Here is a 71,262-nt window from a genome sequence, read left to right as displayed (position 1 = left end):
GCACGTGCCGTGGTCCGTGACTTGCTCATGTATGCACGCAAATGCAAGTCATAAACTCACAAAGATCGTCTTTGCATTTGGAGAAAATATCTTCGACTCTCTTTGGAGGTTGGCGAGGTTTGCCTAATCTTTACTTGATTGCGATGCCGGTATGTCCTCTCAATAATTAGAACAAAGAGAGCTGATGATCGCTTCATTGCTGAGCAGAAGTAACAATCAACTCTCCTCATGTCCTCAGTGCCAAAGGCAGACGACTGCAATTCCACAACGCTCATTTCACGATGATGGAAACAATAATCGTGTACTAGTACACACTTGGACCATTTGGTCATCCCTATTCTAGCCGCTAGTCCGTCCAGCAAGCAGATATTGACTATTACGATAAGGACAACTGCGTGAACGAGGGCTCGCCCAGCAATTACAATTCAAGTCGTGACTCCAGTCAAGAATTAGGGTCTTTACTCGAGAACTTCACAAATACAGGCCAAGGCACCCCACAAAACTGATAGATGGCACGAACGAAAGACAAATAGGCTAGACAAAGTGTCTCAAGTGATTGAAAACATCAGATCTACCAAATAAGACAGCTACAGGCGCCTAAACAACGATTCCCATACAGTAGAGAGTAGTATCAGGCAGAATGAAAGCCTTGGAAGTGCACAAATACAGCCACGACCGCCACAAAAATTGGACGACCGCCACAAAAAAATTCTCATTGCTCTACCTCCTTGAAGGGTGAAAGTTACCAGTTATCCTATAGCGATGTCAGTTTATGCCTGTTGGAACCCCCCACAGCCCGCACGAAATACCTTTCAAATAATTCCAGGATGCAATTGCAGCTCCAGACAGGAGGAAGAAGAACACCATGAAAAATAACGGCAACGATGCCCAAACTCTCGGGAAACGGCTGAAGTCTTCCTGAAGATGTTAACATTGAATAGCCATCGATTACCAGCGTGGTTTGGTGACTTTAGAACTGTTTTGAGACTTAGAACGAAGCGATATCTCAAATTTGATGGAATTGTTACCTGTCAAATGCGTGGGCGAGCAGGCCAGCTGACTGGTTATGCATGAACATGCATGAGCATGCATTGATTTTTCATGGTTCACGTGCAGAAAACTAAGTTGCCGCGATCCAAGTGCAGCTAACAGCCGTGCGCACACAACCTAGCCTCGCCCTAGCCTACATCATGTACATGCAAAGGCTGGGCTAGATCATGTTTACTCCATGTATCGACACGTTCCGAGCGCAGTACTATTACAGTCGGTCGACTCTATCACCATGATCACGCGCGCTGGGAAACCTGACAAGAAGATCCGCAAAGACAAAGTCAGCCCTCACCATCGTCTACACAGATTTCAAAAGCGTCGACCTCCATTTTGAAAACATGGTGGCTGGCCGCGCTACCCGTAGGCGCACGTGCCCACCGCGTGTCTCAGCGCGAGCTTCGAGCTCGCGAGCTAAAGATCATGTCGCCCACTCATTTTCCTGTGTTTCCCCATTTCTTCGAACTCGCTCAGCTTTTGCTTCGCTCGTGCTTCAGCTCCACGCTGTAGTCTGAGTTTAGTTCTCTTGTCTTCTTCCAGCAGAATACTGCAAACTCTACAGCACGTCGAGCTCCTCCTAGAAGAGTTTCTTTTGCGTCGAGGCAGACTGTCGATCGTTTCAGTCCTATCTTGCCGTCGTCTCATGAGCGCCCCGGAAAGCAACAGGATCTATTTTCTTGTCGTTCCATTTTCTGGCGAACTCATTCACCTACTACTTCTTCCTTTATGAAAGCTTCAGGTGGCTGAGTTCTCCCACTAGCGACAATCATGCCTTGGAAAAGAACAGGATATTCCTAAGGTATATACAGCCAGTGCAGTGATGTCAGTGTACTGCGCGTACTAGTAGTTGTTTGTTTTGTCGAGAAAGAATCCCTTTCGCACTCGCGCGGGCCGCGAGGGCGCAGCACGGAAACAGGTCTATTGAATTCATTTCTTGGTCGATTTCGACAACCAATACGTCGTTGTTTTTCTTTTTTCACTGGCTATCCTTTCTCCGCTTCCGAATTGCGATGCCGTCCACCTGGAAAGCCTTGAAGTGAAACGAGTGGAGGCCGGTTTCGGAGGTAATTTTCGGCCAAACGGCAATCAAATCGAAAAATTCGAAGCGGACGATCTGTTGGTATCTATCGAAAGAAGACGTTGGCCCATAAAAAATCTTTGGAAACTACACCGTATGAACCAAGGAATTACGGTAAGTTTGAGAATTTTGGTACATTAGCTGTACGCTGATTGGTCGATTTGCGCGACCGTTGAGAAACGGGCCAGTGACGCTTTGTACAGCGTTGGTGAGGGCTGAAAGTAGAACTACGATGAATGAATGAACCCGTTGGGAAAATACGAACAGGTGCTCGAGTTTTTCCACGTAGCAGCTAAACATTTGTTTCGGCAATGATTTGGCTTTTTGATCAGCTGATGAAGTTCACCAAAGAACACGCACTGACAGGTTTGCACTGCGTAACCCTGTGACTCTTCATTTCTACTTCCTCAACCAATAACTTCTTCTTCTCGGCCGAAAGCGAGTGAACAGTTTGAGGATGAATTGACGGGTAAGAGAGAGCGCTGAGTAGTGTGCGGATGGAGGGTGTGCCGGAGTTGGGGTTTGTACCATGGCATAGGCGACTTCATGCGCTGCATCGTTCAATCCTGTACTAGTGTGCACGTAGAAAGTTTTTTTTTAGTTGTTCAAGATAGTTACTACTGTATTTCAAGCTAAGCTCCTTGGTTCGTCACCTCTGAGTCGTTATGGCCGACTAGGGTCTCGTTCTGCAGTCGTCGCCAAAAATCCGGCCAATGCCATACTAGGTTTACATGGGCTCAGCTGCATGCACTATCACTAGGCACTAGTGCACGGCACGTTCAATGACTATGCCCTGCGCACGCTGGCGAGCCTGCATACTACTGCCGTGGACATGGAAATCCGGTCGCACGGTTTAGTGGCCCCAGGGCGCTGGCCATGCAGCCGTGGGTAAGCGGTACACACATGCACTTATGCGCTGCAGCTCGGTGGTCGCATCCGATCAACATGTGCACTGCACACAGCGTTCTGTACGTGCTGAGGGCGCCGGCCCCGGTCAATCGACTGGATTTCCATGTCCGCGACAGTAGTACACTCAGTGCATGCTCGACTGCACTGTGCAGACTGTTCAGAGCTGTGCTGCTGGTACAGACAGTAAATACATGCATACGTGTGCATGTATACTATGCACATGGCGATACCATGAAGCACCGCCAGTCAACGCGTACCATACCACTGTATCCATGGTTTCGGCATTGGCCGGATTTGTTTGGCGACGACTAGCAACTGCACAGGGCTGATGTCACATCATCTATGTTATTTTCTGTCGGAAATTTGCGATTCAGATTCCGCTCTTCCGATCTCCGTTTCTTTGTGGGCTGCACATCAATACCGGCGCAAAGATGCCAATCTCTGTGAAGGACTATGAGTGGAGTGAGACGCTAACGGAGGTGCAGATAACAGTGCCGCTGAAGGGAGTGGCCCCTGGCAAAGTCGACATTCTCTCGACGGACACGTACGTGAAGGTAAGGCCAAGGGTCGGAACAGTCGTATAAAGTATGCACGTGCTAAGCCAGCGGTGGTGTTCAAACTCAATTGAAATGCCATTGCACTGTACAATGTACAGTGCAATGGCATTGAAATCCAGTCGCTTCACTCAAGTACGTGCCGGGCACTGCGCAGCCCTAGACCTGCGAACACCGGGCCCAGCCCTAGACCTGCGAACACCGGGCCCAGCCCTGGACCTGCGAACACCGGGCCCAGCCCTGGACCTGCGAACACTGGGCTGCGAAATGGTGCAGGGCGCAAGCTTTACTCTCGCGACTGGATTTTATTGGGCACCACTGTAGTTACAGCTAGTGCAACCTATGTTTCCATATTTGTACCCTGCATCAAGCATGGCACATCCACATGGTGATGGGTGGAGGGGACAATCCCAGGTTGAAGGGGAACTTTTTAGCTTCAGACTTTATCCATCAATATTATTATTTATTGCGGTCCATTTCTCTTTCCGACCCAGGTCAGCTATCCACCGTTCCTGTTCGAGGTTATCTACTATGACGAAGTGAACGAGGCCGAGGGGCAGGCCAGAGTTGGCAATGGCGTGGTGCAGATGACGCTGAAGAAGAAGGAGAGCGGACTGTGGAGCCGGCTAGCAAAACCAACAGCCACCGATGCTGGCAGTGAATGTAAGTCTATCTGCATACGCGTACGCCGTAACCATGTTGAACTGATGAAAAGATAATGAATGCAACCGTCTATGAGGGGCTTTGGCATAATTTACAGAACAAAAAAATCCTATTCATGTCCGCTGTGCCAAGAAATCAGATCTGTTATTCCAGCACCCTCCCAATCCAGCAAAATTTCTGTAGCGTAAATGGTGCTGAATTATATAGGGACCACTACCTGCATATACTCGTATAAATATTCCACTGTAATCAACACACCCTACTACAACAAACTTGTGATGTTTGTTCCAATTCTCCAGCTGTTGAATCAGGCGAGAAGCCACTAACGAAAGAAGAAATTCAGAAGCTGCGAGAACAGGCTTTGGATGATGCAAGGGAGAGAGCACAGCTGGCCGACAAGCAGAAGAGAGAACGTAAGGATGAGGAGCGGCGTGAAGCGGTTAAGCGGCAGATTGATGTAAGTCTGTGTGTGTGTGTGTGTGTGTGTGTGTGTGTGTGTGTGTGTGTGTGTGTGTGTGTGTGCGTGTGCATGTGTGTGTGTGTGTGTGCGTATGTGATTATAGTCGCACACGTCTTTCTTCCCTTTCTCATTCTCCTAGCTCTTCATTCATTCTCCTGGGTGGTAACCAACAGCCAGTGCATGCCGGAGTATGTGGTGTTGTGGTGTGTGTGAAATAAATGAAAAAAAATGAAAAATAGGAATTCACTGGCCAGAAAAATCCACTTCAACCAGCTGTGTGGTGTAGACTAGGCTTAAATTAGTGGCGGTCAATTCATCAGCCTTGCTAGCTGTTGAAAGGTGTGACCCCAGCACAAGTTGCTATGTCTAACATAGTTTGTTCGCTATCATCGCTTCAGCGATGGGCAGGTGTATGAGTATGGGTATGAGTATGGCTGTGTGCGTGTGTATGCTAGCTAGTTTGGTTGGTGGGTACACTTATGCCGGATAGTGTTGGGTCTGTTGCCAACAGGCTCGGCTACTTGAAAGTGTATTGTTGTGCCCTCTACATTTGTTGGTTTCAGGGTTCATATACGGTTTATTTGAAGTACACATACCCGTTGACCATTGGACTACTTCTGGCTAGAGTAACTCTTGTGTAATCAATGGTGCTAGTAACTGCAGATGGATCCCAGGACAGGTGCCTAGATGCGTCAATCCCTTTGCTGCACCTCGTCCTCGCCCACTTACTGTTGTGTGGTGAGCCTAAAGTGGGATCTTTTCCAAGTGGCATGTGTGTGTGTGTTTGTGTCTGTGTGCGTTTGTGTGTGCACGTGTGTGTGCATCAGTGTGTGTGTGTGTGTGTATGTGTGTGTGTGTTTGTGTGCATGTGTGGTGCATACGAGTATGTGTGTGTGTTTGTGTGTGTATGCATGTGTGTGGTTACATGTCTGTGAATATGATTGTGTGTGTGCATGCACCCTGCATGGGTACAGGCCGACGATGTAAAGAAGGAAGAGAAGGCTGCCGCTCGCAAGGCGGTGATAGACGAAGCAATGACGGAGCTTGATGAGTGGAGAGAACAGCAGGCCAGGGAGAACGCGGAAACGGGAAAGAATGGCCGACACGGTTCAGCACGGCCAGCTACAAGTACTGCATCATCGGTAACAGGTAATCTCTGTCAATGTCATGGAGCATCTCTCATTGCCTCATTGTCAGTACTGACTACATGCTTTACTGAACAGGTGTAGTACCAACTAAGCATGCTGTTCTGCTGGACCTGGCTCAATGTTGTAACAACCACACATGCCCCATTGGGCTATAAAGTTATATTATAAGATTGAAAGTTTGAAGTGAGAAATCCCCCCCCCCCCCCCCTTTGAAGCTTCCCTTAGCAAAATGGGGAATTGTGTTGTTGGGAAGGGATTACCATGGGATGCACGAGGAATATGGTACCTGACTTCTAAATGATGAACTCACTCTCCTTCTGTGTTACTCTACTCCAATACTATGGCTGATGCAGCAAAGTCGGGAAAGAAGTCACAGAAACGGGGCGATGAACCCACCAATGGTGGTAAGCATGGCGCACTGCCGCCTGTACGACAGAGCGGGAGAATCACCGTCTCCTTCACGCCCAGGTCATTTACGACGCCGATGAGAGAGAGCAAGGTGGACGAAGAAGAGGCAGTAAGTTTCCTTCGCGAGTTCCCCAGCGCTGAATTTCACCGACTGTGGGCCGAGGTCAGCTAAAACATGTCCTTGGGGTTTTGTTAATTTGTCGAGACATGACAGAATGAAGACTTGTTTCTGTCGAGTGTGTTAACGCTGTGCGACATTCACCAATCGGTGGCAATAGCATTTTGTCGAACTTCATTCTCACACTTGTTTGGCAGCCTAGTTCAAGCAGCTGATGAGCAAAGTGTCAATTTCAAGTCCTGATGTTTTCAATACAAAAGTAGCTAAGGAGGGATTTGCACCCCCGCCCCCAACACACACACACACACACCTGTCCTGTAGAGCCACTGCCACAGGGGTCATGTGGGCCCCGGAGGGGCGTCAGAGAGGAAGATGGAGTACGCAGCCTGATGACGCCGGAGATGGTGGGGCAAACGGAACCGGCGAGAACGCACGCATACATGGCTGAACAAATTACGCTGCTGGGCAGTCGGGCGCGGGCCAGTCCTCGAGCACCGGTGACGACCGCGGCCCTGCACAGACCGAAAGCTGCGAGCACACACAGCACCGCAGGCATCCTGCACATAGACTTGCCGGGGCTCGGGAGACTGAGGCTGAGGTGCGAAACAGCGGTGAACAGCTAGACCACCCTTGCTTCGAAACCAACGCCCACAATCTCCACAGTGGCAAGCCCCTCGCTGCTCAGCAATCGGCTTTGCCCGCTCAACCACACATTTGTGGCGAGCACGATCTCCAGGGCGCGAGAATGACCGATTGCAATCCGCACATACCACTGGGTCAAGCTGAGGGACATTCTCCACAGACTCGGCGTACATAGTCCGCCAGTCAGCGCGGGACTCACAGGCGATAGGGTACCATTCCTTGGCGAGGCCACGAACTCTTAGGTCGGAGACAACACAATCCTTCCAGCGCTTGCGAGGGCCATGTGCTGGGCGGCGTGTGGGAAGTGAGCCAAACAGGATCTGTCTCGGCATCCGGCTACATATGGCACACACACACACACACATCACCACGACTCACCCTTTTTCCAGGTAAAACAAAAATTTCAACAAAAAACGTTTCAATCGTCGCAGTGAACAGGATTCGAACCTGTGCGGGCAAAGCCCAATTGATTTCTAGTCAATCGCCTTAACCACTCGGCCACCACTGCTGCTGAAGAACTCACCATAGCAGAGTGGTCTTGGCTATTTGCGGTGCTGAGCGGTACATGCACTTGCACTTTTGTCAACAGATTCGAACATACAAGTACGGAGCAGTTAGCTGTCGGAGATTAAGATTTTAACATGGTGCAGGACTGATACACACAAATTGTAAAGCTTGTCGAGAATGCGGTATGGATATGCAAAAAGTGCTCCTAGATGTGCCAGAAAAGTGTTGATCACATTTCCCACGTATGCAATGGCCGAAATGACAGTACCTGACCACATCGCAATGCTACTGAATGAAGTACCATCCACGATTGAGGCCTGCACTGGTGCACAGTCCAGCGTTCGCATGTTTTGGGTTGCACAGCAGCCGGCGTGGCACTGACTAGATCGATCGGACTTCAGCGTGCTGTACCGTGTATATTGTTATGTATTTGTGCCATTGCTGGCCACTTTGTCAACATTATTGCATGCTGTGTGTGAATTCCGGTCCTTTTAGTGGCTGAAAAAGCAACGGGATGCGGCCAAGTCTCAGCAAGATTTCGACGATGAGAACAAAGATCTGGAGGAAAGAGACCCTCTCTGGCTGAAAGACAAGGGGAAGTGAGTAGTAATGGGAAGTGAGGCTATGTACTGTCTTGGTTTGCAGCAGGTTGGCTGTGGATTAATTAACAGCAGTTTTGATATTCGACTTTTTATTTTCGATTGTTTTGCTGCATATTTGGTTGTTTGTTGTGGGTGAGAACTGTACACTCAGACCTCGCTTATCCGGTCCTCTTACATATATATCCGGACCCCTCGCCATCCGGAAGAAAATAGCTGGTTACAGATTTCCAACACACATGATGCATCCAACATAACCGGTGTTTGGTTACCGGGTTCCCTCGCCTATCCGGATTTTTTGTGGAAAACGGATATGCGCGGTTAAGTGAGATCTGACTATACTTTGATGTAGTGCACTAAATAATAGTGATATCATTGCCTATAGTTTACACTGAGCGTCAAAGTAGCGCTCGCTCAATACAAGCACATCAACGTTTAATGATGAGGTCATCCGTGTTGTTGCTGATGGTGACGGGGACAGTGGTCGTGATGGTTCTGCTGCATCTGCTGCTGCTGCTGCTGTTCTTGTTGTTACTGTAATCATTGTTGTCGTCTTTGCCGTTGCCATTTTCTTTGTCGCTGTCATTGCCATTATCTTCACCATGGTTACCGCCATTGTTGTTATCCTCGTCATCGCAGTGCATTCTACAAGCAGGGTAACTACCAGTCGGCTGTCAATGTCTACACGTTTGCAATTCGAAAAGGTGGAAAGATGCCTGCGTATCCTCAGAATAATGGCATTTATACTTTTAACTCCAGTTTTGACCATAACATGTCATTATTATTTTTATGCAGGGTGAGGAAGGGATTAGTATTGGCTGAAATGGAATATGAATGGGCTTTTAGGTTTCAACTACAGGTGTTGCTCAATGAAATCCAATCCATTGAGGCAAGTACGCAGCAGGCGCCATGGATCCCTAGACCTACATGTATAAACACTGGGCTGTGAGCTGGTGCGGTGCAGAAACCACACTCACACAATCAGATTTCATTGAGCAGCACTGTACCAGTGTCATATGCCCATGCCGCTGCGATGTGCACTGTCAGTGAACCCATACAGAAGATTGAAAAGCATTGCATGTGTTCTATCCATACGAAATAATAGTGGAGGGATCAAACAACTTCCTTGGTTTCTATATCCATTGGACAGTTCATCCCATGGAGTATTGCTGGTGTACTTGCGACTGATCTAATCCATGTGAATACCACAGCTTGATAGTCATTAAGAACTCAGATGGTGAGCCAAGTAAAAAAAGTGTGCTAGATTGTGCACGTCTGACTGTTCAACTCTGGTTTAGTTGGTAGACTCGACCGCATAACTTATGCCCACATTTTTCCATGTTAGAATTTGATAGTCGTTCCTTGACATTCTAAACGCATCAGGTTATACTCGAATCGTGCAGCCTGTCACATGCATCTACAGGATTACGAACGGTGCATCAAGGACTGCTTTTCGGTGAGTAGTAGGCTGTTTCTGATAGCTTGAGTTTGCCTGTTGCTCAGTTTGCCAGGTGTTGTTTACTACAGGGGTAGTGGTGATGCTAGCTGTGGTGGTTGTGGCAGTGGGGGTGGTGGTGGTGTGTGTGTGTGTGTGTGTGTGTGCACGTGTGTGTGTGTGTGTGTGTGTGTTCCTGCGTGCATGCGTGTGTGTGTGTGTTCCTGCGTGCGTCCGTGTATGTGTGTGTATGTATATACCAGTGAGTTCGGTTGGTGGATACACCTATGTCAGGTAATGGTGGGTCTGTTGCCGACGGGCTCGGCTGCTTGAAGATGAAACTTTGTACCTGCCACCTTTGTTGGTTTCAGGGTTCATTCTAATTTTGAAGAAGTCACTTCAAAATAACATGCAGCTTAACCTCTCTATTATTGCAATTTACCAATCTCTCTCTCTCTCTCTCTCTCTCTCTCTCTCTCTCTCTCCCAGGCTATGGATCTGCTAGAACCACCTGTGGAAGACAACCGCATGGCAAGAGTCAAAGTGCTTGCTCGGCGAGGTGCAGCCCTAGCAAAGTTGGACCTGCTTGCTGAAGGTAAAAGTTACCGCCATTCCAACAGCCTTGGTCACCTTCGCTTGTAACATCCTATCTGCTGCAACACGTCCTTGTTTTCGTGCATTGCCTTTGAGTGTTTCGAGTGCTCACAACTGCTTGAGTGAATATGACGGGATAGGAATGACCTGAAAAGGCTGATTGATTTGTAAAAAAATAAAATACATAATGCATACGAGTTGTGAGTTACTATCCACCACTGTAGCACTGTAGCTAGATAATGTAATCAGAATACTAGCTACATGTAGTTACAGTGCTGGACAATGGATCATAACTCGTATCGAAGTGCCCGTTTACATTCCATTTTTGGCTCAGTATCCGAGTTAAACTTTTTGCCAACCTTGTTGATGTACGCGTGTGTGTGTGCATGCGTGTGTGTGTCTGAATGTTTATATGCATGTGTGTTTGTGTGAATGTCTGTATTTATGTCTCGTGCATGCACGTGTGTAAATGTCTGTGTGTATTTATGTCTCGTGCATGCACGTGTGTAAATGTCTGTGTGTATTTATGTCTCGTGCATGCACGTGTGTACAATGTATGTGCCTGCATACAGCATTAAAGGACTACCAGGAAGCTCTGAAACTAGATCCGTCGAATGCCGCACTAAGTGCAGATGAGCAGAGGCTGAGATCAACTATTCAAGGATCGACGGCTTGACTGGCATTACTTTCATGTCATTCTCTACTGCAGGAATGCCATGTTGTGGAGAAACTTGACTCTTGAGGGAAGATGAACAATTCCATCAATGCATAGGCCAAACAAAGTTACTTGTCTGTTTGAGCCTCACTGGTCTTAATTGGCTGGTCCGGTGTTCAATTTAACAATGTAATTGCCAGGTATCTTTAAACAGGTGACGAGGCGACAACAGTTTGATAATCGCGATGAAAAGGACCAGCTGAATCGACATGTATACTGGTTTTATTGTACTTCGAAGAAAACACGGATCATGCCAGTGTCAGATCCAGCGATCTTTACAGGGGGTTCCAGTATAGTCAAAAACTGAATAGCTGATACATGTACATGGACACGCATATGGTTGCCAGTACGAAATTTATGGGGTTCCGTGGAACCCCATCCTGGATCCGCCCCTGTATGCCAGGTATATCTTTAAGTTTTAGTATACTGAACTGTGGTGCTATGACTTTGGGGCAGCTATTTTAGGAGAAAGTGGCTGCTCCTGAAACTGGAGGTCATGCTTTCTGCCTGTGGATTGACACTTGACTGACTCACGACTGTTTTCTGGAGGACAGCAGTGTCATGTCTAACCTTGCACTTGGCAAACCTGCAGCAAAGCACCACTGACCTTCTGTTCAATACAGGTGTTTCCGTGAATCAATCGCTCCTCAACAGTAGGCTAATGAAACGTCTGCTCCCGGCAGAGCATTTGAGGGAGTAGGGATACTCGCTTCCCCTAGCCCGTCAATAAGCGAACAGCTGTTGGGGAATCACTAAAAAAACTAAAATTATAAAATTATACAAAATACAATTACATGTACACCATAGCTCAGTGGTTAGAGCATCGCTGGCTACAAGCGAGGGTTCCTGGTTCAAGTCCTGGTGGTGACAGTCAATTGTTTCTTAAGATGACGCCGCAGATAGCAGTTCAACTAAATACAACGCCACATGATCAGCCGATGCTGGAAGATAATTAAGACTTTTCCCGTTTGTGTCTTTCCCTCAAAACCAGTGAAAATACAATGACTTAGTAGTAACCGTTACAATGACCGTCCGTTATGAATCATGACTAGCTCTATTTCTCAGTGCTTTTACTACAGTGTGAGTAACTTTGTATGACGGACGTCGTATACATGATTGTAAGTTCTGACTTTAATGAAGTCCGCATATATTTATTATGTGTAAAGGTCATATGGCCTGGGGGAAGAGGAAGGCGGGATGGGTTGGTTTGAAATAATTGACTTCTCTGTAAAATGCCTCTGTCTACTTCTAGAAGACTCCGCGAATAACCACTTCCATTGTGGAGTAAGTTGAACAATAATACTTCGAAGTATGATAATTATTGCTTTGCACAGATGCGGACTTGCTTATCACAACGGACTGTTACCATGGCTACTCCCACCAAACTAAGCATGGTTTGAATTCAAAATTATGTTTGCTCACCGTATTATCTCTAATATCCCGTATTTCCTCAATTAATAGGGCTTGAAAGTGATGACGTCAAAAACGGCCTGGGAGTAGTAAATTGACATCAGATTTCTATTTTGGATCCACTAAGGTGTGACTTTGCTATTGCCTCTGTATGTGGGTGCATAGCAACCCACTCATGTCGTATGCAGGTGCAACTTTTACTTCGCCACCAGTTGTCACCCCGCCCCCACTAGCCAAATCAGTCAATTTCACTTGCAACATCACCTTGCTGTGAGTGAGACCGCTTGAAATGTGCTTGGATCCATACAAAAACTGGATCCAGGTGGATCCAGTTTTCGAATTTTTCAAATTGTTGCTATGCCATTGCTATGGAGTGACGTAGCACTTTCAAGCCCTATAGACCCGGTCTTTGGTTTTTTGAAGAGGGTTGGACCCCGGTCTCTTATTTGGGCATGGTCCATTATTTGAGCACGGTCCACTATATTTTCATCGGCACAATCCACCAAAATCCACCATTTCCAGCGATGTGCCGATGAAAATATAGTGGACCGTGCTCAAACAATGAAAGAAAGCACTAGCCACTACAAAAAATTGTAGTTGCGCAACCTAAAATCGCGTCCTTTTTTGATCCACCACGTGCTTTCTTAGTGTGCATGCGCAAAGCGATGAACTCAAATAAGAGACCGGGTCTCTTAGTCGGGCATGGTCTACCATTTTTCCGTGAGGCCTCTAGGAGGGTCTACTATTTGAGCATGGTCCATTATTTAATCGAGGAAATACGGTAAGCACAGTCTCCAATAATAGAACACCTTGGGGCGGTGCTCAGTCTCCATTATTTATGAGCACATGTCTATCGGTACATGGTAAAATGCATGTACAGTATTATCTCTTAAATGCAGTACCGGCGAAAAAACCCTGAAATGTGTGTGTCTGACATGAATTTGGCATGGCAACATGCCTCTGAAATGAGGTTGCAATAATAATGGAACAGTCTCCAATAAAGGAACGTCTAGCACGGGGCGGAGGTACATTGAAAAAATAAAGGACCGTGCTTATATCGGAGATAATATTGTTGTGCATCAGAAACGTTGACCCGTAGTCTAGGTTCTTCTTTGTGTTCGCTATTTCTATGTTACATTGGCAGTTCTAAGCCTTTGTGACTTCGTGCCACTTGCCTGCGTTGTTTTTTAGCACGCATTGACCCCAGAAATGATAATTGTTCATGTGCTGATACAATCATGACCTTGAAGTACTCGATGGGATTTTGAAAAGTGAGGCACGCGTTTTTCGGGCTCTCCTTTTTTCCCCTTTTTTGCAGCCCAGCCGGCATCAGGCCGGACTGGAAGTAGACTAGATCAGTGATTAGAAGTAGAGTAGTGTCGGAAACTTGCCATGCCCGGAGCTACCACGAGAACTAACTCTCGTGTATCAGCCTTGACTGAATCTGAGACGAAAATGTTGGGCTCCCTGCCTAGTATCGAGTCGGATGTATCGGCAGTGCTAAAAAGTCTGGCCGCACTTGTCTCCGAGGCCGCCGATCGCGAGGATCGCCTGAACAATAGGTTCGATGAGCTATCCAGACAAGTATCTGAGCTGAAGGAGGAGGTAGCTTCTCTCAAAGAATCCGCCATTGCCGCGGCGAAAGCTCCTCAGCCATGCCAGCCAGGACGTACTACGAACCCTGACCGTACCCGTACTGACCCCCGCACAGCCTGCAGGCAGTGTAGCATGAGTGCGAGTACGAGCAGTTCTACCAGCTACAGCAGCGCGCTGAACCAAGGTCCAGCATCCGATGCGCCCCGTACTGAATTTGAAAATGATGCTCGCCCAGCAGCCAGCCCTGGCCACAATGTGGACAGCGTGAGCGAGAGTGACGCGGATGACGGTTTTCAGCAGCCACGGAGACGAAAGCGCAACAAGAGCACAAAGGTGTTGCAGCCCATCTCCGACGATGCATGGAAACGAATTGCAGATGAGCCCCACAGAGCGAAGAGAGCTGTCGTGTATGTTGGTAACCTCAGCAGGGAGACAACTGAAGACCGGTTACGCGAATTTGTTGATTTGCGTAGCAAGGCCGTCAACTCCGACACACCAGTAGTGCTCCACACATGTAGCATGCATGTCAATGCTAGCGGCTGCATGTCTGCAAGAGCGTTTGTGGATGCCAGCTCCCTGCATATCCTGCTGGCTGCCAACTTCTGGCCAAGGCCACTTTATTGCAGGAGGTGGACCTTCCACACATCCGACACTCACAAGACAGTACCAGGGTCAGCTCAGCCTGGCTGCCCACCAACTGACACGCCAGAGACATCCCCATCCCTGCCCAATCCACTGCAAAGCGCAGGTAGCAACAAAAGCAGCGGCGCAGATACTGCAAGCAACAACAAAAGCAGCAGCGCAGATACTGCAAGCAACAACAAAAGCAGCAGCGCAGATACTGCAAGCAAGCAACAATGAAAATCCTCCTTACAAATGCTGGTGGAATCATGTCCAAATTTGGAGAGTTTCAACACGCGCTTGTATCCTCCAAAGCTGATATCGCTGTTGTTACTGAAACCAAGATCACCGCAGAGAAATTCTGCCTTCACGAGTCAGCCATCCCAGGGTACTCCGGCCCTCTCCGGCGTGACAGGACTAAACATGGTGGTGGCATAGCAATCTGGATACGCAGCCCATTGGCGTACCATCATCTAGATCAGTACGACTCATCTGTTCACGAAGTAACTTGGCTCACAGTGCAGTCTGCCCATCATGGTAAGATAGTGCTGGGTGCTGTATACAGGCCAGGATCCGCCTCAGACACTGATATCTCAACACTTGAGCACCTCGATGGCATCCTGGATAGCGTCAGAAAACACGGCACCCACACCATGCTGGTCGGAGACTTCAATGTCCACAACACGGCTTGGCTCGGCAGCTCTAAGACCACCCGTGCAGGGGAGTACATGGAGGAACTAAGCGCTGCCCACAGCCTCATGCAGCATGTCCAAGAACCAACCCGAGGTCTCAACACCCTGGACTTAGTGCTCTCTGACTTCACTGGTACTGTGGCCACCGGTATCTCGCCGCCGATAGGAAGGTCAGACCATTGTGTTGTCCACGCTGTGCTCGCTCAAGCCCCGCTAGGAAATGAGCCAAGCACACGGAGGCGTGTGTGGCGATATGGCCAAGCCGACTGGAACAGACTGCGTGCCCACTACCGTCGCATTGCCTGGGCAGCTGAGTTTCCAGAGGACCCAGAGGAAGCATGCAGCCTTGTTACTAGGCACATCGTGTCTGGGATGCTGCAGTTTATTCCCCACAAGATGCTGGAAACAAGGCCGTCCGATCCGAGCTGGTGGACACCAGAATGCACTGAGGCTCAACGTGCCAAAGAGAAAGCGTGGAAGGCCTGGCGTCACCAGGGGCCCAGCGAATGCCTGAAGCAATCGTTCATGACAACTGTCACTCAATCTATTACAACCCAACATCGTGCACAACAAGCTGAAGAGCAGACAGTCCGAGAGCGTCTCACACGTGGTTCCATGAGAGACAAGGACTGGTGGAGGAATGTCAAGCGCGCCGCCGGTCTGGGTAGGACTACAGACGAGCCAACACTCACTGATGCTGACGGGCACGAGCACAGTACATCGAAAGCCAAGAGCGAGTGCCTTGCTAGATTCTTTGCTGATAAATGTAGCCTTGGGGATAATGACATCGACAATGCTGAGTTACCAGCAACACCCCGCACTACCACTCCGGGCCTGCAGCGCATCCGCTTCCGCGTCTCTGAAGTCCAACAGTGCCTGAAGCGTCTCAACACATCCAAATCCACTGGTCCAGATGAGATCCCAGGACGAGTACTCAAGGAGTGTGCAGCTGAACTAGCACATCCGCTGGCTAGATTGTTTCGCCTGTGTTTTGCAAATGGAGTCCAGCCCCAATCATGGAAAATTGCCCGTGTCGTTCCAGTGCACAAGAAAGGACCCAAATCCATGATGAAGAACTACCGGCCTATATCTCTCCTGACGATCATCTCTAAGATCATGGAAGGTATCATCAATCGGCAGCTTGTGAACCACCTGGAAACCCATCAACTCTTCTCCTCGTCCCAGTTTGGCTTCCGACGTGGACTGGGCACAAGTGACCTACTGACGGCTCTCCAGCATTCCTGGGCCACTACCCTGGCTGGCGGCGGTCTTGTGCATGCCCTGGCAGTTGATATTGCCGGGGCATTCGACAAGGTTTCCCACCCAGGTGTCCTTGCGAAGGCACAGCAATGTGGCATCCACGGCCAACTCCTGGCTTGGCTAAGGTCGTATCTCCATGACCGAAAACTGACTGTAGTTGTTGGCGGTCAGTCCTCCCCACTGTTCCCGATCAAGGCTGGAGTGCCCCAGGGTAGCCTCCTAGGTCCCACTCTTTTCCTGTTATATGTAAACGATGCAGAACAGTGTTTAGCCCCAGGCTCCAGTCTAGCTGTCTATGCGGACGATACAACACTCTATGCCCTAATCAGAAACCCAGATACCATCGCTGCTGCTTGCAATAGCCTCCAAGCATCTATTGACCGCCTTCAGACTTGGGGTGCCCAATGGAAGATAAAGTTCGAGCCATCAAAATCTCAGGCAATACTTCTTGACCGCCACAGACCATCCCTGGATGTCCCACAGCTCACATTTGATGGCATGCAGGTGCCTGAGAGCCCTCAGCTCAAGCTGCTAGGAGTGTTATTTGACAGTACTCTCTCCTTCCGGGCCCACATCTGTTCCCTTGCCGTTAGAGCCAACCAGCGACTCGGCCTGCTCCGAAAGGCATCTCGGATCCTGGACAGTGCAGGGCGCCTAACTGTGTACAAAGGATTTGTACGGCCTATAATGGAGTACGCCCCTCTCGTCTGGGCGAGTGCGGCACATTGTCACCTCCATCAGCTGGACCTGGTCCAGCGTCGAGCCATGAAGGTTATTGGCCCCTCATTGCTCCCCAGCCTGGCAATCCGAAGGCATGTTTACGGGCTGTGCTACCTGTATAAGCTGCAATGCATACCAGGTCCAGCTCTGCTTACCAACATGGTACCTCCCCCAGCAAGAGTTAACGCTGCACCCCGGACGCGCCGGCAACGCCAGTCCCTCGGTGGCCACTCTTTCCAACTCGCAACTCCTCTGCCAGCCTCCAGTCCAGAGTTCATCCGCCGCTCCTTCCCATACTTTGTCCTGGAGAGCTGGAACACACTGCCTGCCCCAATCCTCGCCGAACGCCCAACTCTCAAGAAATTGCCGACATTCAAGACCAAGGCCTACCACCACCTCCGCCAGACCAATTGGCTATGGGCCACTGAAGTCCACCAGCACTGAGAATAACCGGTTGTCTCTATTATTATCATTTTCTGTCTCTCTCTCTCTCTCTCTCTCTCTCTCTCTCTCTCTCTCTCTCTCTCTCTCTCTCTCTCTCTCTCTCTCACTCTTCCTCTCCTGGGAAGCTCCTCATGCTCATTCTCCCTTTCTCTGTCCATTTCCCCTTCCTGATGCGTAGACCAACTGTTGAACCCGAGACCACTAGGTCGGGGGAGGTTGACCTACCTCATCGGCACGCATGCCACGCTCCTCTGTGTTGTCAAAGTTCGCTTGTCCACTTTTGTCTACCTCCCCTTTTATGTTGCTGGCCAGTGCTTTGTAGTAAAAAAAAAAAAAAACATGTACACGGTGTGGTGCTTAGGACAACCTGAAATATTAATTACGCAAAACGCAGTTTCAAGTCACTGCAGCCCCATACCGGAAAGTACAACACAAAGGTCACAAGGCATAATAGTCGCCTCCGGCACCGACACGAGTGCCGCTCCTGGTGTCTATACGTGTATAGAACACAGAAAAGGGTATTTCTGTAAGCTAGCATTTTCTTCGCCTCCAAAGAGGTTCGAGTTACCTGTATAATTATTATAGCTGTTCACTGCTTTTGCCAGTTTTGGTATGACAATGATACTGGTACAGGATGGATATAATTATCATCGGGTACCGTGGATACAGCTTTGAAAGCAAATTGAAAAGGATGAGTAAATATACGAGTGCAGTAACAACTAACAAGGGCCGAAGCTAATAATTGTTTTGATGTTTGCTGTAAAGCTGTCGTCGGCATGTTCCCTATGAGGCATAAAACATCATGTTGCTGCATGGAAATTGCATGCTTTTACAGCATTCTTTAATACAGTGTACAAAGTCATGTACATCAGTGCATTGGTGTGTGGACATCTTGATTAGGGTACATTGTATGCCGTTCATGTAACAGCCAGTTTCTTTTTCAGCAGCGGTGACCTCCCTGCTTCTTGGCTACTTGACTCTAGCCGTGACAACGCTCCAGCACGCGGCGTTGTGGCCAGTCTAGTAGAAGCAGCAATTCAGATGTATTGTTCTAATATTGACCATTACTCCAAAGAGCTTCTGCATCTGCTGAGCTGGTGGTGAGCAATTGCCAGGGCCAGGACAACTCTACTGCGTGTATTTGCCCTGGTGCTAAATTAATCACGGCGGCGCGATGTCACCCTGCCCCGGGAAGAATGGGCCGAAGAAGTCCAGGAACCCCGCGGTGGTTGCTGCCTCTGTTGTGGGTAATTCTGTGCTGGTTATTCGTATTGTTGTAGTTGTGATTACTTCGGTTGTTTCTTGCGGAGTGGTTACTACGGTCGTGGAAGTGGTGGCAGCTCTTGATGTTGGAATGTATTCCGTAAGTTCAGTTGGCTCGGCGAGGATGAGTTCAGGCTCGGTGGGCGGTTGTGTCGTGGGCTCTGTTGTCGGTACTGGCGCCTGGGTTGTCGCTTGTGTTGTGGGCGCCTGGGTTGTGGCTTGTGTCGTGGGCGGCTGGGTTGTCGCTTGTGTCGTGGGCGCCTGGGTTGTCGCTTGTGTCGTGGGCGGCTGAGTTGTGGGTCGTGTCGTGGGCGCTTGCGTTGTGGGTGTCTGGGTTGTCGCTTGTGTCGTGGGCGGCTGAGTTGTGGGTGCCTGGGTTGTCGCTTGTGTCGTCGGAGGCGGAGTGGTTTGTTGCGTTGTTGGAGGCGGTGTTGCAGGAGGCTGAGTTGTTGGCGGCGGAGGCGGTGGAGGTGGCGGAATCCTTACTGTTGCGATCTCTGCAGTTTGCACATTTGCCACGTGCGCCAGCAGGATTTCGGGCTCGGGCGATGTGCGCAGTTCTACTGGAGCTGTTGACACAATGTCCACAAATACAGGCTGGGGACCTCTGGCTGGGACAAATGGAGGGTCGCTCGGATCATCACTGTCGTCTTCAGAGCTGTCTTCCTCGGAGGTTTCCCCGTCCCGCGAATCGTAATCCTCTACATCGTCTTGGGTCATGTCCACCGCCACATCAGAATCAGTACTCCACGGTTCGCCAGGTGACTCTCCGGCACTTTCACCAAAGTCATTATCGGTATCTTGGACAACGTCTACCGACACTACATCCTCGAAATCCTCACGCTGACTAAATGGACCACCGTCCCACACATACCCCGCTGGTAGAGGTATGCAGTTAACTGAAATATGCAAAGAGGTGAACAGCAAGACAAGAAAGGTGCAGGAGCGTACAGCAACCATTCCTAAATCACCTCGGAAGCGCCAACTCCGTGCCTTACTAATCGGACCGTTAACTCTTCTCCAAGAAAACTTCGATCGAAATCACGACTCGTAATGAAGCAGCTAACTATTGTGCACCAATACCTTTAAGGCCTGGGGTCGCGGTGGATGCGAATGATCGTGGACTGCCCCACATCTAGACAGTGGCAGGGCAAGCACACCCAAGTAACGAGACACAAGTAGCTAGTTGTTTTGAGTACCTAGCGCAGAACGTATCCGTCACCCGTGGACGAAATCTACGTCTTACTGACTACTCCCCAGAGTCTAAACACCTTCCCTGCGTGTAAGTATTTTGCTTCTTACAATAAAAGACAACCTGTAGGGCAGTGAGGGTGATATGCTCACACATCCACTGCTGTACTAGTCCATCTCATATCGGCATGACCAGTAGCAACATGTTGAAAACATAGTGCCTTCAACATAGTTCAACATTCTGATACTGCTCGCACGACCTCTATGAACAAGCTCAAGGCCCTATCGTCGAACGTGAGCACGGATATGGTCTGAGATCACAAAAGGCCATCATATTCAAGTTTGGATGTGGGGTTGCGGGTACCGTGGCGAGGTTCTTTAGTCAATGAGAGCAGTAAGCTGCCGAAGCCTTTAACATGTTGACACGTTCTATACGAAGAGGAAGTGCACGGTGAACTACAAGAGACTTGTTCGCACTTCCTACACAGTCAGAAAGGGTCAAACTGTTATGAACAATGCACGCACGATCCTGTTGTTCGAGAACAAAGTGCTCTCCTAGCTACTGTGTTTCAGTGCTGAGACACTCAGTGGTGGTATTTGGGGCAGGTGTTGCAGACAGTTCTCAGCTGGGCCGTGTTCGCAGGACTGCGCACAAGAGAGTGATGCTCTTGCTTCACTGAGTTTCTTTATGGCTGCCTTTGCAAGAACCCTAGAGACACCACGAAACTGGACTGTCTCTTCAATCCGTGTCGCAGCTCTGTGCTTCGCACTTCCAACTCTCTATGAGCGGAGGGACAACTTACATGTACTTCGTGTCCTGGCTTAAAATTGATTAATTAAACACAGTTTACACTTTGTTAAATAGTTCGGAATGCGAACACTTTCCAATGCGTGCACCATCTGCCCTAGATTGAATCCCCCCCCCCCCCCCCCACCGCATACAGGTAACTGTCATACACATCCATACGAACGCACACATGCACACACACGCGCGCGCACACACATGGCTGTGGACTTGCTTTCTTGACCGTTACCAAAGGAAGGAAGGGCTGACATGAACACAGTCACCACCCAAAAAGGGTTGATAGTATTATTATATGGGGAATATGACAAAACAATGATCAGGACCAAGAAGGCGAAAACCTCTACTTACGAATAACATATACATTGTACTAAGATGAACTCGGATGGTGAGCCAATTAAATTGTTCACCATAATTGTACTCAGAGCATTTGATTTCTGGTGTAACTACATGCCTAGCATGAGGAATACTTGTCCCTTGCATTCGAGGTAGGAAAACTCAATTTTGGGATACTTAATTATTAGATAATTCTATTCGTGTTCCTAATGTCCGTGACAATAGTTTCCATCAACATGCTGCTGGCTCATGATCTTGGTAATTTGCTGAACTACAGTGGGGTTTTCACTGGCCACGTCCTTCGTCTCTCCTAAATCCTCCATCAGATTGTAGAGCTCCAGCGAAGTAGCGTTGTAGTCATACCTGCACAGGTAAGCATGTGATTGTGCGTGAACGCAGGCACATAATTATACATGTACATGTTCCACGCAAGCACATAAACACACGCATACATTCAAAAAACTCACACTGGCAATTGCAGAAAATACGGTGGTCTGGCACCTCAGGCCGGAACGTTTGATAAATTAAAAATCCATCAATACAAGCGTTCCACCTGCCTGTGTGAATTCACAGGAACCTTGAGTTTCGAAGTCTGAAGAGATTGTTGGATGACGACTACACCATAGCTCAATGGTTACAGCATCGCTGGCCATAAGCGAGGGTACCTGGTTCAAGTCCAGGTGGTGACAGTCAAGTTGATCATTTATTTCAGACTTTTCCCGTTTGCATCATTCCCTCAAACCAATGAACACCAAGTTAATTAATTTTCTTTTCTTCAGATTTTCTCCCTTTTCAACTCTCCCAACTGATAAGTATACCACTTTCGATAAATTCAGTCGTGGTTAATGCTATAATTACAGGAGCAGAGGAGATCCGTAGATTCATCTCCGGCGGCGGACATACTCATTCCAGAGAATAGCACAAATCAAGCAAGAACCTTGAGGACTTCTTCAGAGACACCTAAAGTTGGAACTACATACAAGACCTACAGTCACAGATGGCGATACCTTACCTGACAGCTTTCCAGTGCGGTTCAATAACTACACTCTGGCCCCAACCCTTCTTGTCCTCGTTCGGTGCGCAGTACTCGTGGTAGATGAAACTGCAGAACGAGCCATTCAACACGATACTCTTCAGCTTTTTCAAGTATGAAGGCAATACTGTACTTTCCAAAAACAGAAGCTAAGAAGCTAATAATATAGAACGTCTACTATGGTCTCGGATGGAGAGCCAAGGATAAATTTATAGAAAAAACGGACAAGGAACTACAAGCCTTCCTTGGTCCTTTTTGTCTGTTTTGGTGTTTAAAATGGTCGATGATTGAGGATGCCCTACCATAAACCTCCACACCTCTCACGAATGGCATTACATGTTTGTGCTTCAAAATATATACATTGTACATGAATGTGACATGATAATGAGTGGATCCACCGACTATTCCCTACTCGCAGAGACACAGCTGCATGGCATACTGGTACTTCAGTTATTAGTATACGTATGCTTTACCCTTTTGTTTGTTAGAGTGCATGTGTTCTGCAGAGATGACTTGACATGGGAAACAATAAGAAGACTAATGCATTTACATGTACATATGACAACCTGGGCAATATTGGGGTTTTCCCACGGACCAAGAGCTGGGCTAATGCAGTGAGCTAGCTACCTTAAACTTACTCCGGCTGTGGTTGTGCTTGTCCCTTGAGTGTAGGAACAAATGAGTAGCCGTCATTCGCTGGCAAGTCACTGCTGCTCACATTGGCAATATCAGCCTGAAACAAGACCCCAAGAAACGTCATAACACAAGATCGTTTTCTTCAAGTCACTTTTTAACCAGTCTCTCCCCCCCCCCCCCCCCCCCCGCCCCCCGTAACATTGTGTTTCTCGCATAAGGCAAGAGAATGACTTATCTTCTTCGGCGCAATAGTATCAAATATTCAGTTCTTGGGCGGATCCTTGAATACTATAAAACGTCAAATCCTTCTCTGATCTTAGGAGCGTTTCGAATCATCAGGTTGGTGTTCTCCCAACCCTATCACATGTTCTTTCATCAGCTGCTCGTGAATAGTGTTGTCACCATCTAGACGCTGAAGAAGAAGATTGAAACATTATTTGACTCGCATGCAAAATCATTGTCTGCTCGATATGACCCTAGTAAAGTTCAATTCCCAGTATTAAATGTGATAATAATTCTACATGCAGACGTGATCTTGCTTAGCTACAACTTACTGCAGTTGCCATGAAATCGTAGAAGGCCCATCGCTGAGGCGACGTTGTTCCCGGCTTGACAACATCGGGCTAATGTGGAAACAAGATTGGACAGCCAGTATAATGATATCATTGAAGTGTACTCTATACACAGAGCGTATCACATACAAGTAAGAAAGATTGGAATTTGTCACAACTTTTAAAAGTTTCATGCTGAGGCGATCATCAGACACCTGATGTTTAATGTTGTGCCTATAAACACACAGAAGAACAAGGGCAATCAAGGCTAGCTAGTCGCTACTCAGAGTTTCAAGCTTTCGCAATCATCAGGCATCCTGCGATGTCCATAAACACATGTATACATGTCATCCGGCGCAACTTAATGTTGAGGGAGCATATCTTCTAAAACACCTCCTGTTCAATGTGATAGTTAAGGGCAGGGAGTAGTACAGTTACGGCAACTGAAATCCGACTCAGGCCTGAGCGGTTGGTGCGCTCACATCGAAAAGACCCAAAACGGGATAGTAAAACTCCGAAATAGAGATCGCCCAGGGGTCGGATTTCAGTTGCTAGCACTCTACAATATTGTACTCCTCCCTGGCAAAGGGTAACGCCAACCTTACCCATCTGACCAACAGTGGCGATCGAATGCCACCCTCATGGAGGCTGCGCTTGAAGCCGCGCAGTGGTCCTGAACTCTCGAAGAACTGATAACTATGGGTGCTGAAATCACAATGAACAGGAAAACAAGGATACTCACGAGCTGATCGCGTTTTTATTGAATATTATAAAGTTATAAACCATGTTATGGCATCATGCAACAGCATGGAGCACACACAGAGTGTGTAATGCGTTTTCTGAGGGGGTGGGGGCGAACTGTCTACATCGAAGTACATTGAACAGTCTACTTCGAAGTACATTGAACTGTTCACATTCTGGAAGTTTTCAAAGTATAATGTTACAAAGACTTCCTGGAAACAAATTCCACTCGTCGAACAGGTACAGTGATGAATGCACACGGAACACATGATGTCATGTAGCTCGGCGTTGAGTCGAATTTGTGCATTCATGATCGTAGCAGATCATGTTCTATACCACCAGTCACTACTTGTATAATTATACTCAATCTGTGGACCTGTAAATTATATGATTGTATTGCCAGTATGCTCTTGAGGTTTCCATTTTATTCTTTCTGGCAGCGCCTTGAAATGTTTCTGGGCCGCTAATGTCCAAGGATTCCATGAGAAGCACTTCAGTAACGTGATCTATCACAGCTCTATGTCATGAAGTGACTTACCCTTCATTATGAGCACCATTGTCGCTGGCATAAAAGACCACCTGCAATGAGTGCAAGTCACAGAAAAATACAATCAAGATAATTATTACATGTTGTATGAAGGGCACATAGGACTGCACTTGATCCTAGTAGTAGTACACATACATACAATGTAAGTGCAGCGGGATCATACCAGGTGCGACCGCGTGGCCTAACGGATAAGGCGTCTGACTTCGAATCAGAAGATTGTGGGTTCGAGTCCCATCGTGGTCGTTTCTCTTTTTTATTATTATAAATAGCTGTGTATTGTTAGAGTAAATGATCTTTTTACCCCGGAGCAGGGAGTGAATTGTGATTGACTTCCAAACCACGACTTTCCAGTTTCTCCCCTAAAGAAAATTTCTATTTCCTATTTCCTCGCAAATTCTAGACTCTATTTTCAACTCTACGGAGTAAGAAGGAAGCACTGCAAGAAACGAACCTGACCACTGCGAAGTGTTATCCGGCCATGGAGCCGTTCCTCACATCTATAACTTGGTACAAATGTGTAGATCAAAGGAATACATGTACATGTATGTAACGTGGAAGTTCAACATTGCAATACCTTGTATTTGGTAGACCTCTCTATAGACTAGAGCTTGGTGGATAATGCTCACAAATTTGGCAGATTGCGCTCGAAAAGCAGTGAAATTGGCAGGACCATACAAACCTTATGGCAGGCAATTCCTTGAATTCTGCTCTATGTCTTTATCCACACACCAAAACATGAAACATACTAGAAAAAGTACCAAATTCGGCCAATTTTTCTGGCGGCATTATCCGTCTAGAACTACCTCTCTACGGACAGAATCAATAATAATTATTATAAGAGAGTGAAGCAATGGGAAACGAGCACGGAGTGACTCGCCATCTCTTCTATCAAGTTTCACATCCCTACGTTATGATCTAGGATTCCGCTGCGTCACTGTGTGCAACGAATTCAGCGTTTATCCAACTCGATTTGCACTTGTGCTCTCTAATAACTATTGAGTTGGACTGTAGTGTAGTGTAGATATAGATGTAGTAGTAGTATTTATTATTTTACTTGGATACACCCAACAGGCCTATGGCCTTCTAACAGGGCGCCCAAGGATGTCTTCCCTACCAAGATGGAAGCAAAACTACCCAGTGATACGGGGGGGGGGGGGGTATAACGTTACAATGACTATGTGCCTGTCCACCTTTATGACATTATACAATTACAAGACTTAGTACTACTAGGAAGTGGAAGCCAATGAACGTATGAAGGGTAGCAGCACTGCAGCAGAAACACGATTACTTTGATGTACTGCATTCGTATTTGCATACCAGCCAACATGGGGCCAACTGGGAAGTCTGTTTGCTGAAAGTACCCGTATGCCACTGTCAAGTGCACCATCTGTTCCCTTTTGTTTGTCAATAACCTGAACAACTAACTTTGTATGTATACAGCACATAGTGATTCCGAGGTCTATACACACCAATGTACATGTACTTCAGTAAGGGTTTGACATCCATTGAAACTGCAACGACCGCAATCTGAGCTTCGAGTGGCTTTGCGTCAACTGCCAAAGCTGCTGGAGTTTTCTCCTTTTGCAGTTTTGGCTAATCAGCGCATTAACGATCTTTGACCATAAAATACAAATAAATGTACAAGCAGCTGCGACAGCCCTAACGTCCTAATGAGGTGTGGGTATACAGTACTATACACTGTACATGTCAAAGTTTAAATAGTGGTGTTGAAGAACCTGATGTGTGTGTGCTCTTTTAGTGTTCGGCCATACATGCAATTGTACTGTCAGTCATTCCGGTGGTGCATACACCGTGTCACCACAAGAGTGCTTCCATTATCTTTCTGGAGTGTGATGGCCCAGCTTCGGGAAAGCTAACAAGATATGAGCCCCAGTTACTAACACATGACGTCTGCCACTTCCTTTGTCAGGAATATACATTCAAGAACCACAACCACAACGTGAGGTTACTGTTTCAAGTGTAATGACATAATGACATAATTGCATTGTAACAGTCTGGCTGTCTGCATCATTGAGTAATGACATGATTGCATTGTAACAGTCTGAGGAAATAAGAAGCATTTTCGCATTTTCCCAGACACACGCTCAGCACCAACAATGTTCTTTTGAGAACTAACACTACGGCATGCATCACTGAGAATAGTACGTCAGTTGCCTGAAGATTGCCTTGGACCTGAAATTTCTAGTAACAACCACACGCTGTACTTCGAAGTACTAGTAATCCCGAATGGTTCTTGTGAGTGCACATGCACATGTACATGTATAAGGTAAATCATTAGCATCCTCTGTACTTTGAAGTACATCACTGGGATGCTATGAATTTTAAATAGGGTGGTGCACGATTTACATGTACATGTAGAAGGAAGCAGAGGCTGAAGTGAAACACATGATGATCCATGTACATGTATTTCATGACTGTAATCTACAAGACTGTACATGTGTGTAGTCTTGACCCAACTACAATGTAGTATTACAATGTAGATAGAGGGATGTGTCGTCACCAGCACCTAGACTATAGCCATGGGTTATTATTATTATTACGAAGGTCATAGACTCATAATCTGAAAACGGTAGGAAAACTTTACAAAAACTATCACAAAACATTCATGTACTTGAAGTAAGAAACTTAACAAATGGGCAAACTGCTCGTGGAGCTCTCAGTCCCTGCTCTGTATTCTTACCGTGTCCTTGGCTAGTCCTAGTTCATCCAGTGCGTCCAATACTTGACCCTATCAGTATCAGCAGCAACAGCAATCCGCATAAACAAGAATGCACCGGTCACCGATTACCTGACAGTACAGTGCCCGCCCTTTTCCTCATTCACATCATTAATTTTTGCTTTGACTCAACTAATTACTTGACTGAGGTCTGTTACCAGGCAACGTTTCGGGCACACCGGGCCCTACACAGTTTAGTCTGTTCTGACCTCCCGCAACCGTGCGTTCACACAGCGAAGTGTGACATTTAGCATTCACCTGTTGTACTTCACCACGGACGGTAGGAATCAGGGAGTTGTATTTTACTACTCCCTGGTAGGAATGTCCAGTGGTTTCACACGTTACTACATGAATACATTGTACAGTGTACTGCTGTACATGTTTGTGCCTTTCCCTCAAAGTCAAACTAGTGAAGTACTATACATCATAGTCATGTATTTCAATAATAATAGTAATACTGCTGGGTGATTATTGCGACTTGGTACGCATAGCAGTACAGTCTGCAATGCAAGGTCTCACTACTTAGTTCCACGGTTGACTCTCCGTCGTCGACAACTGCAAGTCGTGTATTGTTGCTCACACATATCCAAATAATTTAATTGTCATCGAGTCTTCTGACAGTTTGATCTACAAGTACAGCCTCGACAAGTAAACAGAATCTGAGAGTTGTCACCGTGCCTGATAAAGTGTCAGCTGAGAACCGTCTAGTCCAGGCTAGTATTCCCGTTTTCCAACAAGCACCTGTCTTGTCCGCTGTGCTGAATTTCTCTCCAAGACCGCGTCAAAGAGTGAGGGCCTAGACCATGTACTTTCATGATGTAGAATTTTCAAGTCAAAGCGGCGCAGTGACAGCTCGGACTAGTCGACTCCCATGTGTTCACGCGTTTGCCATCTCCGCCACCGCCTGGCTGTGCATGCCCCAGATTTCTCCTCTGTGTAGATTCCACCCACGGGAACATCGTCCATCCCCGACAAGTCCACGGAGGAGATAGGGCTAAAGTATGCAGCCCTGCAGCTAAAGGCGCTACTAACTTTATCGCCCCAGGTGTCACCGACTGAAGCAGAAAGCATGTTGCGCACTTCAGACTTCAGGATTTCACTGCTCGCACAAAGCGCCGTTGACACGAGCCAAATCGACGCCACTCCGGCCGGGAAGTAGATTGGGTACCTGAGGCCTTCCTGAAATCCACAATAAAATTATTATTAGTCTCGCTGTAGCACTCCGACGCTCCACTCAACTCAAACCTTGCGCGGTGCAGCCTGTCGAGCGACTAATGCTATAAAGAAATGCAATGGGCTCGTGAAATATTTCATCCGCAGTACCATCACAGTATGTACTCGAAGTATTTCATAATTCAATCAGCCGTTCTTCCACTCGCGCAGCATTGACTTTACTGGAGCCGCTGTCGCAGCGGAACGATGAAAGGACTTACCAGGCTTGCAAGGAGGCTGCCGTCGGACTGCTTTGCGTCATCCAGTTTTTGACTGACGGCTCTGACGTGTTGATACGCGCAGCCAAGTGAGCGACAGCGCTAGTAGTGGAAATGTTACGAATGTCCCGGACTGATCCAAGAAACTTTGTACGCTGATGTGGTTTCATTCCTCAACAGAACCGGATCTATTTCTTTGGATGCTTCCAGCAGGTGAATGCTGTAACATAGACGTAACCTCGCCTGCAGGGCGGTCAACTCCAGCTGATCAGGTAAAGTGCAGTGGCTGATAATATCCCTGGCGGACACAATAATGCTGTAAGATGGCGTCGTTGTCGTTTCGGTGTTCAGTGCTTCGCCGGCGCTGCAAGTCGAGATGCAGTGCGCACCCACGACGTCAGATCGCGGCGATCTTCGTAGCTCTTTGTTTTGTGCTGCTGGCTCAACTGTGGCTCCCTAGCAACGAGTACAAGTGTGCGGAAGACGTTGATGACGAACGGCAGGGTGTCGCTCGACGCGGACTGAGTGGCTGGAGGTGCGCCAAGTCTCCAGCACGCGGCACCACGGAACACGGCCGTGAACGCATTGACCGCCGTGATGCCGTCACACTGCTGCACAGTGTGGATAATGACGACTCAGACTCTGACACGGAGATGCAACCGTCTCAAATCACAGGCGCTCAGGATTATGAAGATTCTCTAGAGGAAGGGCAGAAAGAAATCACAGGCGCTCGGGATAATGAAGATTCCCTAGAGGATGGGCAGAAAGAAGATTTCAAGATCCGTAAAGGTATCAGCACCGTGATTTCACCAGTAACAGAGGATCCTGACGCCGACCAAGACAATGATGGCGTATGGCATGAAAGCAATGACCCTGCCGACTTAGAGTTGGCTGAAGATCCTGTCACTGAAGAGCCTGATGAGCCTGATGAGCCTACCATCCAAGCCACCTCAAGTGTGCACAATGAACCTACAGCAATGTCCACGGAATCTAGAGAGGAACCGGATCAGGAAGGGGCAGTGATATCCACGAAGCCTTCTCAGGCATCAAAACCAGCAACTTCAACATTGGTCCATACGGAACTGTACAAGCTGCAAGTGGGGAATTTAGTGGAGGTTCGGCCTGACTCAGTTCCACACCAATACTGGAAAGATCAGGATGAGGATGGCCACGTCATTGCAACTCTTCGTGATGGGAACAGAAACCCCGTGAGAAGTTCTCTTAGCTCTCATCAGCAGTCACAGTATCAGCCTAACTGGCAAGGGCAGAACCAGAGGATGATTGACACAGCGACTGCCGAACAGCAGGATAAAGACTATCAATACACAGACAACGAGAACGAAGACGATGCGGATGAAGGCCACCGTAATGGGGATGAGCAAGCGGTGCATATGACCATGCTGCCCTCTAAGCGACAACAGATACCTCCTCAACTACCTGTTCTGGCTCGCAGTTCTAAACAGTTCACCGACTCGAATGGCGTGAAAAATTTGCCTACACCGTCGGTAAATAACAACGAAAACCCTATCCATGGCGTGCAAAGAACTGACATACAATACTCCAATGAGAAAGCACCAGGAGGACAGAACATGCTGAATGGAGTGTATGCCAACAACAATCCTGCAATACTCGTTCCGCAGAAGACGAACCACGAGGACGGCTATAGCAAAAGTGATTTTGATGATGCTACTGACGACACTGGAAACCAATATAACCGACAACAAGGGATAGCGGACATTGGAGATGATGCTGGCAACCAATATAACCAACAACAAGGGATGCAAGATACTGGAGATGATGCTGGCAACCAGTATAACCAACAACAAGGGATAGTGGATACTGGAGATGTTGTTACTGATGATGCTGGCAACCAGTATAACCAACAACAAGGGATAGTGGATACTGGAGATGTTGTTACTGATGATGCTGGCAACCAGTACAACCAACAACAAGGGATAGTGGATACTGGAGATGTTGTTACTGATGATGCTGGCAACCAGTACAACCAACAACAAGGGATGCAGGATACTAGAGATGATGACTACCAGCAGCAACCGTACCAGGATAGTGTCAACCGTGAGCAACAGTCGCTCGGCGTCCGTGACACATCTCAGAATGCTGAGCAGCTACCAGCTAACATGGGTCGATCACGACTTGCCGCTGTCAATTATCATCAGCAGGCACGCAGGTTTCCCAGTCGCACACAAGATAGACCCATGCCCATGCAATGGCGTGACCAGCAACCAGCGCAGCAAGCTATCCGCTTTCCCAAGGAAAACGCCGGCGTCCAGTATCCCGTAGCCCGTCGCGGCCGCTATCAGGATCAGCAAGATAACGGTCAGTGGGGAGGTACATTGCCGAAGCATCGACAAGCCTCGGAACAATCACACTTCCAGTCACATCGCTATGACGACGGTCAATCAAATCTCAATGACGACGGAGTTGGAGCCCAGCAGTCCGATTACGATTACAACGGCAATAATGGCGATGGTGCCAATGGTGGAGCATACCTCTTGCAAAATGCTCGGCAGAACTCGCCCAGAATCGTTGATTTTGCAGACAGTTTTGAGCCTGTCGACACTGACAGAAGAACCAATGGATTGCAAACACGCCAGGGACAAGCTCCTATGAAAACCGGGCGCAAGCGTCAGCCGGCTCAGCGACCCATTCTCCCGCAAATGAACATGAAGGATGTGTCATTTGATGGTGATGATGATGACGATGACGATGATGACGATTACAATGGCGACAATCAGGACCAAGCTGACTATCAAGCAAGCACGAAAAGGAAAAAGAAACCGACTCTCAAGCCACTGCCTCTCTTCAGTCCGGAAGGAACGCCGTCGAAGGAATCCCTGAAGTATATCTGGCATCATGACCGATCCTTCCTGGACGCACAGAGTTGCAAGTGGGCCCAACCACGTCCGGCCAAGCTTCAGAGGTCCACATATGTGTCGCAGGGCGAGGCGGCGCGACGTGGCTGGAACTATGGACACTGCACGAAGGAGCACCATCGACGGACCGACCGCATGTTCCTGCTGACCGCCGTGCTACTGGTGCGTGTATACAAGGCTGACCTGGCGCAGCTGGGCGTGCAGGAGGTGCTCACCTGGCTGGATTATCTGCGGTACGCTGGAGTCGGCCACGTGCTGCTGTATGATGCCTATCACGAGCAGAGCGAATCACTCCAGAGCGGCGTGCGGCAGTACCAGGAGACCGGATTTCTCACCTACATCGACTGGAGTGCGCATGCCAAGCCCTACTCGATTGACGGAACGCAGGTGACCGCTTACCAATCAGCCATCCAGCGCTACGGTTGCGAATCGCATTGGCAAATTGCTATCGACATCGACGAGTACCCATTCTCCCCGATTGACACCAAGCCAGGGTTTCTGGCTCGCTATGTCGCCAAGCTGAAGAACAGTGCACCTCGAGAGTACTACAGTCGACAGGCGATTTACCTGAGCAAATCCGATGACGATGAGGATAACTCTCGCTATAAAACTTTGCGGGAGAAAGAGGTGTACAGTCAGCTGCATGTCAGTTTGAAAGACGCCGCCATCTTGGAGGTCACCATGGGCAACTACCTGCATCTCGGTGCACCTCACCCACACACGGAGCGCCACCTGTTCGGCCGCTACTGGCGTAGAGATGGCTTGCGGTCGAACGACTTGGTGAAGCCGATCTACCGCTGCAACCCGCAGGCTGTCAGCGCTTCCATTCATCACAATTTCCTCTCGGTCCCCGGCCTGTCCGTACCGGCAAACAATAGTGTGCTGAGAATGAACCACTATTGGGGCGCTCGCGTCCAGGACTGGGGGCCGGACACGCCGAAATCGCTGTCGCGCACCATCAAGGACGCGGCGATGAAGCCGATCCTCGACGCATTCCACGCATGCGCCTCGCACCTGCCCAGTGGCATGTCACAGTGGACCGCACCGCCAGTCCGGAGATTTCCTGTCACCAAACCGCCGCCACCACCGGTCGTACGGAAACGCACTGCTGGCGTATTGCGAAGGGGAAGTACCGCTCGCAAAATTCCTGTTGGTCATCCAAGCTTTTACAAAAGGAAACCTGTCCAGAATAATGCAGGGAAGGCGCATGTACATGTGAATGCAGCACCGGTACGCCACTTCCAACCTCAACGCTCACCAAAGTCAAGAAAGAAGTTGGGTCAACAGTACAGGTTTGTAGACTGAAAACTTGAAAACCCCTGTTCGGTTACAAATGTCTGGATTTGATGTACTGGCAAATGATACATTAGTCATCATCCAGTCTCGTGACAAATTATCGTTTTTGTTGTTGAAGAGATTGAAAAACTGTGGAATTCTAGAAAGCATTGGAATCAGTGTTACACATAATTATGTCTCACTTGAACCATAATAATTATTATGTCGTACTTGAACCTAAACTGTTGATGTAATTGCAAATGTTGTAATTTTTATCAGAGGACTGGTCAGAATTATCGCCTGGAAAGTGTCATTGAGCCATCAATAGAGATTACCTGTATTTATGAAGAATACGGTCTATACATTTTTTTCCTTTACAACTGCGTCAAACTATTATTATTGTCTAGCTAGTGAGCCCATTTTCATTCACAGTTCTTATGTTCCATCAAGTTCTAACGATCCGCATTATAATTTATTGATTCAGTTCATAAAACTGTCTGGAATGTTACACCATGCCGAAAATTTATCGATGTAGCAGTTTGCTTGTCCGAAATATTATTTCCACACGACTATCTTGTTGCGCTGGTCCATGTCTGCTCTGCTTGGGCAGCTTTTGATCTGGCTCCTGTGTGAATGACGTCACAGTGCTTTTACTGTCCGTGTTAATTTAATTATAATGTTATACAATGTACAAAATGTAGGTACAGCAGTATAGAGAGTAGAGGGGAAATGTAGATCTCTGCCATAGCAGCTTGCTGCTGTTGTAGCTGTTGCTTCAGTGGTTTCAAATCTTTATTCTCACGATAGCCAGTGGCCAATAAGGTGGTTGCTGTTGTTGTTGTTGTTGCTGTTGTTGTTGTTGTTGTTGTTGTTGTTGTTGTTGTTGTTGTTGTTGTTGTTGTTGTTGTTGTTGTTGTTGTTGTTGTTGTTGTTGTTGTTGTTGTTGTTGTTGTTGTTGTTGTTGTTGTTGTTGTTGTTGTTGTTGTTGTTGTTGTTGTTGTTGTTGTTGTTGTTGTTGTTGTTGTTGTTGCTGCTGCTGCTGCTGCTGCTGCTGCTGCTGTTGTTGTTGTTGTTGTTGTTGTTGTTGTTGTTGTTGTTGTTGCTGCTGCTGCTGCTGCTGCTGCTGCTGCTGCTGTTGTTGTTGTTGTTGTTGTTGTTGTTGTTGTTGTTTTCGCTGATGTTGTTTTCGTTGTTGTTTTCGTGGTTACTGCTGTTGCTGTTGGTGGCGGCGGTGACGGGTGTCGGTCTGCTGTACCCATATGAAATGAGTTACCAAACAGACGAACACTTAGGGATATGATTGGTGAATGCCCTCAGCAGATCAGGGCCACTGTCAGTTAGTTGCCTATTGCCTAAACTAGGCTTACCACATGTGCGTCTTGCTTGTGGACACAGGAGGCGAAGTGCTTCTCCACCTGCAATTATCACAGAAGCAGAAAGAACATGTCTGGAGGGGGGGGGGGGGGGGATCGACGTAAATCCGTCAACACATGTACAAGTACACCATATTATTGAGCACAAACACAAACACATACTAGGTACATGTACAGTGTATTAACTTAAAGTCGCAATCTCCTTCCACCCGGCACCGACGTACTACACTGTCAGTACACTTTCGTTTGATGTTCGTTCAGGTTCTGTGAAGTTTCCAACACGCGTATTTCTCCTGGTCTGGATTATGGCTGCAGTGATTCCTGAACAATGTCATCGTGCAGTCTCATTCGTCTGGAACCAGGCAATCACAGTGCAAGTGAGGCCTTCCAGCACCTTCAAAGGACCTTTATCAGTACTTAACATAGAGGAAAACGCTGCGACAAACTCAGCCAACACATGTACAGTGGTGGCAACTGAAATCCGACCCCCTGTGCGGCCCGCCGCGCCTCCCAGGGGGTCGGATTTCAGTTGCCAGCACTGTACATGTACTTCAAGAAGAATGTAATTTTTTTAAAGCTACCTCCGCCATGTTACAATGCTTGTACACTCATGGTCGACCAACAATTTGAACTGATTCTCCGGATAGTCCGCTGTTTCGACTCTGTCAGTTAGGTCTCACCAGCAAAGATTGTCTTGGCTAACCGAACCGATCGCAGTTACATGCACGTCAAGTGAACAGCAATGTTCTTGAATCGACCATAACGAAGAATAAATTCAGAGCCCTTTGCCAGTGTAACTACGATAAACACAACGAGCTTCGATAGGATGATGGGCCTGGGGAAGGCAGATGACATCTGGTAAAATACAAGACTTGGTACAAAACATCTTACGAAGTACATGTAGTGGTTGCGACTTCGGCGATGATTTGTTTGAAAAGGGTTTGCTCCCCCGGAGGGGTGAATTCCCCGAAACACTGTGTAAAGAGCAGGGAGTGGTGCTTTCTTGCAGGTTTGCCCAGTCGAAGGTTCAATGGACTTCTCGTGTGCTCTGGATGGCAGTCGTGAGTCAGTCAAGTGTCAAGTCCAGTCGGCGGAATAGCGCGAGCTCCAGTGGGGGGAGCAAACACTTTTCAAACAAAACATCTTTAAAACTTTCTCCATGTCCACGGGGGGTACTTACATCGGGCCAGGATTTGTCCGCGTAAATACCCTCGTCAGGGGCAGGAACACCGGTTTCTTTGTTCTGAGGAACACATACATGTACATGTACATGTAGGCGAGGGGAAGAAGACAAGCATCGTTCTAACATCATTGTGCGCCTAGAATGGAATTCCTCTGCTGGAAATATGCAGTGAGACTTCGGTGCATGTATAAAGTACCCCGGACATAACATGCATTCCTTTCTCTTGCCAGTCTTGGCATCGGATATCCAGATCTTCGACTATACAATGTAAGTCATTGATTATACATGGGTCTGTACGTGTCTTAGAGGTACTTTGCAATTATTATTGAATTCCCACTGACCTAGGAAACCCTAATACAATGCCTGTCGCAAGTCAAGACAATCACCTGAGCAGTGGTAGAGATGCTGTTTGACTCAGGCAAGGCAATGTACTGTAGCCAGTGTAGGCGATGTCAAGGATACTTGTATGTATGCTCACCTGGTAATGGGGCCAACAATATCATCTTAAAAGATATCAAGTTCCATTGGTTGCCGAATCCAAACTGGTCTTCAGCATGCTAGTTGTAATGCATAATTTTATTATGTACCGGGTTGTATTAATGTGTCTTACCGATCCAACATCTCCGGCGTGTGGTGTGGTGAAGGCCAGAAAAATGTAGAAGTCTCGCTCCGCGTTCTTGTGCTCACGGAGTAGGGCCAACGTCTCGTTGATGAAGAGGTCTACACGCACACGCAACCACACAATAGTGAGCAACCCACCCTGCATCAATCCCCTAGGAGCGAGATTCCATAATACATGTACTGGTACCGTGTTTTCCGGGGTATAAGCGCACTTTTTTTCCCTAAAAATCGGACCAAAATCGCCCCTGCGGCTTATACACCGAATATGCTTGCGCGAATGAATGCTTAGCATAATATCAGTATGCATGCTGACGTCATGTGACATGTCATTCGACTCAGCTTCGCGCCTGTGTTGCTGATCAACACAGTGGCAGCGAGACTGAAGATAGTGCAGATGACATGGAGTGATCAGCCTGCTGTGCACTAACACTTCATAATCTGATCTAACATGGTATTTAGCTCCATAACCATAATAAATTTGTAGAAAGGCCATTTGTCAATGAGTGTGAAAAATCTTGGTTTGTGGGTGCGGCTTATACTCCGAATACCAACTTTTAGTCAATATTTTGCCTCAAAAAGGGGGGTGCGGCTTATACCCCCATGCGGCTTATACCCCGGAAAATACGGTAATATACGTTCACAGTATCTCTGTTGCACTCTTTGCTCATAGCTACATGTACATACACTGGTAAGCAGCTCGCGCAAGTATACAATCATGTACATCATTGCAATGAAGGTTGGACCGACGTCAGAACGGGTTTTGCTGTGTAAACTGAAATTCTCACGCCCCGCTCCAGTACTTGGACTAATAATGCTAAACTTAGAATGTCGCCTTGTGGTGGTGTGACTCGGGAGTCGGACTCAAAAATACACTGGCCAGTACGGATGCAGAAATTGGATGCAAATTCCAAAACAGAATCAGGATCCCTAAACGATGCACAGTGGGTTTGCAAGCGTGTAATTATTTATACCTTCGGCCCAGACACAGTTGGTCGTGAAAGGATTGCCACACGTCTTTCGCGATGCATTCATGTTCTTAGCGATCACTTCGTGTTCCTGCGGGTAACAGGTGAGGCACAAAACACACAGAGACACCCTTGAGCAATTAGCTGTACACATGTGTAGATTAGTGGCTCTTCAGAAATTGTTTCCCGATGTACAGACACTGGTCATGCCATGTGGGGAAGACCATTTTGATTGGGAGATGATGGAGAATGTTTTAGATGTCAACTTTTTCGGTTAATTTTAAAACGTATGCTCTGGAACTGTGCACTCCCACAACATCTATTAATAGGCTATTGCCCCTAAAACAAAACTTGGAAAGGATGGCTATCATAAACCACTATTATCTATTCCTTTGCGTACCATGTCTCTCCACAGAAACGGTGGGTAATAATCGTGCGCGTTCTCCTGGCTGGTGTAGCCGTAAAAGAAGTCAAATCCTTTGTTGTTGGGAGAGGCAACCGTTCCGTTGGAACCTGTGGATTACACGACACAAATCACCCACGGAATTTCGATCAGAAATTTACGCATTGCTGCCGTAGGTTTTCGAGGTATTAAAAACTTATAATTGTCTGACACATACATGTACAATGGCTACATGTAAGTACATGTACATGGACATGGACGTGTAGCATCCGAACCTGTCCCAGGAGCAGTACGAATGAATGTACATGTTATTGAGCGTTCAGACCTGCAGTTGTGGCCTTGTGGGAATCGCTATAGACTGCCTTCTCACTAGCTCTTCATCACGTTTTCAAGAACTTTTCTTGTAAGGAGAGCGTAGTGTATGGACGTCCACTCGCAATGTTTTAACTTTTACCCCGTTCTAAACCAAAGACCACAGCACGGCAGTAGTGTGAGCATACCGAGTCCCCATTTCCCTATCAGGGCTGTGTGATATCCAGCATTCTTTAGGACATGGGCGACGGTGACATCGGAGGAGTTGAGCTCGGGTCCGTTCGACCGGACGGTACAATGACCAAGATGCTTGCCCGTCATCTGTTGAAGATAGGCACGATATGACATACACACACGCACACACACACACACACACACACACACACACACACACACGCACGCACGCACATCATCACTGCAATTAGCAACACCTGGTCGGCTGAGCCACGACCGCATCGTGCTTTTTATTATCAGGGATAGCCTTCCACTCACTGAATAAAGAATAAAAATCCTTGATGCATCTAGGGACTAAGACATGCACCATGATTAAATTATGGTATTTCTGGAGTAGAAGCTGCGCTCAGATTTTTGTCACGATATGCAGACATCAACCCCATTAAAATTGTATCACTGTTAATTTGACAATCGTACAGTAGTATAAGCTGCACGACTTCTTTTAGGTGAATTCCTAGTGTTTTAAGTGCGGCTTTACTCCAGAAAGACTCTTGAGTACGGCTTACCACTTACCAATGCACATCTGGATGGCGCGCACACGGGTGCACCCGTATAGGCATCAGTGAACATCATGGATTCCTCTGTCAGCTCTAGACACGAGTACACACACACAAGAAACGGATGTGAACAAAGGGTAGCTCACGGCGTTGGCTCACATAACTCTTGAACATTAATGTAAAATTTCGTATATCACGCTGACGCCAACGCTGAGAGCACAACTCAAGATGGTCTTGTCAGAATAGTCTAGAGTGATTCTGATTCAGAATGAGAGGAACACATGTGCATCAAAGGATTAAATGAACACAGATACAGGCCAGAAAGGTCTGTATCCTTGACATCTTTATCGGTGGCCACATGATCATGTAGACACCGATATTCATTCTTCGCAGCATGATGTTAAATGTTGGTGCTCGTACACCGCACATCAACCACCGATTATTTGGTTTTTGAATGAGTACCATGTTGTCATTATTTCCGGCCTCACTCCTTGAACTGGCTAGCACAGCCATTGTGCGAACATGCTCTGCAGCAGTTGACAGAAAGCGCAATGCCTGGCGGAAATTCCGCGATGACCCCAGAAATGGAGCGCTCCGGTGTATATACAAGCTAGCATGCCTTGACTCAACAAGATGTCTAGCAAGAGCCAAAGCCAGACATCTCGACCATGTAAAGCAACGGCTCCGGACGGGCAGCCTGCAGGACAGAGAGTGGTGGAGCTTGATTAAAGGGGAAGTCCGGTGAAAAATTTAAATTTCACAGTCCGTAGAGTTCGGGGCGCTGAGTCGAATGGTCTTTGTTCGAGGAGGCTGCGGCTTATGGTTCGTCAGATACGCCCAATCGAACATGTGCGAATTTGAGCGCGCATCACCCAGATCCAGGTGATGACGTCACAGCGTGCAGCCAGGTAGCCACACCATCTAGTTGTGTACAAAAATGGCCATATTCGGAGCGCGTTCGATTGGGGAGCCGTTTATCGCAGCTTCTTCGGACCAAGACCATTCGATTCAGTGTTACAAACACTACGTACCCTGTGATTTTCAGCTCGGTAAATCTGGAGGTTATACCGTATTTTAGCCGTTTCCGAGTTGGACTTTTCCGTTAGCCCGTCTACATGGTCTATGCGCTCTGCGCTGCGTGCATGCAGTGCGTGCAGTGTGTTATCTAGCTGTAGTGCATGCAGTCAACAAACTCATGTCACAACTCAGAACTGACACAAGACTCAGAAAACTAGTCAACACACGGACTTGTCATGTACTACACTCGTATCAGTCGTATTGTACAGTCATGTAGTCAGAGAACGTGCGTTTCTCCTTGCCGGTGCCGGTGGTTGTGCTTTGAGAAAGAAAATTTTAGTTTTCCGCACCCGCGGCGCCTCATTATTTTATGCTACAGCGATGAGTGCACAACCGTGACAAGTGACAAAACAGCGAACAGCTCTCGGACCTAGAACTTTCAGATTCCATAGCGTTGGGAGCGAAGAGTCGTGCCCGTGGTTCAAAGAGCCTGCACTGTTCTCCAATTGAGTAGTCCGAAATATTCCAAGTTCGCACCAAAACATCACCATGTGGCAGGCTACTGGAGTCTAAGCGAATCTAATCGGTATGGAACAACATTTAGAGCACTCGCATCACTCTTCTCCATTTTGGCGACCCTGCTCTCCAGCGATCTGATAATTACATCAGCCTCGTCTGCAATAGCTGCTGCTTCTTCATCAGTCGGAAACTCAGTAGCGCTCACTCTTGACCGGCCCGCGCGGCCATTTCTTCAGCTGACTACCGAGGTTCTCAGCCCCAGACCGAACTCATGAAGGTCAGCCATGGCTGCATCCTCACTCTCACAAGGAGTTACATGTCTTCGGGGTCGCTTGCACCACCTAATATCAGTCGCCAAATCATTTGAAATAGCACTGACACTATTGCTTTCACGCACTCCTTTTGACCTAGCTGCACGCTATGACGTTGCAGAGGGTGTGGCGCGGCCGCATGACGTCATGGCGCAGCCCCCGAAACTCAGTTTTTCAAACGGAAATATCTCGAGAACGCTTTGTCGGAGACACGTGGGACCAACACCATTCGACTCAGCGGCCGAAACTCTACCAACCCTGAAATTTAAATTTTTCACCGGACTTCCCCTTTAAACGAGTTGGAGGGCATGGCCGGGACAGCTCCATCCCAGTCCTGGTTGACTCCGATGGCATGATGAAATGCACCAAAAGCCACGACAAGGCTAACGTCATCGGGAAGTACTTTGCCCAGAAGTGCAGCCTAGACGATGACTTTGCAGAACAGTCGGGGCCGTTCCCGCATGTCCGCCAGCGCACCGCAAATACGCTTGCAACAGTGCACTTCCGCCAAGCCACCGTACGCCGGACATTCCGAGCCCTGAATCCAAGTAAAGCCACAGGGCCTGATGCAGTACCCGCTAGAGTGCTGAGAAAATGTGCCGACTCTCTGGCCCTGCCCCTATCCAAGCTGTTTACCCTGTGCTTCTGCAGTGGTCATCAACCTGCCATGTGGAAAGTTGCCAACGTCGTACCGGTACACAAGAAAGGCCCCAAGTCGAACCCCAGAAACTGCCGACCGATATCACTACTGCCCATAATGTCTAAGTGTATGGAGTCCATCGTGAACCGCAGCCTGTCCAACTTCCTGAAGAAGAATGACATCCTTTCTCACAGGCAGTTTGGCTTTCGCACTGGACTGGGAACCTCTGATCTGCTGATTGCTCTTCAGCATGCGTGGAGCCTTGCAGCTGCCAGTGGAGGCCTCGTCAGGGTACTCGCAGTAGACATTGCCGGGGCCTTCGACAAGGTCTCGCACAACGGCGTCCTCCACAAGGCTGAGCGGTGCGGCATAAGTGGCCCCCTCCTTGCCTGGCTCCGGAGTTACCTGACAGACCGCCACATCCGTGTCGTCATAGGCGGCCAGTCTTCACCGACCCGCCGAATCCAATCTGGCGTGCCGCAGGGCAGCATCCTCGGCCCCACCCTCTTCCTTCTGTACGTCAACGACGCAGAAGACCACCTGCCTGATGGGGCGAAGCTGGCTGTGTACGCTGACGACACAACTCTCTACAAGTGCATCACCACCCGAATCAGACTGCCAGAAGAGACAGCAATCCCCCAGCAGGCAGTAGACTCACTGGCAGCATGGGGAAGCAGGTGGAGGATCAAGTTCGAGCCCACAAAGTCGCAGGCATTGACCATCAGCCACCACTGCTCGCCCTGTGTTAGAGTATGGCATGCTGGTGTGGATGAGCGCAGCCCCCACCACCTTGGCCCGCCTCACTGCCATCCAGCGCCGTGCCCTGCACATAATTGGAGATGGATCATACCTCCCGAGCCTCGACATTCGCCGTACCGTAGCAGGGCTCTGCTTTCTGTACAAGCTGCACTTTGTGGAGGGTCCGGAAATGGTGAAAGCCATTCTGCCACCCTCAGCAGCCGCACCGCAATGCCGCATGTCTACTCGTGAGACAACCAGATCTGCAACACATCATCCATCACAACTCACCTGTATTCTTCCTCCTCAGTCACGAAACAACACGCTCCGCTCATTTCCCCACTCCCTCATCGCAACGTGGAATCAGCTCCCACCTACCCTTCTGCAGTCTCCCCCTTCTCGCAAAGGTATGCACACGTTCAAGAAAAATGTCAACGACCATTTGCGGCGCAGCAAGTGGGAGTGGGCCACAGACAGGCTATGATCTCTCCGTCGCAGCCAACACACCAGCCTAATTATACTGACCGCACTCAAGCTCCCTTCTACCCCTCTTTGATCCCCTTCGCTCAGCCTTAACATCCGATTATCCGTTCTCTCCATCTTCCTACGGTGCACTGCTTTTACTATTGTTTTGTCCTACCTCAATCTCAAATTCTCCCCATTATCGTTTGCAAAACCGGTGCTTCCCTCTTGGATGCACATGGTTCTTTTCCCCTATGTATCGGCGCACAGGAGTAACGATGATTCCGAGACCTTTGGTCGGAGGAGTTACTTTTGCTCCGCCCCCACTTCCATCCAATATGCCACCGCCCCCGCTGTGCAGCATCTGATGGTACTGCGGTATTCAGTAAAAAAAATGCCACGAGCAACGTATTCATTAATTGGAAACAGTCTTCGTGTATAATAATGATATTCGCTTACTTTGTAATCTGGGTGTAGCCATTCGTCCATGCGGCGAAGAAGGATTAGGGTACGTCTGCACATCTCCATAACCCAGGTCATCTACCAGCAACAGATATGGAGTGCAGTACAAATTTGTTAATGAATCATGGGCAAGAAGAGAAAGGACAACATGTTACGAGTCATGACTAACTGCGCCCGCCAATGCCCACCACGGCAACCAGACCATCATTCCACAGTCAGAGAGTGTGACTACAAGGCACAAAACGGATTCTTACTCTGAATCCTAGACAGACATGTATATTATTACATTTGCTCATCATCCGGGGTATACTTGTTTCGTGATTCTTTAAATATAACATTATGGTTTTCTGTGATAATAATAATGGTGGTAAAGACAAACCTGGTGAAATGGCACCATTGCAGCCTAGAGAGCACGTATGGGCAGACGTTTACTTTGAGGACAGGTTTATTCACAACACGAAACGTTTACTAGCATTTCCACCATTTCGTATGGTGTCTTTATCACCATGTCGCATTGTGTTACTATCAGTCAGAACAGCAGAGCAACAAAATCAATATAATTATTATTGTAATTCGTTCTCACTTCTCAGGCATACATGTAACTGCGAAGCACCGTCGACAGTCTTCACCCAGTGCCAGTCTGACCATTATTCAACCCCTTTCCTCTGTACTTCTACTGGCTTCTCACTTCACTTTCTCCATTCCCCACTAAATTGTCACCTCCTTTCCCTCCTCACTTCATCTCACACATTACGTACATTGTACATGTGTAGAAATTCCCTCGATGATCATTCCTTTGTTTGTTGAGAGTCCCCGACATGCTTAATAATCCTTGATCCATCAAAAAAGTCAATACCATCACAATGTCTTCGAACCGTATAAGTGAATTTTGAGTTACATGTATATGTACATGTACCACCTACAACCATGGTCTCATCTCCTACATGTACATGTACATGTACATGTATGTCCATGGATAGTCTGCGTCTGAAGAAAATCCAGAGCCAATTCCGCTCCATAAGCATTCAATTTCCTCGTGTGCACCTTTAACAGTCTGCCATAAGTGGGCAAGGAGAGCATAACACGTGATTAAATACTACATGTGCATGCCAACAACTGGCACTGGTGACATTGTCGGAAATTGTGGGGAATGGAACAGATCAGAAGGCTGACAAACGCCATGTGTGTGAGCTGTCTGAACAAATCGATCGCCTGACCTGACAGTACAGTACACCACAGAAAAACGCCTTGTGGTACGATCAGGCCCATTTTCCAATATTTAGCCCCTGCACGTTCTGAGCGTTACCTTTCGAGGTCATACAGCCTGCAAAACTGCAATTTAGGGCGATGCGAGGGCGAGCTCAGGGAGCTGGCGGTGGATGAAACCCCGATCTAGACCAGTTGTGCTTTAAGGTAAAACTCTCGCCACTCTCACGAGACCTATTTTCCACGCCTGTAAGGTATTTTCTTCCTATCATACCCTGGTTTCTCATCATATTGTGTTGCTTTTGCCTGTAAAGGAGGCTGTACGGAGATTTAGGGCCGTTGTAATTGCTATCATTCCCCTTGCCAAGCGCTGAAAACTTGTACAGTGCACCCATATTTGGTTGCAAGGTTGAGTGAAATTGAAATAAGCCATGTTTTGATATTTCCCCAGCCCACATGTAGCCGTACAGGTTGATATGACATGTGGCCGCGCGGAATTCCTTGCCCCAAAATTATTGGATAAGAATGCTGTTCCTACGCTGTGTGGTTCAATAAAATGTTACCTTCCCCATGAATCGACCCGCACCATGCAGCATGCGGGGACAGATGGCACGACATTTATCATATCAATTTCGCAACAGGCTTGAATTATGCTGTGAAAGGGACCCCGGTAAACTAACATAGTGGCAAACGGACCTATAGGTTCAACGCCCTATCGGAATGCATTGCTGGGAATTGGCAATCTGTGTTTGGGGAGGCTTATTGCGCCCCATAGAAATTCATTTCGCCACAGTTCACTCCTGTGGATTAACTGTATACCGGGCACATACATGTCATGTACATGTGCATCGTCCTCAGTGTACTACATGCGAACTACATGCATTACCCAACTAAACCCTTGGGATATGAATAGTCATAAAAGTAGTAACAAAGGCAGTAGTGTTGGTGCTGTTGACTGTGGCAAATGAAATCCGGACCGTGTACAGTTGCCACTCGCCTTCGACCTCCTGAGCGTTCTCTTGCGCACGTTTTTATTGCAGTCATCAAATCAGTTCGCCCCTCTGCCTCTGAAAAGTGCAATTCCGGCTGGATTTCACCTGACACAACTGAAGTGCCAGTCTTTTAGTTTGGCACAAGTAGGTAGTACTACTACTGTTGTCGTGTTCACAATGGTGATCAATGATACTGGTATTCGATCGCTATGAATACAACTGCACCCCAATGCATGTGCCTGGTGTGACCTACATTGTACAATCATAGTCATTGTTGATCACGACACCAGTGCAACCTTCAATACTACAGCCATCCACAACACCTAGCCAGGTCCAAACAACCCTCTAGCGAGCGGGAATACTGGTTTGTCTGGTGCTGAATGAGAACTCCGACAACCCACCACTAGCAAGGATTCTGATGGGAAATAGCACATTTCCTCAACGCTACGTGCCTAAAATTGGAGCAGCCTTCAGCTACAGTGTACAGTGTACCTCCAGCATACTGTAGTAGCCAGTAGTCAGTATGCCTATCATAACGTTACGTTATCACCGGTGTTGTCATTCACTATCGAATGGGTGCAGCACGCTTCCACCTGCAATATGCTGGAAATCACGTCCGGGGCAGTAGGTCAATACCCACCACACTGCGCTGATGCCAACTATCATAATTATGTACTGAAATGTTCAACTTTGAGTCCTTATACAGACAGCATATCGTGCCTACTACACATAACAGTTTATATAATACAGATAATTATATCAGCAACACGGTTTCAATGAGCCCTATTCCTGTGTACTGAGCCTGACCTGCAAGGATGAATAGGATGTTCGTTGCCGTGCAGAGCTGCACGCCGAACAGAATCAGACCACCGAGCAGTGGCAGAGGCATTACGCTCCCGCGAGCTACCATCGTTCCGTGGTCCCTGGTATTCTTCCTCCCTCTGCTAGCGCTCCCGATCAGTGCAGCTCTCTCTCTCTCTGTCTGTATCACTCCGAACTCAAGTCGTGTGGCGTGCGTGACTACAAATCGCCTTGCTTTGAGCGTCGAATGTGGGTTGGGCTTTCATCTATCGTTCACCAGGTGAGAATTCACGATGAAGAAGTTTATTGATGGGCGCGGTGGCTGCAGATGCTTGACAGGGGCTGTTCAAAGAGAACCAAGTCCAGCGTGCATTGCAATGCACATGTAAGTAATTACTCGTGCTCAGATCATAATGTTTTCAGTGACGGCTACGTAATGCCTTTGGAATCGTCATAGCAACTGTATGGGCTGCTACTAACTAGTATTCATGTCAAGTGGCAGGGCTACAGACAAAAACGCGTTCATAATAGGGTTGTTTGTCTGTAAAATTCTGAATTCATTGAACAGTCGTCAACACTCGGACTGTGCAAGCCGGCTATCTCAGTACGACTCCCTGGCCAAATATGTCAGGACTGGGTTGCACCAGGGCATGCCACTGACTGTAACTGTCAAGGAACGTCAGGAATACTTATCGGTTCCCTGCACTCACCTGCTGCTTCTGGCAACAGTGGAAGCAATCGCATGAAACCAACTGAAGACATTCAGATGGTCCGCTTGTGCTCTCCAGTATCGCTATGTAGTCATACTGCGTTTAGATCAAACGTATCGTTCTATTGTTAATAATGATGGTGAGCTGCTTTGAACGACGGACATGAGATTCCATGCATGGAACACAATTGAGGAAATCAGAACAGACCTGACAGGCGCACATGCATAATGTGTTGAAAGTAAATGCTGGCACGGCGTTCCACATCGACCATGTTATCTTCTTGGGCAGCGGCATTGCACAATATTCGTCTAATTTGGTCAGACTGTGGTGAATTCTCTTCCAGCTAAACCGGTAAAATGCATGCATGTACACTGTATGTATGCACTGTTGAGTGTCAGGTAGGCGATAAAGTTTTGGTGGAATGCACCAGATGAGAAGCGAAGGAGTGCACCAAAGAAGGAAAGGGCCCAATTTCCAGTTACATAATTCTAACGTTACGTGTCGTCTCTGTTGCTCTTGACTGGCTGTTGACATCCTTTTCTTCACGGGGTTGGCGTTGCTGTTGCTTTTGCTATTCTTTCGTTTTCCCCTCCTAACCCCTACGTATCCGTGTAGCCGTGGTTGGCTACCACCCACTCTCTTCACATTGGCCGGTGTTTCCAACTTTCCACTGAATCCTGAGATGTTACAATAAATATGAATAACAATCTACATTTGTATGATTGTAAAGTAACTGGTGGTGTGATTGGATATTATAGCGTAGCTTGTAGCTCTTTGGTCCTCTTTTCTTCTTATAAATTAATCATTGGCTGCCCACCCGACTCTAACAACAATGTATGCGGGGCTGGATAAGGTGTAACCGTACATTGTAGCTCCACAGAACGTGGGCCGGTATGTTGCTTCATGTCAGGCACACATACATGTACACCCCTTTGAATTTAGGTACAAATAAATACTTTGGGGAAAGGAAAGTACTTCGAAATACCTTTATTTGGGCAACCCACAAATTTTGATACAGAATGCGACACCAAGCGGGATAAAATAGTTACCAAAATACAGTAAGAGAACGATGTTAATGGTACCATGACAATCGGCTATTGTTAAAAGTCACTTGCCAACCTACATGTACTTCAGTTAAAATGTACCATTCCTAGTTGGATATCACGGAGACGATTCTGCATTGCGATACACTGAGCATGTTCATACATATTTCTCAAACTGCGAAGACTTGCCCGAAAATTCGAATGATTCTCTTTTTTTATTCAACTCGGATGGTGAGCCAATTAAACTATGATGAAAAAGTTAGTCATAACTCGTAACATTTGTCCTTCTCCTTCTTTTTTATTGATTGCCGTAGCCCAGAGACCGTCTGGAGAGTGTCGTGAAGATGTATGGATGTGTTCATACATGTATGCACATTACATGCATTCATCAGGTACAGGACTACAGGTGTACAAAAATGCGCTGAGACACTGGGGATCTGCACCTCGCATGGTATCATTTTGACGTTCAAATTGATCGGGTGACAGGCGCCCATTGATGATCGCTCCACCCTGGTTAGGGCCGGGTTGACGGGTTGATCTGGGAGACTTGAGTTGGACATGGTTGCCCATGGCATCCGACTGCTCACCAGCGTTTGACTGATAAATATTACGTAACAGACAAGTCTAAACAAAGGAGAGAATGCCACTCGACCTCTGCTCAAAACCCAATGTGTCAATATGACAGGTCCAGGTGATAGACACCAAATTCTTCTTTACAGCTACATGTACAGTCATGTAGAAGTATGTGGATTTCAGAAACTTGACGGAACCTCTGGTGCTGGAATAGTGGCGTAACACGATGTTTTCTTCCCTGATACGTATCCGTCTTTTTGACTTTCCCAGCTTCGCTGAATTTACCAGACCTCTGCTCTGGGGTACATGTACATGTATGTGTATATGGGTGGCTTTTCTTCTTCTACAATGCTGCTTTCACCTGCGAAAGATATTGCTAAAATTCAAACATTCCCACTGAGGCATCCAGTGCGGGTGGGGAATGTTACAAACCCCTGACAGTCGTTTGATTGTGTCCATACTGTGAGGATCTTTCAATGACAACAACCAAATGTGCTCGTTTACATGTATATACATTCTTTACTTTGATTGGATTGAAAATGTACATTGTTACGTTACATCTATACTGGCATGAGTACAAGTTATGTGTAGGTAGACTACTGGACATGTGATTGTACTAGTAGACGCATCACCGAGCCTGGCTGGCAGCATACATTGCCATGCACTGAACCTGTAATTAGTGTAAAGATGGACAGACTGTACATTGTATTCAGGGTACCAGCGGCAGACTGATGTGAAATGTCACCATAGTGCCGGTACGTCGATCTCTGATGTTTATCATTACCCATCAGTGTCAGCATGTTCATCTGATATTGGGAAGACCTTCACGCCTCTTTGGAGTGATCAACTCGCGTGAAGACTTGGAAAGAGATGCACTCACCCAATGGGATTATGGTAGTTTGATTAGCTCATGACCTCTGTAATGTTTTCTACGGAGAATACGGACGTCATCACAGGTCTGATTGTAATCCGACAATTCTGAAATATGTGCTGATGAGCAGTAGCATGTAGTTAATGCGTTTGTCTGATGCCCTGGCCCTCAGTCATCGGCTTGGAAACATTAGTGATTGTAATACCAAACAGGACAGTGTGAATGTCCTCAACCTCATCCATGCATTTCTAAAACACACACACGCACGCGCGCACTCATATCCATTCAACGACATTTACGAGTATCCGAACAATTATTGGGCAGAATCACCATGAGTAAGAAACATCCAATGAACGTGAAGACGTGCTGGACATCACGTCATGTTAGGCTGCATCGATTTCAAGATGGTTGCCTTGGTTACTCATAGCATTCCTGCGCAATCAACAGAAGTCAACTACATTGTAGCTGCAGTGAAATCTTTCTAAGGCGAGCGCTCAAAGGACCTTTAAAGTGTGGTCTCTGGTACCAGGCGGTCTCCTTATCCCGGGTTATTTGACTGGAAATAGCATCCATTGGTCCTGGTTGCAGCGGTCTTCTTGAAGAGGTGGTTGCTTTATCCAGGTGGTCGCCTTGACAGGTTTTACTCTACATGTATACGGGTAATTATGAAATTGTGAACAGGCCCTAGCTAGCACTTTGGGGATCATCTGCTGGTGGAAACATTGAAAATATACATTGTCTCATTTATCCTACTCAGCGTTTTAGCAGCAAGTCAAATGTGCACCCTCATAATACAAGCATGCCAGGGTATCCCGACTTGAGAGTGACATTAGTGATTTCTACAGGAACCGGACGTGACGGCAGCCATCGTACACGAGTGGAGCAGGAACTCGGAAAGGTCATACCGTTGAGAAGATACGCCACGGCAGCGGGAGATAGTGTCATGATGCCACGATTGATGGTCTGGGGATATTCCCAAGTGGGAAAGAATGGGGCCGTATTGTCGCCAATGTTGGTAGTAAAAAACTAGTAATTGAATTACAAGACTAAGTGTACATGTTGTACATGTACTGTAGTGATGTGTGGAGATATATGTACATGTACATGGCATGCGTATGAGTCACACGAGACCTGAAACCCAATTACACTATAGGAACGCATCAATTCCTAGGTAGGAATGTGCACCAACTCTGAAGGGAAGAAGGATGTGACGCCACTCCTGAACTACTCCTCTACTCTTGACGAGGCGGCTGAAACTGGCAATCTACCCGCATGTAACTGGTAAGAACAGTAATGACGAACTTCTCCAATCTTCAGATGGATTTGAAGTTTGAACTGCAAAAGGCTGCAGCCTGACTTCACAGTCGTGGCGAGTATCACGACGTGGATCAAGCAAATCGTCTAATTTGGATAATAACGCTACACATCCTTGGTATGCTTGGGGGTGGCAGTGAAGACATGAGGATGCAAACATTAGGTTCCAGCCAGTGCCTTTCTGGCACGGTTCCTCGGCTTGGCGAACGGCTGAACGAGCTGCGGGTAGCGCAGGTGCGAACTGGACGCTTCACCCTCCTCGCTCAATCTATTGACCACCTGTGACCTGAATTCGCCGGATACTTCAGTGTCTTCAGTGCATACTACTAGTACTGCGTTGTGTCGTAGCCACCTCGGGATGGGTATGGGGTATTTTCCCCTCGATTGTAAGCCACGCGCATACCGGACACGTGACATCCTAATAAGGCAAAGACCAGGACCCTTGCCTGGATCGTAAACAATAAGTTGTGGATCAGCATAGGACCAGACAGTATGAGTAGCAATCCACAACAGAGCGACATCCGGGTTTCCTCCTTTACTCCTTAGGCTTAGAATACCTAACTATACATCCTTCCAATGACGAGAAAAGGAGTAAAGGTTCGAGTTATGAAATGCTTGAACAGACAAGAGGCCACACCAGGGGCTCCACGCATACATGCACATGTATACACACCACGCCTGCGCTCGCATGAAGAGTGACACTGGTGAGGGGTATTCTCTGGTGCCTTAGCCTAAGCAGGAATTCACTCATCGCCAGTGTGCACGCATGCTTTGATGTCCTGCTGGCAAAGACTGCAGTACAACAGAGCACCTCAACTCTCTCTCACTCACCGTTTCCACCGAACTATAGTATTTTGAGATTGTAATAATGTATAATGTTAAAGCTGCATAATATAGTTGGTCAATTGTCAATAATAGCCCGTCTTTCTAGTAATAATAAATAAGCTGAGCGCTACTCGGTATAATAGATAAATAAATAAATACAGTGCATCATTAAATAGGGGGGGGGGGTAGATTCAAGCAGGTATGGGAGAGCTTCTCTTATTCGACCTGGATAGGGCGGCGAATAGAATCGGACTATACAAATATTAGCGGCTTCTGATCTCTGGGTAAATCGGATTGGCATGAAAATCTGGTAGAAATACAATTCGGAATTTGAGAATAAATATAAATACCCAGGGGAATGACAGCATGTTTAGACTGGTTGTCTCAAGTTTCAAGCAGCAAATAGACATTGAGCGTAGCATCAACTAATCCAGTGGCAGTAGGGTAATAAGTTCGTAGCACCGGGAGAAACCAAGTGATAAACACAAATGGATGGGAGCGTACATGTATGGGAATTGCAATAACGCATGTTCTGATGCTAGGGCAGGGCATGAGCTATGTTTCCGAGACAAAGTTCATAAGCCATGGCGTTGGAGTCGGGGGCATGAGGCTAAGCCGTAAACCACGGAGGAGTGGGGATTGCCAACTACAATAAATAAAATCTAGGTACTGTTGAACTGAATCTATTGATGTGTATAATATGTTTTGAATAGGGCATACCTTTGCAGCAGTGTGGATGCTTGAACCACTGGCAATGGCACCAGGTGTATTCTGGACGCCTCCTCGCTGCTTGGATCTGCCACCAGCACTAGCTGTGTGCGCTTGTGCACAAGCATGACTTTCTGATGCCCCTCCAGCTGGGGGTCCGGGTGATCTCTGAGGTGGAATATGTTCTCTTGGTGCTCAACGGCATCCCTGGCCATTGTTGAGAGCTTGTTGCACTGTACTGTCAGGTCTTGTTTGCTGCCAGTGGTACTCGTGAATATCACCTCTTCTGACTGGGAGTGCCGATAGTGGTAGGTGAATCTACCTGATGAGCAGCCAAGCAGAAGCAAACCCAAAGGAAAAACAGTATTAGATGCACATTCGGTGACACTTGACTTAGGACAGTGTGACAAACTCGAACATGCATTCTTGTACTTTCATACCCACCATAAGGGTTCGAGAAAAAAATCTATGGAGTTTAGACTTTAGAGCTAGATTGTATCTCCCAGTAATCATTGAAATTGCTTTGTGGGAATTATTTGTCGCCAAGCATTTGAAAAACATTTGTTTTCACTCGCTTCCTAAATGACATGTACATGTACTTACTTTCTGGTGCTGCTAGGCTCCGCAGGACTACGGAATTTGTGCCATCATTTTCTTTGTGTAGGGCGATGGCTAGATAGAGCACTGTGTTGAACAGGCTGATTGCTGCCATTTCTAATACTGTATGAGACCAACCGGGAGTGCCGAACAAACAAATTGGAAATAACTGATGATTTCTGACAAATGCCTTGAGTGACGAGCTGAAAGCTATAGCTGCGCTTTTTATACGACGAATCGCCACATACATCTACAATACAATGTGGACTTCACATCTTTCTGCAGCGGATGGAGCATGGCCACCTGCCCCGGGAGATTTCTGGAGTTCAGATTGTCACAAACTCGCATCAATCCCAGTAATTCATCACACTTCGAGGCTAGGTCTCGCTGCGGCTGTGTAGTCCGCAGGCTGTAGAGTTGAGAGGTGGCCTGTGACGCGAACCTCAGCACTGCAGTGCTCATACCCTTCAAGTGGCTTGCCACCAGCATCGCGAACTCCGGGCCAAGGCAGAAAAGCTCCATGCTGCCAGAGCTGCTATATTTATCACACCCGCATGGCAGCCTGTCCAAGTCCGACAGGCCAGTCCGAACTACTGTAGTCTGTAGTTGCTCGATCAGTACACACTCGATCAGTGTATGGCTGTGCTCAGCGGGCTGCGTGTACCGCAATGCATGCTGTGCGGGCCATACATGTACATGATTGTATTTGTGTGATTTGCGGAAAGCTGGTTACTACATGTAGTACCGTTCCGGTCCCACTATTATTCCAATCCAAACATTCTGATGTTTAGCCTCCTGTCGTAATGCATGGATGTATGCGCCACGCTACCAAGATTTCCTAGGTCAGGACCAGGTGCCAGGGATCGCGGTCATTCATTCTAAAGTACAAATCCATTTGTACATGATTTGACTATTACCAGTAATTTCGTTCAGAAGCGGACCAGGCATCATGACTTTGCACATCTATCGTTACGCTGCTTCATTACGCGACCTGTTTTATTATAATTATTCGTAGTAGTTCAGTTACTAGTAGTTGTTGTGGCAGGGCCAAGGCAAGAAGCTCCAATGTTTGCAGCAGTTTGCAGTCGTGATGGGGATACTAAAACGGGCACGGTATCCGAGCTTTGCAGCAACGGATTAGTCAACAGAAAGGTCTTGCACTAACCTTGCAAAGACTTGAGAAAGAGCTCAGCTGATACCAACCTAAGGTCACGCATGATACAAATGTCCTTTTCGTTCAATGTACAAGTTTAATCTCTTTTCAATGTGAATCCAAATCACAGGCTAGGGCATCAATTGTCATATACAATGTACGTTTTCATTTTAGGACACTTTCACTATTAGTCAGGGAAAGATGGCACTTTTATAAAAGACAATAATACAGCAATACCCTTTAAGGTAAAGTGTTTAGCTTACCCCTGATGTACATTTATGTTTAGCACAACGAGATCCGAAATACATCGTAGCTGCACACACACACATGTACATGTACAAGTAAATAAAACCATGTACTGGTCAGTGCTGCCCTATGGCCTGCATCTGCTGGGTGACATAAGGACATTGTATTCGTACTTTTTATTTTACGTCGCAAAGTCAAACCTGATCCTTCCCCAACAATAATACGATAGCGAAGGGTGGAGGGGGGGGGGGGTGACATAACATAATAATAATCTGTCGTAATCAAATGTGTCCATACTCTTGAGGGTGGGATTAAAGACCAGAAGAACATCGCCCACATACATATTACATATTACATGACGATTGTAGACATACATGTGTACAATAATTATACACTGTACATGTGTACAATCATGCCATTGTACATGTACCAACTCACGCAATCATTTTTATAATTACACTATCATCACGGATCATCCATTCGCGCTATGATCCAAGCTTGCAGCCTATATCAATCTTATCTTCTGAAAATTGTAGTCAAGTTGCTGTCTGATGATCGGTTAAAACCGTGAAACTCAGAGTTACAGAAGAAACGCTTTTCATCCCTCTCAAGTGTGTGTATATGTACATGTACATGAACATGCTCAATCTGCGGACAGAACTGTTTCGTCCTTTGTGGACTCGTCAGCGCAGCACAGAGAAAATGAGGCCGAACCTGATAGCAATGGAAATAAAAATTTCCAATCAGGTCCGAACTTACCTTGCCAGAGTGCTCAAACTGACAAGTCAGTGCAGAGCTCACTGACTTGTCAGTTTGAGCACTCTGGCAAGGTAAGTTCGGACCTGATTGGAAATTTTTATTTCCATTGCTATCAGGTTCGGCCTCATTTTCTCTGTGCTGCGCTGACGAGTCCACAAAGGACGAAACAGTTCTGTCCGCAGATTGAGTATTTCGCTCCTGCTCTTGTAGCAGTTGAGCACTCTTGCGTGGGGTAGTGCCTTTGCTGTTTGCGTTATGTACATGAACATGTATATGCACTGCTTCTTCCTGATCAAAGAGGTTACAAACTTCATCAGCCAAGTAACTATTGTAGTTGTTTGAGACTGAGAGCTACATGTACTAGTAGTTTCGTCCAACCTGGGAAAGTTGGCAATAACTTTATGTACATGACTTGTACATGACTTAAGTTGTACATGACTTGTACATGACTTGTACTGAGTGTACTGACAGCCGCTGTACTTGCATCAGTGTAACTGTAAGGCACATTCCCTCGTGTTGTGATTCTCGAAATTCCAGAGTTGCCACCCGCGGGAATGTCCACACTTACTTGCACGGTGAGCATCAAAGTGTCCCACTCACCCCGAGTAGGCCTTGGCGGATAATGCCGGCAGAAAAATTGGCAGAATTCGGTACTTTTTCTGGTAAGTTTCATGCATGTTTGGTATGTGGATAAAGAAATGGAGCAGAATTCGAGGAACTGCACGCCATAAGGTTTGTATGGTTCTGCCAATTTCACTGCTTTTCGAGCAGAATCTGCCACCTTTTCGAGCATTATCCGCCAGGGCCTAACCCCGAGTCACCCGTTGTAAAGCTAGGAGAGACGGCGTGAAAACATGCGCTTTATTACGCCCTACAACACAACAACTTGCCAATGCACTCTCTTAGTCTTACCTGGGGTAAATAATTGTGGATACTACCCCGGCCCGAATCGGACACAGACTAGTGCGTGACATAGGCGTTATTCTGTAAGAATGCGTGGTACGCTGCCAGCGCAGTGGGCGCCCACGCACAAACCGTGGCTCCGGTGACTGCATACACGGTAATCGCCGTTGTGTGTCCCATCTATCCGTACACGGATCAGTGGTCTGCAGCGAAGTCCATACCAGTGACAGTGTTATCCATGGCCTACGTGCTACTGAGCCGTGGAGGAATAATGCCAGGGGCATTACAAAAAGTCGAACCTCACGCGGAATCCCCAAGCTCTGATCCATAATGGAGAATAATACAAAAAGGTCATGCACGATCACAAAAACTCAGAGAACATACATGAACAATGAATTACAAGATTGTGTACAATGAATTATGTTGTGTTGACCTACATGTAGTACCTGCATTGTAACACTTTACTGCGTCTTTACTGCTACCTGAGGTGATGAAAATGTACAGACTGCACTTGTGCAATCATGTATCTTGGATACTGTTTAATCATGTCAATGTGGCAGAAGCACTAGCGCTAGCCTATACTGCTCCGGACCAAGACCCCTGTCAAAGTGTGCGAGCAAACATTGCGGAATATTCATCATAACTCCTCGTCGGTTATTTGAATATTCATCAGTTGACATTTTTTGAATCAATCATTTTTCATTGAATTCAAGATTTCCTTGAGGCTCTCGGCCTACCGTCGACTGGTGAGAGATAACGCCGATTCACATCGTGAAAATCAAAGGATAACTACATGACGTACAGTCATGTACATGTAACTGTTACATGTACTTCTCAGAGCCGTCTGTGTACCAATGGTGTACTGCGACTGAAATAACTCAACTACTTCATGTATGACGACGGCGCTCTGGCATGAACACAACGAACGGGGTGAGTCTGCAGAGGTGAAGTGTGCTGCGCGTTCTATTGCTACACAAGGTCAAAACAATGGCTCTGCGCCGTTTTCCGCCAGTCACTTCAATTCCTGGCGCTAGTCTTGGTGGAAATAATTGACAACGTTTTCATTGCCAACATAGAGAGATAGAGGACGTCCTTGAAGAGGCCGCCCACCCTACGAATATCCCTGGAGACATGGGGCTAGAGGATTGAACTGTTCCCACTTCTTTCAAAACAGTGCGACTTCTCAAGGAGACGAAGAAAAATGATGCGAACCTGGGGTTTTCACAAAGTTGAATACGTGATCGTTAAGTACAATGTACATGTACACGCACATGTATGACCAGAATATGGCATTGTGAATCGGGAACCACCATTTATTTCCCTCAATGTTTGCTTCGGGAAGCAGCTTACTCAGTAACTGCACACTGGGACATTTCACCGTGAGTCTGGACGCCCACAAGATAACATTTCACATATTTATGCTGGACGATGTGCACGGTGAATGTTGAGAACGGCTTCGGGGAAGACTGGCCATATCAGCAGACTCTATGATGGAGTTGAGGATGTACATGATTGTACATGTCTAATTCATATTTTCAAGGCACCACGCAAACAGGAAGCCGCCTCTAGTGCAGACATTCCATATCCAAAATGAATTATTTTGCGTTGTCTTGTGTGAACATGGGATTTACTGGTGAGACATGTTCCAAAATGTGACGTGTTGGCTTTCTGGCTATTTTGGGAAATTCTATCACTATCACCACCACCACCAGTAGCAGCAGCAGTAGCTGCTTGGTGCCTGTGCTGACCCCAGAATGTACCCAACCGCATACATAATTGCTCCTACATGTGCTGCGCGATGTACAATGTACAATGTAAAAAAAGTACATGACTTTGCTATTTCTCGATGCCCGCCTGTGCGTTTGTTGCTTATCATGTTCGTGTTTGTATTCAATTTGTTTTGTCCCGTTTCTTTAACTTATTTTTGGGAACACAGCCCCATGCTGTGTGAACAGTCGTGTTGAGTTTACGTTGTACATGTAGAGTCTACATGACTGTACATGCATGATGTAGAGGGGACGGTTTCAAATAGGACACCGGTTGCAAACCGGAACGGACTCAATATTCACTTTCTCTCTTGGTATTTTGATTAGAAAACATATGTCACAGTGAGACTACTATGTGTTATACTCCGAGCCAAAATGTCATGGCTCTGCGATGACCAGAAGCGCCATATCAAGCAGGTGAGTTTTTGACGTGTTGCTTCGCACTGCGACTTGAGTTTTACGACTTTCGAAAAATCAACTTCTTGTCGCAGGTAAACAGCGGCTCGCCTCTCGCCAATAAAGCACCGCATACAAATCAAAACTAATGGAAGCACACACAAGGCTTATTGTTATTATTATTATTATTATTATTATTCTTTATTTCCACGATGGCCCATGGCCAATAAGGAAGATAATATGATTCAAATCAGTCCAGAATCATATAAAATCAGTCATTGTTACTCTATACTGGCCGTCGTGGAGCGATAGCAATTACCTAATTTCAGACCCAGAGTGAATTTGACGTGCACTCTAAAACGTGTCCGGTTTGGAGCCACCTCTGATTTGAACTTTTTTGAAGCGAAAAATTGGGCAACTTGGAGGCAATGGGTCAACACAAAGGAGTGGCTCAGTTCGATTGACTCTGGCCCCAGAGCAAACTTCAACATGCCAGTTTCCTTCCACAAACATATTTCGAGTGAAAAATCAACGCTGATGATCGGTTTGGGTCTATACAAATTTGGCTGTCAAAACGTCCCGGTATCGAGCCGTCTCCTCTACAGGGCGTATGACAGTATAACTGGCACGGTCGGAAGGGGCATCGTGAATATCCTTCATGAAGCGCTCTGGCAAACACAACCGCGATAATCGATCAATTTGTCCATAACGCTATCTCCGTGACCTCACAGGCGGAATTGAAGTAACAGTTAGTTGCATAATTATGTAGGTATACAATGTTACTCAATCTGCGGACAGCATGCTGTTTCGTTCTTTAGGTATACAATGTTATGTACAAGTCATGTACAATGTACATGTAAGTAAAAAGTAAAGTTTGCACGTCCGCGTTACCACCGGCTATACAATTGCGTAGTTGTTTGAAATTCGGGCATGAAACTGTAGTTGTGGGCATGGCCGGCGGTCATTGACGAAGTAGCATGTGACTGTGTACAGTGCACAACGAAGATGACATTCTGAATGTGTCCTGGCCATCACATTGGAAAACATTGTCCAGTCGTCCGTTGTCGGAAGTGTGCGTGCATGTGTGTGCGTGCATGTGTGTGCGTGCATGTGTGTGCGTGTGTGTGCGTGCATGTGTGTGCGTGCATGTGTGTGCGTGTGTTGATGACAGGCACTGATGTAACCAGAATGACCAAAGGTCAATTTCGACATTTTCATCACATCTGACCAATCTGCCACAATTATGTTGGCGGCACTTGAGCTGTTGCCTGATGAGTCGAGTATTGATCATTTCAATACGTTCGTGTACGAGTGAATGCTGGAAGTCAATTGGGTACGTTATTCTACGTACATGTACATGTACATGCACTTCTATTGTTCATTATGGCACACAATGTACATGTACATGTAGCTACTCACTCGTGCAGTATCTACCTGACACGGCTATTCAATACGATTCACTAGTCATTGGTAAAAATAAATACGACCACGGTACCAGAGATTTACGTTACCGATAGAACTCGATTTCTCTGCAGGGCTAGAATTTATTTTGTAGGAGGACAGCAGTGTGAGTTGCGTAGAGGTTTGGTAACTCCTGCTCAGCAGGAAAAGGAATAATTTTGTCATGTATTTGGCACATGTGAATACATTTCCTGACGCCAGCCACGGGACAGGAAGACGTACAGGTTCAAGGACATGTCGTGTATTTCTGGCTTGCCTGTAGCAGCTGGTAGGTTAGGTGCAGCATCAGCGGATGCACCACTGCCTGCGTAAGAGTAGAGTAAAAATATGCTGCCCTCTCAAACTGTGGCATGGCAGGGTCGGTAATTCCTCACACCTGTGCTAGGAGCCTAGGAATCCTGCAAGTGCCCAAAAATGTATAAAATTGGGAAGGATATCCTTGCATATCCTTGCGCATGTACATGTATCAACCACATCAGACATGTAATGTAATGGATACTAGCAAGAGTCCATGGACTCTTGATACTAGACATAGCCTCTTGTACGGGCAAGAACAAAGTAATACGGCTAGCGTGTGTTGAAGAAGAAAATGAGCGGAAACGTACTACAGTGTATGCTGTGAAACACGCATGAGGCATGATCAGGGCAAATGACAGCTGAAATGGTTGAAAAAGGTGTAATGTAATGGATGGTTGCAGCTAGAGAAGTAAATTGTACATGTATTTTAGAATCACCTTTCCGGTGAAATAGTTTGCCTGGGTATGGCAATAAGGGGTAAACTCCATAAAATACAAAAAACAAAACTCCAATGGCAAGAAAAACATCGCTCCGCATTCTTTTCAAAATGGAATCTGCCCACCGAGGTAGTGAGGCATTGAGCGCTGGGATGACAGAGGAATTCCGTAATTCAAGTTTGTGATTTCAGCTACATTTACAGGCACATTGCACATGTACATGTAGTACAAATGTACATGATTGTACACTAAATGTAGAGGGGTATCTTCTCGCAGTGGCAAAGTAATTTTAAACCATAGCTTACATTGTATGTATTGTACGTTAATTTAGAAGGCACGAACATTGACTGCATGTCATGCCACGTAGCAACAATCCGAGACTGCATGTACGTTTCGCATGACCATCTGCGTGATTCGTATCCACAAACTTAGTGTGAGAAGCATAGCAGCGGTCGGCAAGGTGGTAAAAGGCTGCACCAGGGCACGATTGTGCCATTTGTGGACACCCTGTGCGAAGACTTCCACTTTTCGACTTGAGTTTTTCAGTTCTTTCCAGGATAGTGACTGAGGCACAAATAGCTGTTACACATTATCGCAAACAAAACAAACAATTGACACAATGTACATGTACAGTGTTGGCCAGATGTTTGGGCCTACCCAAGAGAAAACAGGTTTCTAGAGAGAATCTTTGTAAAGTGCACGAAAAAACCTACTGAAGTTGACTGTCTATAGAAGAGATGATATTCTGAACCATCCTTTGACGGCTACATAGTTGTAAAATAAAATAAAGTCAAATTAATCGAAAAAGCGTAGGCCCAAACTTACGGCCAAAATTGAAAAACAACAAAATCCAGGTGACTAGCTGATTGACATCAACTAAAACTAATCTAAATGATTTGTTTCCATGCTAAGAACCTATCAGTGAACTGTTTGCCCAATTTTGCCACTTAGTAGGTCCTCCCTTTGCCTTGACGACAGCCTCCATGCGCGCCGGCATGGCCGCGACGGGTTTCGCGGACTTGTCCCTGCTGATCTTCCGCCATGCTCTCTTGCACACTTCCCCAGGCTGTGTTTCTGTTGATGGGACTTGGGGAACATCATGGCAGAGTCAATTCAGCATTTCCCACAAATACTCAATCGGATTTAGGTCCGGCGACTGCGCCCGCCGCTCCAGTACGCGATATGGGCGGTCCGCCAATTACGCCTTTGCCGTGTGTGCGCGCGCAAATACACCATCCAGACCGCGCAACACATCGACCATGGACGGCTGCATACTGTTCTGCAGTATTTCTTGGTATTGGTCTGCTTTCATCGCTCCGTTAACGTTGTAGAGCCGCCCGACACCGTTGCCGGTGACGCGGTCCCGTATCATGATGTAGCCACCACTGTGCTTGACTGGTCCAACAGTACACTCTGGCACCAGTTGTACACCTGGTCTACGACTGAAATACACCACACCATCTGGTGCTCTCATATTAAATTAAAACTTGTGGGACCACAGCACGTTGCTCCACTGGTCCACAGTACATCCTGGGTGGGCCCTGGCAAAGACCAGTCGTTTCTTCAATTTTCTGGCTGATATACGGTTTTGTTGTGGTCCTGTAGCCTCTCAGGCCGGCTTTCAGCAGTCTGGGACGTTCCATACGGCTCGGGGCATGTTTGCCACGGTTTTGCACCAGTCTGCCTTGAGCTCGTACTACAAAATCCTTCTGCTAGCCAGAGACATCACCTTGAGGCACCTGTCGTCACCACTGGTCACGAGCAGACGTCAGCCTTGGATGACCAGAACGAGGCGTATTCTTGCAGCTTTGCGTCACTGCGAACCTGGTGACAATTTTCTCACCGTACGCACACAAACGTGGGTCAAATTGGCGATATCATTCGACGAGAGGCCATCACTATTCATCTTCACTGTCAACTCCCTCACGTCAGAGCCAAAGTTGCTTGGATCGACCCATGGTGAAGGAGAAATGTCAAAAACAGCAACTAAAATTTGTTGTTCGTGTCGTGAGGACCACCACGCGTCGTGTAGTTGAATTTCCCGCTGGTTTTGCATCACACATTTTTGTACCGTACCGTACCGTACAAATTCAAATATTTTGGCCAAAAATTTGGGCCTAGCTTTTTCATGATTTTCACGTGAAAATTTGATTTGAAGCGCACGTGCACTGTAGAAAACTTATCTCCCACGTTTTCATCGGGCTTGCAGCAGGTTTGAAGATAAACAACCTGGCAGCACCACTATATTATGCCAAACCCCAAGAATTTATAGGTAGGCCCAAACTTCTGGCCAACACTGTACATGTACACAATGGACATGTACATGTATGTATCGGTAATGCTAAATTTTAGTATTTGCGTTTGCAATCGATTTGGAGTTCGCTACCCACACATTGATGAGATTGTTATTTTTCGCCACTGATAGCCGTGCATCATGTACAGGTAGGTCCATTTTCCTGGGGCTTATTCCGGTTTGTGCTACCAAACGACTGCGATGGGAAAACTTGTTAGCAATGACAGTTAGCAGCATGATATTTTTTCCAATGGTACAACTGTCGTGCAGTCTTTTCGTCCAGAATCACAGCAGCTTCCGCTTCACCAAGCCCCGTTGTACATGTACATGTATTTGTAGATTCGGCGCTGCGGCCCCGTTTGGAAACGATGACGCTGCCAAGTGCCGTATGGAGAACAATTGCTGCTGACTGGAGAGCAGAGGGTACTTGTCATTTCAGTGTCACGATGAGCTGACACCGTCCACAATGCACGATTGTTGTTGTTGTCGCTGTTTTGCTTGGTGTATCACCACACAACACTAGTACCATTGAAGCGGGGCATTTTGATTGATCACAACAAGCAGGCTGAATAAAACCAATACAATTTTCCCTGGACTAGTTCTTCACTTCTTGCCCTAATAAATATTAATACATGCAATTAGTTGGCTTGAACTCCCCTTGAGGGCGTCAGTGAAGAAAGACCTATACATGTATAATAATAATTATGACGACTACACCATAGCTCAGTGGTTAGAGCATCGGCAGCTACAAGCGAGGGTCCCTGGTTCGAGTCCTGGTGGTGACAGTCAACTTTTTCTTCGGACTTTTCCCGTTTGTGTCTTTCCCTCAAACTAGTCAACATAATAATAATTATACTTGTTGGTTGACAGCATGTTTATACAAGGCGGAGGACCACTATTTTGGGAAACAGGGCCCCTTAACTACAACCATCCACAGTTGGCAGAGCCAAGGTCTTGCGACCTTCCGCCTTGTAACATGCCGTCAACCAACACCATGTGTTCAACAAAACAAGGTTTATCTATTGTTAATTTAATTAAACACTATGTCTCGGTCGAAGATTACAGGAACAAGATCTCCAGTAGAACGGCACTAGAACCAAGTAACTTGTAGCGAGAGTCACTCTAAAATTAAATCATACAGAACAGTGAGAAAACAAATCCTTTTGGCAACATCACAGGTTCACTTTCTCTGTGTCTTCACTCTATACAAGCACCTTGCGAATCGGAACTAAAGCCGTTAACGTTAAGCAGAACCAGTTGCTCAGCGCAATCACCCTGATAAACACTTCAGTATTGCGCCGTGTCCCCGGGTTTAGCTAAACTAAAGGCTAGTAAAACTCTGTTTCCGTGTTGATGTTGAAGTCCGTCGGTAGAGCTAGTCTTGGCACTCACGGCGGTCGACCGTGACGAAGCTCATTGATACCTTGCGTTCTGTTTGACACCGGCATGCAACAGCGTAGGGATAGAGCTTTCTGCTCCCCAGTTCACCTGTTTGTATGCAGTTGGCCGGCCATTATGGACCTGTTCAAAGCGCTAGCTTTTCGGCAAACATAAACAATAATCAATCGCATTCAGCTTGTACTGGTGTATCGTAAACCTTCTCCCAATGAAAACCTTCAGTTCAGGTACATTGTACCTAACCGATCGAGATGACTAAGAGATTGATTGGTTGTTGAGTTGGAGTATTTCGAGTGGCCTCTTCTATGAACTCCTCTGCCTCGCTCTATCTGCGTAACCTTGCGAACCAACAGTACCCAACTGGCCGTCACGGTACAACGTATGAGTTGTGTCGAGCCGGCAGCCCAGTACCTGTATTGTGTGTTCGAGTGGCCAATCTCTCTGGAACAAAAACAATAGAGAATACTGAGTCACCTCCAGTGCACTACCGGTAGTGAGAAACAAACTGACTTACACTCAGCACCGTGCACCGTGCACCGTGTACCGTGTACGTTAACCCACCCCTACCAGTACATGTTTAGATTATACTACATGTATGAATAGGTGAAAATGATTGAGAGGATGCGGATGTCAATATCAGCTCTCCACTTGTCAGGCCTGTCAGTCAACTACAGAGTTTTGCTGCAAGATGGAAGGTCACTTGTGTTATACACTGAATACGTTCCGTATGATTAGTTCTTGGCCTGTCGCACTTTCCGACGGTTTATCCTTCAGCTCCGACACACAATCATCTACAACCTTCATGATTGTAGTGCTCACAGTCAAACCCTTATTCTAAGCGGAACTTCATAAGAGCTAATTAAACAGCAATGTCCTGAAGACCCTGCCCAATATTCAGGTGACGACCCTAACCAATGGAACCAATAACAACACTAGAGTTCCGACATACATGTACATGTACATGTACAGGTACATTGTTGGCAAGGAAAGACATAGGAACCATGCACAGCGAAGCACCTTGCATCCTATCCCAGTATCCGACAAGTCAATGGGCACATGTACCTTTTAAAACAGTTCAACCTGCATACATGGACATGTACATGTGCAGGGATGAAGATAGAAATAGCATCGAACATTATCAGAAACAACTACAGTTTCATGCACAACCAAGCACAGTATGGGCATGTTCTGGCAGTGGAGAACCTACCCACGGAACCAGGCGTATACATGTAACTTGACAACTCATGTAGACCTTGGTCCATGCGTGCACAAACATGGAGAACTGGAGACGGTCGAGCAGAGCAGGTGCGGACTGAAGGTTGAGACACTAGTTGCTTCGTCCTGCCCTCCCACACACGCCCTGAGGAAAGTCATACACGAAATATGGATTAATTCTTTGTTGCCATCTTCAATAGGAAATATGGAAATATGGATTACTAGTACTAGTACAACACGTGATTTTTCACCGGGTCTGATTTGGCGATTGAAAGTCATACTATGATTTGGTCAGCTGCTCGAGCTGATCCATGAAGTTACTTTAAGGCAGTTCCATGTAGGTTGGTCGCCATGTTGCCTGCTTTGCACATGATATTGTGGCGGACCGTGTTTCGTGATTACACATCTTGGTGGGGAAATTGTCCTTAACAGGATAAAGTGGCAGTGGAAACACCCTCACACCCACAAAGAGACTGGCAGGTTCAGACGACGGAGGAGTGAACCTTCAACACCATTCTAATGATGTATAGTATGGAGCGACAATTTCCAACCAGATAATGTTGATGTTGTAAGATCTCCTACCTGCATATAATTAGATACATCCTGGGCGTGTTGGTCCAGGGAGCTGGACACAAACATTTAATTGACATGTGCACTGTATGTTGTATTCTTCGTGAACATGGATTGGATGTGAAAGTGCGCGTCAGCTGCACATTATACCACACACCATTGTGCGCTTCGTTGATGCTTCTTCATGGTCACATGCGGGATCGCCCTTAGTACAGCCCCTCCCTCTCATCTACATAGTCATGTACATGTACATTCATAATGTGCCATGTAATTAATCTTCATAGTGTTACGGCTTTACCGTTAGACGCACCTTCACATCACACCTTTAGTCTATCATCCCTTTGATTGTGTCAAGACATAATGAGAATGCAATGTACATGTACATGTATCATCATGTCTACATATGTGCAAGTACATGTACTTGGTGCTCAGCCCTAGCTGTTATTGACTTTGTGTGCATAATTGTATTAAACCTGTAATGGCCTGTATAATTCATTGGTTTGCAGCGTGACTGGGCGACTGGGTGAGGCACACTCCACTGTCTCCAGTAGCTCTGTTCACTCAATGTCATTGATGCTATAATGCCAGTTCTAATGGAGCATTCTGCAAACACAGCCATGTCGTTGCCGATACCCAGCTTCAAGCACAATACTTCAAGTACCTGGCTACTTTAAATGACGTCCCAAGATCTTCCACGTGAGACCACGTGGTGGTAGTTGCCAGTGCTGTAGCTAGCTGTACATGTAAGAGAGTGGTATTGGGGACACTTGGGAGGGGCGGCACGAGTCACCATGTGTAATTACTAATTAAACGACCAAGCGGTGCATATCGGAAGCAAGCACGTGACAAGATTTCTCAAAGCACCACTTCCGCGCAAAAGTAACTTTTCAATTGTTCGCACCTTTTCAACAGGATCTACATGTACATGTACACCCCTCTAGCTCTTTTGACACACCACACATAATACATGACATTGTACAGGTCTGCTCTCGATATAACAACTCTCACTTGTACATAAACCTCGTTAGTACATAAAAAAATCAAATCCCGCGCCGAAACAGCTTCACTCCCACGCAAAATTTGTTCTACACAACATAATCCTACATAACATAAACCTCGACATAACACACGCTACGGCGGTCCCCGACGTGCGCACTCTCGATACAACATTAATTCACGTGCATGGTATGATCAAGCGGTAGCTGTAGCTAGGCAGTTTAGGCCAGTTTAGTCCTACATAACGTAAACCTCGGCATAACGCACCATACGCGCAGTCCCCGACGTGTACACTCTCGATACAACGTAGATTCACGTGCGCGGTACAATCAAGCTGTAGCCGTAGCTAGCCAGTTTAGTCCTATTGTGCATATTTTCTGCAGCATTGATGGTATCTGATGTCGATGGTGACCGGTGGTACAGTGTGTATATGTTTGCACGGTTGAACCCGCCTTGTAATACCCTTCATTTTGAGGTGCATCTTGTATTTCACACACGGTTTTCTACACAACATAACTCTCGATATAACATAATGTTTGCGTGGTCCCAGAGATTACGTTATATGGAGAGTAGACCTGTATTGAGTACACCGTATCCGCACATGCATGTACATGTACATGTACATGTACGCCGAGACCAAGACACACACAATGCACTATGAGTCTGAGTCCATGACTCCAGTATGAGTCTGACTGTGTAGTACATTCTGTAGTGTACACTGACAGCTCCCTGGACTGAAGCTTACTAGGAGTAGTCCTGCTTGGCTCTTTCTTCGCCACACCAAGACTGCAAGAGTCTAAACTTTAAAGGCATAGTAAAATAATGATGTAAGGCAACGTACATGTACATGTATATGGACAGTAGATGCTCATAAACTCCGAGCGGAAATCCCACCAGTATTGCACATTGTCGCGTTGCATTCGAGCCCAGCTGTTCATGTCTCAAAAGAATCCTTCCCGGAACTGCAGTGAACCTTCATCGGTAGAAACTGTTAATCATGTTCGGCTATGTTGTGCAGCTGTGGAACTGAAGGCCAACGTGCGTTACATGTATGTGCAATGTAGGACTATGGTAAGATGAATCAGGTGTTCCAAGTCGAAAAGGCTTACAATGCTGTACATGTATAAGTATATTGAACATGTACAAGCTATCCTATAACCCCAGGGTACCTTTCCAGCAGTTGTCTGAGAATTGGCGGATTGCCATGAAACTCCACGTTATACTTGTACATGTAGCTGAAATTCATTCAGCCTCGTTCCATTGCTAACTTGTGTACATGTACATCGAAACATATACTGGCACACATGCCGGTACATGAAATATCAACATGGAATTGGCGCCATCAGCATACAATCCGCCATCGATGCCACGAAAAGCGGGCGAGCTAGTGCCTGGAAGCTGAAAGTCACACAGAGTCAAGCGCACAAGGACAATGATAGTATGTGGCGATATGTACAATAAGTCATATACATGTACAGTCATGTATATCAATACGATGATCTACGACTCACTACCAGATGTTTCATGTACATGATTGTACATTTCGTGTGGGACCATATCAGTCAATCAAAGCCTCAATGGTTATTATGTACAGAAGCGTGTACGCAGCAAATTCCTGCACTTTCTTCATTAGTTCTAGGCTGCCCAGTATTCTGGGCAGCCTAGTCAATCTCAGCCAATCTCTTACCACGCTGTTTATAGATACATGTACATGTGGATGGACAATCACAGCCATTGTTCAATGCCCGCATTGACGTGTTCGTCTCTAGCAGTCGTTGTGGTTGTATAAGCTGTGATCGTCTTCACAAAGCTTTTCATTGCGATTGGTCAAAGCGGTGCGGAATTCTGTTGTTCATAGATTTGTTGTGCCGTTTACAAGGTCATGCGGGGGCATAAACGGTATGTAAACTTCTCCACGCCATGTTCAGCCTCTATTGTAGTGATAGGCACGATCACAGCCACAGGCAGGGCCTGAATGGCGTGTTGTGTAAGTAAGTTTGCACAAATCACTGTCTTTCTGTGCATTGTGAAATGAATCCCTGTTACTAACATACAAGTAACATAGCTACATGGATGCTCGGAGCGATTTTCAGAAGAATGTGTGATGAACAAAATAATAAAGATGCATGACTTCATAAACCTGAAATGAGTGTGTATATAGAAATACCTGTACGTGTGCATCGGAACTGCGCCAAAGCCAAAGGGCATATCACCAGATTCAATGTACATGTAACGACTTTGTGCTCCATCTGTTTAGCACACTACACAACAACACAGAGCAGCGTAGCCAGTAGCTGACAATGTCGACGCACAACCTAACAAACTTTAAAACAAAGTTCGTATTCACGCATCTTGCCTTTTCCATCGCGACCCTCCGAAACTTTGCGGATTCCAGGAATCCATACTGTGGTGCTCTCTAAACTGACAATGTCATCTGTTATGTCGAGTCAAAGCATGACAATAGACATCGCCAGGTGGGGTGAGACACAACCAGCCGGTACGCATATCAGCAACTCCACTCCAGGACAATAGACGCATAGCAACTGTCATACAGCATAAATTGTTGCTTCATGAAATCCGACCGGCGGAGTGAATGCCACGCTGAGCGCCGTTCAGCCCTAGACCTGCGAACGCTAGTGGGATGGTAAACTGGTGAGGACTTGATTCACATGATTGGATTTCATTGAGAAGCACTGTACAATGAACATGTACATGTACATGTACAATGTATCTACTTATGGTCAAGCTCACAAACTACATGCAAGAACATGACCAAGGAATGCTTCATGGACCCATGCAGAACCGACGGACACAGATATCATTTCAGCTCCAGTGCAATCACGTACACAATTTAGTCGTTTTCACTTGTATTATTCTTAGTATGAATTGAAGATAAAATGTTGGAATGTAAACGATAAAATATAAATCAGTGAAATATACCTCATCCTTCTACCAATTTGAGGCGTAAGATTTTCTAATAGATATCATCGGAATAAAGGTCTTCATTGTCCATGTAGATGTAATATAAATATAGTATCAGAAAAGGACATTAGGTCCATGATGATTGTTGAAATAAATATTGCACATATCTTCCCTTTAGTATGATAGTTGTTCTCTAGTGTATTTGTCTATGCAATAATAATGATATTCACGACAATATTCGAGGACAATGCACAGAACAAAACAATAATATTTCTCTTTCAGTTCTCATACAAACTGATGCAGGCCATCCTCCTTGTCATCTTCGTACAACCTGCATACATCGTCAACTGGTTGTGAGCCACGCGATGGTCTCACCGCAATCAGATTCAGTGATGCTCTCTTCTGCAGCAAAGGAGATGCGTGGACAATGCGACCGTCAACGAACTTTCCCAGGCCGTCCGAAGAGACGACGAGGATACGCTGCGTCCTCTGCTGTACAAAATGAAATGAGTTTTCCATTCCCGGAACGGACGATGCTTGCAGTGTGAAGACGTTGTTGACGTGCTTTGCGCGTCGCAGAGTCATGTTCCCGCAGCGGCTGCTCAGGAAGCGGTTCGGGTGCAGGGCGCTCTCGAAGTAATGCTTGAAGCCCTCCACACCACCTTGCGATGCACACTCCGTGGAGATTCCCTTGTACTCGAACAAAGCTGCAAGAGCCAAGACAACACGAACGAGAAACACAAGTCATGATGAATACAAGGTGCAGGGAGGTAGAAGGCAATTTTAATCTACAATCGTGTACATGTGGGTCATGTGCAGAATAATCTTGGAAGTTTTAAACTTCTATAGGACTTGATTGAACTACTTCAGCACCACAACCCTATCAACGATATCAAGACAGTGGCAAGCAACGGACATGTAGCACGACCACTGTACGCCTTATAGGCGCTAGGAAAGGCAGACTAGACTCACCATGTTTGGTACAGTTTGCAGCCGAGAACAGTGGCTGGGTGCCGTTCTCAGGAATCTGCAAGTACATCTGGAACGCTGGCGAGAATATCAGCCAAAAGAAGCCGGCAAAGAATGCGTCCATGATGACAGACGGCAGAGCAATTTGAGCAAATGAAATTACGAAGCTGTTCCTTCTTCTGAAAGGCTCAAATAGTGTTCTGTCTATCATTTCGATCCTCGACGTGGTTTTATAGCGTTCCGCGAGCTACATGTAGCTGCAGCCAATTTTGTTTACTCGTTTATGGTCTTGACATACATACCTATACGCCCCTGCTAGCTACCACCGCTTCGTATTCCTGTACATGTTGAGTACGGGCACGTATGTATCGGTATTCCCCGCACCAGTTCGACCACTACCTTGTCAAACACACGCACAACGCCACATCCTCGTAGGGTAATGACATCACGTCATATCTCGGCTAACAGCCCAATGATATTGCACAGTGCTAGTGCAGCCGGGCAGCGACTTGCCCCAGAAGGACGGTTAGTGACGTCGGATATGTACAGCAGCGCAAATGCACAACGGACAATGGGAATGTATTGACGTGAAGGTGTGGGCCAAGCGACCTAGCGTTACCTCGGTGTCCAGCACGGAAAGTCCGCATCGCATTGTCCGCGCCACGATGAATCCCATTGCTTGGGCTAAGTGAAACGATCCACTTATGAATCATCGTATAGCCAACTACCAAAGCAAATCAGATACTTCAAACATCCATCCCATGTACGGTTAAGTCCAGCCTGACAACAGGTACTACAAGTGTAGTTCTACGCAGCAAGTGTCGCTCTCCGCGACCCCGTCTTGGAGCAGTGCAGCAGAGCTGCTGTGTGCGTTAGAAGCAAGACGGACATTGCGACCCCGTTCCGGTGCATAACAGTGTGCTCTGCAACAGTTTGGCGCTGCGACTCTGAGTGCGAGTAATGCGAGTAATTTATCACCGGCGCATAGTCTACACGTCTCGGCAAACCCTGCCCAGAACACCAGCAAAGCGCTCCCGACCACCTATAC

General features: G+C 46.9%; 5 protein-coding genes, 1 long non-coding RNA gene and 2 other non-coding genes across 9 annotated transcripts in view; 3 read left to right on the top strand and 5 right to left on the bottom strand.

Moving 5' to 3' along the window:
• LOC135822584 (dynein axonemal assembly factor 4-like) overlaps nucleotides 1-10,961 on the top strand; it is a 23,600-nt gene extending 12,639 nt beyond the window's left edge. Inside the window, exons 1-11 of one of the 2 annotated variants that reach the window (XM_065335387.1) lie at nucleotides 1,346-2,594; nucleotides 3,409-3,588; nucleotides 4,083-4,251; nucleotides 4,551-4,708; nucleotides 5,686-5,860; nucleotides 6,213-6,376; nucleotides 8,030-8,133; nucleotides 8,773-8,853; nucleotides 9,517-9,589; nucleotides 10,058-10,163; nucleotides 10,735-10,961. In XM_065335387.1, the coding sequence (XP_065191459.1) occupies nucleotides 3,466-3,588; nucleotides 4,083-4,251; nucleotides 4,551-4,708; nucleotides 5,686-5,860; nucleotides 6,213-6,376; nucleotides 8,030-8,133; nucleotides 8,773-8,853; nucleotides 9,517-9,589; nucleotides 10,058-10,163; nucleotides 10,735-10,838 (1,257 nt within the window). In that variant the 5' untranslated portion in view covers nucleotides 1,346-2,594; nucleotides 3,409-3,465 and the 3' untranslated portion in view covers nucleotides 10,839-10,961. Of the gene's footprint in view, nucleotides 1-1,345; nucleotides 2,595-3,408; nucleotides 3,589-4,082; nucleotides 4,252-4,550; nucleotides 4,709-5,685; nucleotides 5,861-6,212; nucleotides 6,377-8,029; nucleotides 8,134-8,772; nucleotides 8,854-9,516; nucleotides 9,590-10,057; nucleotides 10,164-10,734 lie in introns of those variants that run through there. The other variant, XM_065335388.1, reaches the window with a different exon arrangement.
• Nucleotides 7,454-7,535, bottom strand: Trnas-aga (transfer RNA serine (anticodon AGA)). The gene has a single exon. It is a non-coding gene; the product is annotated as a tRNA-Ser (tRNA).
• A 7,820-nt stretch (nucleotides 10,962-18,781) lies between the features above and the next one.
• LOC135823674 (salivary glue protein Sgs-3-like) lies at nucleotides 18,782-19,843 on the bottom strand. Its single transcript, XM_065336522.1, has one exon. It carries the CDS (start codon nucleotides 19,841-19,843, stop codon nucleotides 18,782-18,784), a length of 1,062 nt encoding a protein of 353 aa, XP_065192594.1.
• Nucleotides 19,844-21,155: 1,312 nt separating this feature from the next.
• On the bottom strand, nucleotides 21,156-46,139 carry LOC135822582 (steryl-sulfatase-like). Its single transcript, XM_065335384.1, has 16 exons — nucleotides 45,799-46,139; nucleotides 42,791-42,871; nucleotides 38,661-38,737; nucleotides 38,102-38,234; nucleotides 37,599-37,711; nucleotides 37,205-37,289; nucleotides 36,223-36,332; nucleotides 35,610-35,672; nucleotides 34,424-34,471; nucleotides 27,422-27,469; nucleotides 24,712-24,752; nucleotides 24,038-24,137; nucleotides 23,436-23,504; nucleotides 22,884-22,978; nucleotides 22,225-22,314; nucleotides 21,156-21,575 (listed from the first exon to the last, which is right to left on the bottom strand). Exons 1-16 carry the CDS (start codon nucleotides 45,899-45,901, stop codon nucleotides 21,419-21,421), a joined length of 1,413 nt encoding a protein of 470 aa, XP_065191456.1. The 5' UTR covers nucleotides 45,902-46,139; the 3' UTR covers nucleotides 21,156-21,418.
• Nucleotides 24,891-24,963, top strand: Trnar-ucg (transfer RNA arginine (anticodon UCG)). The gene has a single exon. It is a non-coding gene; the product is annotated as a tRNA-Arg (tRNA).
• Nucleotides 28,569-33,614, top strand: LOC135822581 (uncharacterized). Its single transcript, XM_065335383.1, has one exon. The coding sequence runs from the start codon at nucleotides 29,211-29,213 to the stop codon at nucleotides 33,084-33,086; it is 3,876 nt and encodes a 1,291-aa protein (XP_065191455.1). The 5' UTR covers nucleotides 28,569-29,210; the 3' UTR covers nucleotides 33,087-33,614.
• Nucleotides 46,140-51,829: 5,690 nt separating the features above from the next.
• On the bottom strand, nucleotides 51,830-52,627 carry LOC135823421 (uncharacterized). Its single transcript, XR_010554698.1, has 2 exons — nucleotides 52,440-52,627; nucleotides 51,830-52,158 (listed from the first exon to the last, which is right to left on the bottom strand). It is a non-coding gene; the product is annotated as an uncharacterized LOC135823421 (long non-coding RNA).
• Nucleotides 52,628-69,171: 16,544 nt separating this feature from the next.
• On the bottom strand, nucleotides 69,172-70,399 carry LOC135823420 (uncharacterized). The gene is made up of 2 exons (XM_065336270.1): nucleotides 70,218-70,399; nucleotides 69,172-69,952 (listed from the first exon to the last, which is right to left on the bottom strand). Exons 1-2 carry the CDS (start codon nucleotides 70,336-70,338, stop codon nucleotides 69,531-69,533), a joined length of 543 nt encoding a protein of 180 aa, XP_065192342.1. The 5' UTR covers nucleotides 70,339-70,399; the 3' UTR covers nucleotides 69,172-69,530.
• Nucleotides 70,400-71,262: the final 863 nt, after the last annotated feature.

This window comes from Sycon ciliatum, chromosome 8, assembly GCF_964019385.1.
Source record: "Sycon ciliatum chromosome 8, ocSycCili1.1, whole genome shotgun sequence".
Lineage (NCBI taxonomy): Eukaryota > Metazoa > Porifera > Calcarea > Leucosolenida > Sycettidae > Sycon > Sycon ciliatum.
Note: the sequence above shows the minus strand (reverse complement) of the source record. Positions and strands in the feature narration are given on the sequence as shown.

Excerpts from the sequence above, each read along its gene's own strand:
- LOC135823420 (XM_065336270.1), bottom strand. The coding sequence starts at position 70,338 with ATGGACGCATTCTTTGCCGGCTTCTTTTGGCTGATATTCTCGCCAGCG. Across the intron at positions 69,953-70,217 it reads TGCAAACTGTACCAAACATG|CTTTGTTCGAGTACAAGGGA; the intron begins GTGAGTCTAGTC and ends TGGCTCTTGCAG.
- LOC135822582 (XM_065335384.1), bottom strand. The coding sequence starts at position 45,901 with ATGGTAGCTCGCGGGAGCGTAATGCCTCTGCCACTGCTCGGTGGTCTG. Across the intron at positions 42,872-45,798 it reads CATCCTATTCATCCTTGCAG|ATGACCTGGGTTATGGAGAT; the intron begins GTCAGGCTCAGT and ends TGTTGCTGGTAG. Across the intron at positions 35,673-36,222 it reads ACGCCGGAGATGTTGGATCG|AACAAAGAAACCGGTGTTCC; the intron begins GTAAGACACATT and ends TGTGTTCCTCAG.
- LOC135823674 (XM_065336522.1), bottom strand. The coding sequence starts at position 19,843 with ATGGTTGCTGTACGCTCCTGCACCTTTCTTGTCTTGCTGTTCACCTCT.
- LOC135822581 (XM_065335383.1), top strand. The coding sequence starts at position 29,211 with ATGGCGTCGTTGTCGTTTCGGTGTTCAGTGCTTCGCCGGCGCTGCAAG.